At 35.3% G+C, this 72,089-nt stretch overlaps 1 protein-coding gene across 1 annotated transcript; it reads left to right on the top strand.

Annotated features, from left to right (window-relative positions):
• Positions 1–47,295: 47,295 nt before the first annotated feature.
• LOC129273134 (hexokinase-2-like) lies at positions 47,296–64,026 on the top strand. The gene is made up of 4 exons (XM_064107237.1): positions 47,296–47,323; positions 47,703–47,895; positions 48,816–48,971; positions 61,022–64,026. Exons 1-4 carry the CDS (start codon positions 47,296–47,298, stop codon positions 61,422–61,424), a joined length of 780 nt encoding a protein of 259 aa, XP_063963307.1. The 3' UTR covers positions 61,425–64,026.
• Positions 64,027–72,089: the final 8,063 nt, after the last annotated feature.

The following is a 72,089-nucleotide window of genomic DNA, read 5'->3' as shown; positions in this document are numbered from 1 at the left end:
TGTTTATTATTAGTATTATTATTATTATCTTGCTTACTTCCCTTTACATCTGCAACCCACTTGGTCTAGTCTGTATGATTCAGATGAACTATTTATGAACCAAGCTTTCATTTGACAAAGTGCAAAAAGTTCTTGTAAGCAATGCGACATGGAAATTACATGTAAACCTTCTGGGCATTACACTAATGTGACAGCACAGTAGTTCTAAGTGGTTATTTCAGCAAGTGGCTATTGGAAGAATCTGTAGGCCAAATGGGTTTGGCCCATATGGCAAAACCACACTGTATGAAGTATACCAATTGGCTATAATCATGTTTAATACAGGTTGAATTAGAAAGAATAGACAGAAAATTATTTCATGGCTTTTACAATCCTTTATAAATAGGCATCTTCATTTCTATCAAAGTTCAAACTCATTCTTGAAACTCTAGTGTTAGTGTGTTAGTATTCTGTTTTATTTGCATTTTGGACTTGGTGTTATCGGTCTGATTATTTCCTATTTTGAGAATATAGGTCACATTCTGCTTGCATAAAATGTATATTTAGCTTGGATCTTATCCTTAATGTTAACATGCCACAGTTGCCACGGGTTGCAACGGGTACAGGTTTGCCTCAAAGGTTTGGATTTACTTACATGTATTTCCTGTTTTAAAAAAATGACGATACGATACCAATCATTATTTCCCTTTTTTTGTGGTGGTTGGTGAACATGAAAGTTAACCTTGAAATAAAAGTAATTGTGCAAAAAGGTTACAATCGAACTATTTAATGCCAAACTTTACTCATTTTCTTGAGGGGAGCAACTTTAATCATGCTGTTTGATAAATTGTATATTTTGTAATTTCGGATGGGAATCATGGGATGAAAACAATTGAATAGAAATCTTGTTCATTTTATGTGGAAGATTCAGATTATTGCATGATAACCTGGCTCTTTCACAGCAAAGTTCATTTCAAGAAATCAGTTTTCATAGTAATTGTGTATTTCCCCATTCAAAAATTACAAAAAAATGTTAAAAATTCATTAAAACAACATAATATTTAATCGCTAGAGGGTATTCATTTGTCTCGCAATCTACTATGGTCAACAAGGAAATTCGTGATCACTCTCGCAAAAAGTGTTCACTAGCTTACAAGTTCACGAGTTTTTGAGTGCCACTGCAACTCTGGTATAAATAGAATACGTTATCAGATAATTTTTGTCACTTGATAAAGAGTTGCAGCGGCACACGAAAGCTTGTGAACTTGTGAGCTAGTGAAGACTTTTTGCGAGAGTGATCACAAATTTCCTAGAAAGCTAATGAACACTTTTTGCGAGAGTGATCACGAATTTCCTTGTTGACCATAGTAGATTGCGAGACAAATGAATACCCTCTAGCGATTATTTCAGTCCGCAATAATGAACCTATTTAGTATTAACATAATATTTGTTATTAATGAAACCTTTCATGAATTTAAACCTAGATGTTTTGCGGTTTAGGCTATGGGTAACCGATTGAGATTGGGATGGAAGTGCAATCTTTGCAGTGTGATCGATTGTGGACCTGTGATATTTACATAATACACATGCACTCATTCAGGAATGAAAAGAGGATATCGCCCTGAGGTACAAATAGTAATTTGATGCATTCACTTTGGACTTTGAAGGGTCTGTGTACACAGTGCTAGTCACTCTGTAATAAGAGTATACAACAGTATACAACAGTATACTACAGTTATACTGCATATTATACTGTCTATTTATGGAATAATCTGTGATAAAATAGATAATTAATGATATAATGTTATTTGATAATAGATTATGCTTAGTCATGTGACTTGAGAATGTATAAATATTATTGATAAAATTTTGTATCAAACAAAATGACAAAGCATGAAAGGCAGATTAGAAAGCCAATGACTGTTTTTGACAAATGAAATTGATTTTTTTTCCATGAATATTAGAGCAAAATAATGATGTTGTGGAATGAATTTTATTTGATTTCACAACTCTTATTTTCTTTTGAATATGTTTATTTGCTTGCCATTGGTGAAGAATTTGAGCTTTATAAAATGGATCTGAGAATCAACATTTAGGAATAAAGCACATTTACATGTACATCCTTCCAAGAGAATTGAGCTCCTACTTTTGAGCTAAAAGTTTATAACTTCAGGCTGAAACGACTGAAGATTGTCATCACTTCTGAAGGAGTTGAGCTATCCAAGACATTCAGTACACGAATGAAGTGCTCCTATTCAAAGCAAAATGACACAATGAACCGTCTTGCCTGTCGATGGCCGTCGATTAATTCAAGCCCTCTATGTCCTTGCACAATACCGATGGGAATTACAGAATTACCGTATGCAGTAAATGGGTTTAATGTTTGGGGACAGCTCAAAGATGTGAAATTATTAAGATTTCATCAAAACACCTCAAGATTTTATCTAAAGTATATACTGGGTCATTTTCGTGAGTACACTTTGGATGAAAGTATTAAAGTCAGTTGTCTCCAGGTACCCCTCATGTGGTGCCTTGGTATTTAACATTTTTCCCCTTCTATTTCTCTCTCAAGTGCACTGCGAAAATTACATTTTGATTCCCAATGTTTTGTACTTTGTATTGTTTAATGTCTTGTGATTTGTATTAAAATCATATTTATTTCAGTTTTGTACTGCTAGGTATGGTGCTTTTGATAAAATCCATTTATCTGTCTAAGATGTGTCACTCATTAAAATCTTGTAGTACTAGTAGCTATCCAAAGCCTCTAAGATATATAAAGTTAAAATAGACACACTCCCACACTCCTATTCACAGCAATATGAATATATTACATTATTCTTTGAAGAGGTTATATTATGATTTACATTTAGAACCAATGATTTTTACCACCATTTTGTATTTTTATTCAAGTCTTCTTCTGTTTTGGAGGTAACAGCCTTCATTAATAGCTTTGAGTTCACCTAAGATCTGCAGTATGAAATAATGGGAAGACACATTTACAAGTAGCCAATCATAAAAAAAAGAGCTTTCCAAACCTATAGTCAACAACAAATGAAAAAAGAGCTTACTTGGCCCCACCCTTTAAAAAAAAAGTAAGATATACACTTACTATAACATTTGAAAGCATGATTTTACTGTATATCCACATTCTTTTCTGTTTTAGGAGGTAACAGCCCTTATCAAAAGCTTTGAGCTGACCCGTGATCTACAGTATCAAATAATGGAAAGACTTGAAGATGAGATGAACAAAGGCCTCAAGGCGGCACTCAATCCAACAGCCAAGATCAAGATGCTGCCGACATATGTGACATCATTACCCGATGGAACAGGTAGGCTTGTCTGACATAGCAACTGCATGTGATGAAGTAGTCCAGTTTGGCGAACCTCTGAGGGAAGCTATGCCTTTCCTAAAGCCAACATAGGATGGACTCCCAATTTCCCTAAGCCAGTCCTAATCATCCTGGCACAATCAAACTACATTTTTAAAATAAACTTAAGAATCGAAAGAATTGGCACTGGGATTTGGAATTTGGGATTCAGCGCCTCTGCATTAGCTTTGGGTAAGGTTAAGTTTCTCACTGACAATGGCCAAAGTGTTCTAAAGCAAAATGATTGGGATCGTGTTGGATGGAGTTCTCATAAGATTTCAAAAATGACTTAAAAAATAAAACAAGCAATTTGATATGATTTAAAACCAGTCAGATTGTTTTGTCCTTGTTTTGTTTAAGTTGATTCTAAGGCAATTTAAAACATGCCTTGATCTACTGTAGGTTAACTGCAAGGGCTGATCTGTACTTATCTGTGAGTAAATATACAAAATACTGACCTCTATTAAAACTTCCTCTTGGCAAATATTTGAAAGGTAAGGGTCAATTGATTATCATCCTTTAGAGTCTGTCAAGTTGTCAAATATGAAGAGGGTCAAAAATCAGGCCATGGGCCCCGTCTTACAAAGAGTTGCGATTCAGTGAGAGCTTAAAAAGATTAGGAAAACAAGGTTTTAATTTAGGGGGGGGGTTACAATAAAAACTTGGGAAGTGCACACTGTAAAATCTTAGTGCAACTTCCATGCAGTCCAGACAAATTGATGTTAAAAAAAAACTCAGGTTGTATCTTCTTTTATTTAACTTAAACAAATTCAAATTTCAGCAGTATGAAAAGAGTTACTCTTTCAGATGTTCTAATTTTTACTTTTATTTTTTTACCTATTTTTTTTAAAGACAAACTGATAGTTAAGTTATAGCCATTTAAAGAGAACTTTCCTTTGCAACATATTGTTGTTGTTTTTTTTTTTTTTTTTTGGGGGGGTAGTCACATACATGTGGCTATGACCAAGAAACTTTGCCTTTTTCAGGTACAAAAATGCTTGTTGCTATGTGTTTAACAGCTAATGTAGGGCAAGGCCACATTTCCATTGGGTACACACAAACAGCACAAGTTCAAATTAATTTTAAAAAGGCACAACAAATCAACAATTCCAATGAGAGAGGCATCATTCAAGGCCGGTCAAAATGTTATCCATGGCCTTGTATAAATGAGCCCCAAGTTCAAGGATAAAAAATAAGACAATTATTTATTTTGGTATACATTAAAACATTGCACACATATACTGTAGCAGCCGTATGACTGAATTGCGTACAACTTACAATAAATTATGATTGATACAAAAGTACAAAGAAACATACTAAAACATGCTAACATTGAAATAGTACATAAATAAACAAAATTCTAATCTAGATTCAATAAATTGTGGTAAAAGAATAAAGAAGTTGAATATGAAAATTAAAAATTTTACAATACAATATAATATAATCAGGTTGTCTTGGGTGTATATGTTTAATATGGTTTTAAAAATCTGTCATTATATGATTCATATACTTCATTCCAACCAATTAATCACCTCTGCTGCAATCATACTATATGACCACAGCGGAGGCAACCAACTGGACTACATGAATTAAGGTATTTTACATGTAGGTGTAAGTATACAATTTGGGAGATGAAATTTGTACAATATGAGTGGAAAATGAAATAAAGGTGTTACTTTCTATTACTGGCAAAACAATTATGAATTGGACTGACAAACAAGATAATGATTTATAGAACATTCGGCTTTAGATTAATGAATTATGATAGTTGTAACATGGCTTTTTTCAATATGACTAAAACCATTTAATGTAAACACCTGTATATACAGGGTGTATATGCATGAGGTAAAAAATAATAATTGTCAATTACCTAAAAGGAATTAATGAATTTAGTAGGATAGTTAAGCTGAATAAAATGACTTATCTATTTTTTGAGGGGCCCACATTGTACAAGCATTGCTTTTTAGTGGGTCCCTCCATTTCCATCTTAATTTAATTTCTATTGAAAAATAGTATACATATTTAAAACCTACAATGTGTTGCCCAAATTGTCTAAGTGTTTTTTCACAACATATGTATCATTAATTTTTTTTTGCAACGGATACAAATATTTATGTTTATATATGGTATACGATTTGTTTTTGTTTGATGGAAGTGAAATAAATAAATTTGAATTTGAATTTGAATGACTTGAAGCTGAATACTGCTACGTACGAAAAACTCATGTGAAATCAAAAGGGAAGTGGAATGTAAGACGAAAAATGGGACAATTTTCATCAGCAGTACTTACATTTTTTCATTTTTTCTTTTAATAAAGATATTAGATATGATTAAATGCTTATTAATATAATAAGTGTAGTAGATAAAAGGGATTTGATTGGGGAGGAACAGCGGGTGTTGGTTTTCTTGCAGGGGGGAGGAAGAGAAGAGGGCATTTTAGAGAAAAACACTTTTCCCTATCACCTGAACTGTGGAGGTGAGCTTTGAATGACACTAGAAGGTCACTCTGCGAATCTCGTATGCATGTTTGACAGTGACATGAAAGAGGTACATGTATAGTATTGATCCATGCCCATAGTATTGATCCATGCCCGTAGCATGAAATTGAATCATTCCATCCAAATTTTGTATGCCTTATCCAGAGTACTGTCATTGCAGTATTACTCTATTTAAATTTGCAACCTTTCTGTTCTTCATCTTCTCCGTGAGGAAAGCTCCGGTTTCGACTATTTCCTCTCAAGCTCGATACAGTTGTACCCAAATAGAATTTTACCATCCCCACTCGGTATTTGATAAACAGAGTAAAACGGGAAAGGAGGAAGGAAATTGCATCCCGAATTATGGAGGAGTGTTTGCAGAGGGAATTTTGCTCGCGTCCGTAACTGGTGATCTAACGAAGATATGGAGTTGTTGGGTCATACGGTGGATGATGCAATCGGCTCTCAAAATGTTTGCATACTGTCTAGATTCACGTGTGTGAATATCTGCTTGCTTTGAAGTGAGGAAGGCAGGAATGAAGAAATGCTTTCAATAGAATGATGATAATATGCAACATTATTTATAGCGAATAATACAATAAGAGTGGCATACTACTACACCTACATGTAGGTGGAGAGTGGCAAATAAAACATCTAATGTAATTTTTCTTTGCTTTGAATTTGAAATTTTGATAATTTTTTTTTCAATATCAATCAGAAAACAAATTACAAAGGGGCTAGGGTGACTTAGCCTCAAAAATTCTTAAAACGGCCCTGGAAACTGAAAAAAGGGGAGCCCTGTAAGTCCCCATTAATCGCAATATTAAAGTGTTTTATTGACAATTTTCTTGAATACTGTAAATAAAATGTAGCACCATGGGGTTTCCAGTCATTTTGAATTTAGCCAAAACTCCAAACATTGAAAAATTCAAATCCTGTTTTATTTTACTCAGAAATTTATCAAAAATTTACTGACTTCATCTGAATTTTCTCTATTTTTAGTTTGAACATTCACTTTAATCAGGACTGCAAAAAAGTCATGCAGTAGATGTTACGAGCTTTAACAAACAAGTATCAAATGTGCCTTTCACGTGCACAAGTCATCCGCAATGCTACTGACAGTAAAACAAGATTTTATTGTTTTTCAGTGTGAAATGACACGGTTTTGATGGCTCTATGATCACGGGCAAACATGTACACGTACATTATGAACAAAATAATTTGGTCTTGACATACATGTACATAGAATGTGTACACTGCACATTAATGACATAAAGGAGGAGAATTTGGCTTCAAAACATAAAAATGAATATTTTTCAAACAGTTTTATATAAGATATTTATTAGTGATAATTTAGAGTTGATGATGAAGATTTAATGAATAAATTGATTAATTATAATTCATCAAAATAGATTAATATTATTAATGTACAAATATGAAATAATAAAAGAATGATTTGTCTCTCATCAAAAATAATAATAATGTGAAAATGTGTATATGTGGAATGGTTTTGAAATGAAAAAAATATTCTTTTTATGTTTGCCAGGAGGAATAATCTCACACTCTAACACTTAGCTCTATTATTTTTTACGAGGCTTCCTTCCTGGCTTTCTTACCCCATTTCTGTTAACCTCATTTTTTTTACCCCATTCGTGTATAATTTGTACTTCTTTTTCTGAACATCTTGTTGTCTTGTGTTAACCCCAAAAGATCCAATCGAATTATTGATTAACTTGATTGTGTGCTTTCCATATAGTCCCACCATTGTCCATATGTTGTGAAAATTTGATCTTCATGCTAATTTTGCATCTCTCCCTCCTCCCTTCCTAACTGCCCTTTACCCTCTCTTCTTCTTCCCTCACTCCCTCTCTTTCCTTCCTCCATCCCCTCCCCTCTCCTCCCATCTCTCCCATCTCTCCCTCCTCCCTTCCTAACTACCCTTTACCCTCTCTTCTTCCTCTCTCACTCTCCCCTCTCTTTCCTTCTTTTCTTCCTCCATCCCCTCCCCTCCCACTCTCCCCTCCCCCTCAGTAATTCTTTTATTCAATTTCTACAATCTTCATTACAGAAAACGGTGATTTCCTTGTTCTGGATCTTGGCGGCTCCAACTTCCGTGTGATGTGGGTAAAGATCAAGAATGGTAAAAGCAAGACCTGCATGGATGTTTATACCATCCCAACTGAAGTGATGAGAGGACCGGGAGATCAGGTAATATATGAACCCATTCTCATTACCGCCCTAAGACTAGTTTAGTGGAAACTAGTTTAACATGAAATGAGAACGGTCAAAGCGGTCTTGGAAGCGATCTTCCAAACCAGTTCGGAAAACCACCTCGCGATGTAGTTTTTAAGATCGCTTTCCCTCGTTAAACTGGTTTTAGCGCAAGTGAAGACACAACCGTTCTTTAGGAAGTGAGCTTCGCACATTTCAAGCGCTCTACTCCACACACTGTGTAGAATATCTACGCTGCGGTTTTGAATTTTGCGCGAAACATGTCACCCCCACTGAGAGCATTCCCATAGCAACAAGGTCACTTTATGTGTAGTGGTTTTGAAAACCACTTTCGGCTGATCAAATGGGAACGCTAGCAAAGCAATCTTCCAAACTATTTTCCTGAACTGATTTCCAGTTAACTTATTTTAGAAAGTATAATGAGAACGGTGCCTATAGATGTGTTAATTGTTGACATCTGCATTTTACCTATTAATGGTAGTTTTTTTTCCTGATTGCTAAGAAAGCGTAAATGCTTGTAAGCAAGCAACCAGAGGACCGACGGCTTAAGGTCCTCTCCGAGAGACCTGGTAATGAGGATGAATGCCTTACCAAGGGGCACTAGTGCATCAGTTGGAATCGAACCCGGGTCACCGGAATCCAAACCCCCTGCTCTGCCGATTGAGCTATCGGCCTATCGCACCTCCGTTATCTTGAATCCGATAACAATGATAGTGTCCTAGATCAAGCCCATTCACACTTAATCTCAGAGAGATAGTAAAGATCAATAGTGATAAAAGCAAGAACTGCATGTACATTGTATGTGTGTAGCCTACTGTCCCCTCTGAAGTGATGAGAGACCTGGTGATTAGGCCTACATGTTTGAGTTACTTAATACTGGCATCTGCCACATCGAGGGTAGTCCTATCATGTTCTTGTTACAAAACATAGCCCCATTCACATAACGTCTTAAACAGATCCATCATTTTGTGTATTTGTAACATGGTCAAGATTGATAGGGGAAAATGAAGATATGCATCGGATGTGTAGATACATTCCCACTGAAGTAATGTGAGTAACATCAAGTGATGTATGGCTGACTTGCTGGCATCTTCAAGTTTTCTATACCAATAACAGAGTCCTACTCACTGGTCCCTCAAAGTGATCCATAAGTTTGCCTAATTATGATATTGATAAAGAGTAATAACAGGAATAGCAAAGTTTGCATTGGGGCAATTCCATAGGTTGTGGACGTGAGCTCAATGTGTCTTTGTACATATAGCCCATCTGAACCGTAACGTGAGTAACCACTTTATCTGCACCCCTAGTAAAAACCATGTGTTCTTTATTTTTTTAATTATATACAAATTTGTCTCCCTAATATACTTCTTTGAAATTGATATAATCAACTTTCATAAAAGCCTTGCATGAGTACACTTTTCACTTATGTCCACTTTTCATTTTATGCATGTCCAAATCATGTAATATGAGTAACCAACACATTTCAAAGATTTGCCAGGAGCATAATGACATTTCCCAAGTTTTGTTTTTATACAAAGGATAGTCAGACTGCGTACTATGTTGTGATAAAGAGATGTTTAGTTCCTATCAATAATAATGGAGTTACAGCTCCAAGTATGAGTCAAGGTGTCTCCAAATGTAACGTGAGTAACCTTGGAATAGCCCATTGGTGTTAAGAGTACACCAGCCCTTAGAACTTCAGTGAAGAGGGGGTTTGGAGATCAGGAAAGCCTTTCTCAGCGATGTGCCCCAATGCAGTTTAATAGTAGGTGAAAATTTCGAGGTAATTCTTTGAGTTTTCTTTGAGTTAGGAACAAAACTTCAACTTTTCCTTATTTTAAACCAACACAGATGAGCTTTCATGCTGTTATTAATTATTATAATTGTTGTTGGAGTAATTATTGTTATAATCATCATCATCATTATCATTATTATCATCATCCTCATCGTTATCATCATCATCATCATCTTCATCAGCTTCATCATCATTATCATCACCATCATCATCATCACCACCATCACCACCATTATCATCATCATCATCAACATTGGTGCAGTATACAGGGTTATCTTATCACTATTTCATTACGTAGCATTAATACTAGGGTCCTAGAACTAGCCCCATGCAGACAAAATCTCAAAAGCCTATTTCTCGCTTGGGTGTTTGTAGTATACAGCCCTAGTGAAGTAATGAGAGGGGGATCAGGTCAAGCATAAAGTACTCGCTGGCATCTTTGAAATCTAGGGTAGACATATCGGTTCCATGACATTTGCTCTGGCGACAATTGCTGTGCTGGAAATTCCACACACTAATGGAATTATCAACGTCAAACCTGGATCTAACTCTAGCTATCCTAGACCTAACCTTAAACCTAACATGAAACCCTATCGCAACCTAACCCTATATCTTCGATGAAATAAAGCCCGCATCAATTGTCGCCAGAGCAAATTCTGTGTCACCAGCCATACCATGTTCTCAATACAGATAACAGCGTCCTAGACCTTAGCACCACTCACATTGAATCTTAAGAAATATACATTATTATCTTTTTTAATATTGATAAAGATTAATAAAACAAATACACCGTAGCCAAACTTGCATGGATGTTTAGAGTATACCTTCTCTTCTGAAGCGATGAGCTGTGATGATTTTTTTGCTTTTTTTTAGAAATGATTCTTAGGTTTGAGCAATATTTTTTCAATTTACCAAAGTTAATAAAAATGTTGAGAGAGGGGAATTTTTCTGGACTATCAAGGGAATTCCAGAATTGAGGGCCTTCATAAATGAATGCATTTTTTTTTTTTTTTGCGTTGGATGTCCTCAAAATATAGAAATCGTTTGACTACTGAGATTGGTACTTATGAATGAGGATCTTGAAGAATGAGGACTGCTCCCCAGGGAGTGGAGAAAGTGCTTGCACACATTGTGTGCTGACATGCCATGATCCAATAACCAGGGTAGCAATAATCTGTGTAAAGCACTTCAAGAAAATACTTTTATAGAATCAAATTATGCATATAGACTTTTTAACACATTGTTATTATCATTTTTGTCTGCAATCTAAATTTTTATCAAATATGGAGGATAAGTAAATACTGTACATTTTCAATGTAGTCTAAAATCAATGTCTATGTTTAATTAATTGTCATTAAAATTGGCCATCACATAAACACCGCCTCCTGATATGCCCCCTCATAAATTATCAAAAAATGAAACTTTGTTTAAATTAGATAAGAAAATAAATTCTGTCCATGTAGCCTGTGCGTGAACTCTTCCTTCTGTTTGCATGCAAAATGATTGAGGTATTGAAATGCCTTTCTTTTATACACATGCCGGTTGAAAGATACCTACATATGTACAGATTCAGAAGACATTGCCCTGCGCCACATCGGCCATAGTCCGATGATGGTCCAATGTACACCAGACATACTGTATCAGAAATTAAGATGGTAGCCTGATCAGGCCATTAACCTATCGATTTGAACAAGATACTTCAGAGGCTTTCAGACCCCGTCAAATCTGAAAATACCTAATATTCTCACAGTGTGAAAGCAATTATGAGAACTTCTATCCCATCCCAGCGAGTACTGTGCGTTCGACATGAGTGCTATTGGTTTCTATTAAAGCTAACAATTTTGAAAGCGCTGCCCCGTCTGCTGTGACCATACTGCACATGTATGTACATAACTTTGAGAACTACATGAAATATCCCCAAATAGTTTGGGTCCAGTGGGTGTGATGTGGAAAGTAAATATTGGGGTAGGTAGAGTGAGGGCCCTGGGAATGATTGTCTAAGAGGGGGTGTTGGTATGGAAAGAAACTTGACAAGCACCCCCCCCTGAAAAAAAATAATGATAATAATTGAATGAATGAATGAAATGAGAAAAAAATTCGCTTCAAAATGAAGGAGATTTTAGTTAAATTTCTACTTTTTTTCAAACCAAGCGGGTCTGAAAGCAACTTTGGAGGAAGATTGGTTTCTCTGTGAGAGCCTATGCCCTTTAATATGTCTGTCAAGAAACTATCAATTGATACTTTGATTGTGTACTGTAGTATCATGTATTCCTAACATCAGTATGCCAATATAGCAGGGGTGGACATTAGCAGTGGCCTGGGGCAACCAAACATGAGAGTCGGGCTACCCGGTTGGGCTACCAAAGTTTTCATGAATTGTAAATATTTTCTTTTGGCCACCAAATTTGCGTTGCGGGCCACCAAAAATATGAAATCAATGATTTTGGTGGACCGATTGGGCCACCAAGAACAACAATTTGTGTGGAGCTTTGAATACAGTATGGGAATGAAATTAATAACATCATTTCATTTCATAATTGAATGATTGCAGATGTTATTATTTCATTTCAGTTGATTTCAGTTAGTTTATATATGTACATCTATTAGTGTCACATTTCCTTTTATTTTTCCCCCTGTACATGAAATCATGTGTTTGCTGAACATGTCCTTTTTATACTTTTGTTTGATTGCCTGAAATATTGTGTGTAAAAATTACACAGGGGCTCGGGGCATTCTTGAAAGTTTATACATAAATACTGACTCTATAATTTTCAGGCAGAGACTGAGGTTTAATTTGAACGTATTAACTGATTAGCAAAATGTTCTGTTTTATAAATAAATTTTTCTTTGAGCATATACATGTAGTAATAACAATTTTTCTAAATAGAATTTCAATATGTTATGTACAAAATTAAGCAAAATATCGAGTTGATGTGTGTAACGTGTGCGTGATGCAGTGTATGAAGATGAGAAAAGGCATTTATAATCATACTAGAGTGCAAGTTCACCATCAGTCTTAAATGGAAGGATGTGTAGAATACCAAGTTACCATGGCAACATAACAATCTCTCGTTAACCTTGTAACCTCATACCACTGATTCAGCAAGATTGAATTGGGATGTGAATCAGAATCCGTCATGAATAGCTGCCCCCTCTCCCCCGTTTGCTTTTCCAGTCGAGAAAAGAGGCCGTTCTCATTACGCTTTCTAAAACTAGTTTACTGGAAACCGATTCAGGAAACCACTTTGGAAGATCGCTTTGCTAGCGTTCTCACTTGATCACACGAAAGTGGTTTTCAAAATCACTTCACGTAAAGCGCTCTTGTTGCTATGGAAATGCTCTCAGTGGGGTGACACGTTTCGCGCGAAATTCGAAACCGCAGCATAGGCATTCTACACCTGTCGTGTGGAGTAGCGCACTTAAAATGTGCGAAGATCGCTTCCCGAAGAACGGTTGTGTCCTCACTTACGCTAAAACCAGTTTAACGAGGCAAAGCAATCTTGAAAACTACATCACGAGGTGGTTTTCCAAACTGGTTTGGAAGATCGCTTCCAAGACTGCTTCGACTGTTCTCACTACGCGTTAAACTAGTTTCCACTAAACCAGATTCCAGTATACTAGTCAGTCCAGAAATTATTACAAGTACATGTAAGGGTAGTGAGTGGGGCCCTATAATAAAATAATATAATTTGGAGAACTTGACAGTACATGTACTTGTAGAAGCGCCGTGGTGTAGCGGTTCTGACTCTCGCGGTCGTAATCAGAGGGTCTTGTGTTCAAATCCCACCATGGCCTAGCTTCCTTTGGCAAGGTATCAATACACACTTTGCCACTCTCCACCCAGGTGTTACATGTAAGTGGTGGGTACCCTTTTAGGATTTAAAAGCCTATAATGTTGTGTTAATTTTTTTTTTTTTTTTAGTGATGCAAACCAAATTTATATTGGAAAAAAAAACATTATTTTGGTCACTCTTTTGAATATGATTAAAGAGAGAGCCTGGAGGGAGAATTTACAGACAACTGAAATATGAATGTCTAATTATTTTCAATTCATTATGGTTTTGTATATGAAGTATGTAAGTGATGATTAAAGATTGTTTCTGTTTAATTGTAATATGATTTTTTTTTATGCAAAATATATTTTTATCATGATTTGAATGAAATCATTTGAAATGGAATCTCTAGAAAAACTGACTATATTTCCCACAAAAAAATTGTTCTTTTTTTTTTTACTTAATTGAATGGCAATGGACTTGAATTACACATATTCTTATATACCATTTTATATCCGTAACTAGAAATGTGTACTAGTCCACTATAACAAAGTGTTTTCTCACTCAAAGGTCAAAACTTCATTCATTGTTTGCTTTATGGTTGTGCATTTCCCCTTGTATGGATCTAGGTCAAAGGTACAGTTATCTGTTACACAAGTCAACAAATGAAACACATTTTTACACAACATAAAGTTGAAAGAGAGAATTGATTCTAGATTGGCATGACATTATGAGGGTCAATGCCAGGTTAAGTCATTTTTAATGTGCAACATGGTAAAACTAAATTGTAGAATTGCTGTACGAGTCAACAAATTGAAAAAAAATACACAACATGAATGTGAATGTAAAAAGAAGTGATTCTAGATGCAAATTATCTGAATTGGGTCAATTCTGGGTTAAGTTGAATTTTGAATGTGCTACATGGTAAAATCATAAAGTTACATGTATCTATTGCACAAGTCAAAAAATGGTCGGCAGTCATCCGAACTGTCTTATCACACATAGGATGGTGCAAACCCATTTCAGAGAAAATCCACTTCAAAGTTTACTAAAAATTTCACACTTAGTTCTCCAGCCTTACAACATATTCATTGCTAGAAAAATACATGGTTGGAAAGACCAAGACAATTGCTTGACAATGTTATCCTTATTTTTACACAAAAGCAAGGATCAGATAAAATATTGCAAAAGAGCTACATGCTTGTAATTTCGGTTTGAGCGGTTTAGATTTCCCCCGTACAAAAACGCCATAGGGAATACTACAACCCTGACCACGATTTCAATGCGCGTGGTCAGTCAGAATGTATCGCTTTTCACGTGCAAAGTCAATGCAATGCAGATGGCCGATACGATAGTTTGGCTGATCGCGCACATTGAAATCGTGGTCAGTCAAACATCGTATCGCTCTGCTACTATACACGTTTTCAATGGGATTTGCACATTTTATTAAGATTTGTATGGCATCGCCGTGAAAATCCCCTCACATGTCAGAAACTAAAATAAATTGCTGCCGAGAAATTTAGTTATGAATAGAATAGGACTTGTACTTTCATTTTCTGCAAAAATCTCAAAATCAATTTTTTTTCGTTGACCAAAATTGACTGATACGACGGTTCAGATGAACGCCGATGAAATAAAACAATTTCAACGCAACAGGGGTGAAGGAAGAAGAGAAACTTCTATATTTGCATGACATGGTTTGGGTCAACTTTACGTTAAGTTATTTATAATGGGCTGCAACATGGTAAAAGCTATTCATAAAATTATAGATTATACAAGTCAACAAAATTTTAAAAATCAATTTTTACTCTACATGAAGGTAAATCATTGAGATAAACGATTTCAGATTAGTATGATATGGATTGGGTCAAGTCTATTTAATACAATTTTAAACATGGTAAAGTTATTTAGAGTGATGTTTTATTCAATCAAAACTTTATCTGATATTAGCCTTTGAAATAAGGTGGTTTCAAACCGCCTCGATCACAAGAATTCCCGTTAAATTACGAGAACATTTTTAGGCTAAAAAATACCCATTAATTATTCCTGCATTCACACCGCCCCGAAACATATCCTTCGGGATAAATTCCTGAAGTTAGGAGCATGCGCAGTATGGTGGTCTAATAAGCAGGCAAGGCGCGAGATTCAAAACCACTAGCCCAGCAGCCACCCACGGCGCCCGCGCCCAACGACACGCTGGGCTAAAAGTTCCCGTAAATTGCTTTCACATCGCCAAAATACCTGCGACCTTGGAAAAATCCCTGCGAAAGTTCTCGTAATTTTGCCAAGTACCTACTATTTAGCGGGTATTTTCTTTCGGGGAAATTACGCGTAGTTTGCTTTCACATTACCAAAATACCTGGTATTTTCTGATCGGGGTAAATTTCCCGATCACAGAATACCTGGAACTGACTAACTTCGAGGCGGTCTGAAACCACCTATAGTCTCCACATTTCCATGTTACATTAGTCATGTATGAATGAAGATACAAAAAAAGGGGTGTGAGTGTAATATTTGGTACGAGTCTCTACCTTCTTGTTTTGAATATTAAAGTATTTTAAATGGTTAACAGAAATGTAATTAAGAAATAAAAAAATATAAAAAGTTATGGATCTATATAAATATTTGTATTAACAGGTTGTATTGTATTCATGGAAATACCCCCCCCCCCCCCAAAAAAAAAAAAAGGAAATAAATTATAAAAAATAAATTAAACAAAAACAAATTTAAAAAAATATGTTGAGTGAGATGAATTTCTGCAAAAATGTAGCAGGAAACATTTAAGATACATCATAATAGATAATAACTTTCACAGCAGTAAAAACATACATGGTACATTTAAAACATGCTGAAAATTATGAGGGTAGAAAAAGATAGGACGAGAGCTAAACTGAAAGTAAAGCAAATAAAGATCAAGAAATTACATTCATGAAATGAAGTTAATAAAAAAAGTCTTCACTACAAATATTTCTTCTTCAGAATTGATATATTTATGAAAAATATAGATATTATATAATCATATGGAATGTATTGCTTGATTCTGTTTCGAATTAAATGGTATGGATTGAGTTGGCAATTGAGTCGTGAATTGTGCCATGTCTGGTCAAGGGTCCAGTGACTTCGACCTCGTTCTCATCTTCATTTTAGAACTAATTTAGTAGAAACACAGTGTGTAGAATTCCTATGCTGCAATTTCAAATTTCTCGCAACACATGTAACCCCTCTGAGAGTGTTCCCACTACCACTTTATGTGAAGTGGTTGTGGAAACCAGGGGCCCGTAGCACAAAGCTTAGCAATGATCGTAGAACATTTTCTGCAATCGATTACATTGACTGCAATGTACAATCAATTATGAAAATCAAGCGTACAATTAATCGCTATTAACCTTTGTGTTACGGGGCCCAGTTCATGAGATGGTGATCAGCGGCGTAACAGGGGTCGGTGGCCAGGGGGGGCAAGAGCCAAAAATTTCCCGGTCATATCATGGTATGACCAGGCGTAATGGTGTAATGAGGCGAATATTTTGAGAAGGCCAGATACTGCGTATCGGGCAGAATTCCTTTTTTTTTTTTAAAGGTGCGAGCGAGCGAAGCGAGCGAGCAAAAATTTTGACCTTTTTTATACAAAAATCCATTTTTGTGATAGATTTTGACATGATATCCAGAAAATAATATATTTCACTCTTCTCTCTTTAGATTCCCTTTTTTGTGGTCTATACGCCACTGTGAACAGGATTCTTTGCAGCAGTAGCGTGAAGAGTAAAAAAAAAAACGAGGGGCACAGTATAGCAGATGTGCTAAAAAGCTGCTTTATATAAGTCCCGAGCGAGCGAAGCGAGCGAGAAAAAAATCACCTTTTCATGAGAATCTAATTTTGAGCTATTTTTTACATTATATTCAGTAAATCAAATCATATTCTACACTTTTCCTTTGCTTATCTTTCCTCCTTTTTTATTTTTGTTCTTGTTTGTAGAACTTTTTGGGGCCATGGCTCAACCCTTCCATACGCAGTGCTGTGCGGTTGGGGTCCGGGGCGGAGCCCCCGGAACTTCTTGATATCAAAGCCATTTAAACCTCGCAGATTGCCGCTATTTTAATCAAATCGTGGGCATATACAGAATATAGCTTTTACACAACACATTTATTCAACCAAGTTACGTAATGAGCCAAATATTTTGAGGGGGCAAAACATAGCAAAGTTGCCAGCGTGCAAAGCAAGCTGGAAAAAAATTGCCTATTGAAATTAAATTCTAAATATGTGATAGATTTTTCCATTATATTCAGCAAATAACACATTTCATTGTTTCCATTAATTTCATTATAGTCGTTGTCTCCTATTATTTCTTTTATTTCCTCTTGGGTGTAGAACCAAGACCCCCCCCCCCCTCCCCCGCGCCTGTATGTCAGTGATTGAACGGGGGGCGTTATAGAGCCATTTGAAGGTTATAAATGAAGAGCCCGGTAGCTTATTTGCATAAAATTTAGCAAGCTTATAGCACAATGTTTGCAGTCCATCTTTCTTCCCGCTCTTTAATTTCAATCATCGGCAGCCCGGTTGTGTTATTAATTTGTTTTTCTTGTCCCTTTTCTTTGTTTTCCAATTTAGCTTTTGACTAATTATACATTCTACTTTCGTTTCCCGCTATTATTTGCCATTTTGTCATCTTTAAATTTATTTCCCACCGTGCTATTGCATTATATAGGCCTATTTTGGAATGATTTGTTCTTTCTCAAATGTTCTTCTTTCGTACATTTTCCCGCTTTCCTAATTCCTTTTCCATTAAAAAAAAAAAAAAAAATCTTCGTTTTCTTTTCACTTTTTCCTTTCCTTTTCCTCTTTTCCTTTTCCCCTTTCCTTTCCATCTCTTTTTCCCTCCTTTTTTTCTTTTTCCCGTTTTTCTTTTATTTTCCCGGTGAAATCCGCCAGGGGGGGCAACTTGCCCCCCCTGCCCCCCCGCCTGTTACGCCACTGATGGTGATGAGAATGCGAGCGAAGCGATCTTATAAACTGGTTTAAGGGAAACCAGCTCAGGAAAGTAGCTGAAAACAGTCCTGATCTTACTCACTCTACCTGCTTGGAAGGACACAGTGGCGGACCGTGACCCGGAGGAGACAAAGCATTGGAGGGGCACAGCGTTGTTCACAAACAATACAGTGCGCCTCCAATCATTGTCTCCTCCAGGTCACGGTCCGCCACTGGATGGACACATTGACCCATGGTGTGATCACAGTATGATCACAGTGTGTTTCTCATGTGGACCCCCGTGAATATGTGGATTTCATATTCATAGTAAGGACAACAGTATGTAAACACACTGTGAACACTTGCTCTATATAGAAGTATCCCTGATATGAAATTTGATATGTTATGATTATGTCCACTATGTGAACACACTGTGAACATTGTAGAGGTGTCCACAGTGTGAAAATGCTCTTCACATAGCTGATCTCATATTCACAGATTTCTCTATTTGATTACATTGAACACTCATGCTGTAGAAGAGTTCCTGTGTGAAATTATCTTCACACTGTTCACTGTGAATACTCACAATCTACACTATAGAAAAGTCCAAAGTGTGACATTATATTCACATTATTAATTTTGAGCATTTTAACATGGGTAAATCACATTTTCACATAGTTTATTTTGGTAACACACAGTGAACACATTGGAAACACACTGTGAACACTCTGTATACACACTGTGAACACACCCTAACACACTGTAAAAACACTGTGAACACACTATTGAACACACCATGAATACACTGTGGAACACTGTCATCTTCCCAATGGGGATTTCACACCATACATACATGTATGCAGAACCCTATACATTAGCTACTTTATTGTTAATATTCTACTTAATTAGGGTGTTCCTCACGTTCAGTGACAGGTTATAAGAACAGATGCCCCTGTATTTACTGAACTTGTATTTGTCATAAGCAAACACACTAGTAGAAAAAGTCCATAATATCTTTTCAATGCATTCATTACTGGAATACATAGGCAGTGCCATTAAGCAGAGCCATTTACTACAAGCCCTATAATGGGTTTAATTCAAACTCTGGTCTAAAGTTGTGGTTGAACTATGGATAACCAATTGTGCGGTATCTCTAAAAGCACAAGTTCAATTTGTGGCTCATTTGGCGCTCATTTGGCACTCAAATCATTCATAACTGACTTCGATTAATTACTGAAATAGTGCTCTTCTTCATTTAAATAATGGGGAAAGAACTTTTAAGAAAATATAGGAAACATAATAATGTAAATCCGATTTTGAAATTTTTGGCTTCCCATAATTTTAGCACAAAGTTAGATCATGGCCCTATGTTAAACCGTACTTCAGAGTACAGGCCTAAGTGTTGATTCACATGCGTGTGTGTAAATTGCCTCGAGCTGTTGTCAATGAATGTTAAGAGTCGAGATGTTGATGAGAAGATCGCTCACTCAACTTCCTATCACATTGTTGAGACTCAAGAGTCATGCACTCACTCAACTTCCTATCACATCGTTGAGACTCAAGAGTCTGATACTTTGTTTACATGGCAATCGGACATTTTTTTCTCCTTTACATTTCCGACTGTCCTCTCAGATGAAGTACATGAATAACTTGTAGAAAGTAACAAGTAGATTTTTTGCAAATTACTTGCCCATAAACACAGATTCAAGGAAAAGCATTGAATAGAGTAGTGGATTTAACTTTTGGATTTGATTGAATTAACGCATGATTTTTTGTCTCACATCTGTCAGTCTTCTACCTAAAATTTGCATACTCAATTCAAATATTATAGTTTCCATGGTATTTTTGAACAGCTCTTTAATCATCCCTCCTTTTTTTATTCTGTCTTCCCGTACATAGAATTAATGAATTACACAAACAGTTTCACTGTATGATTTTTCAGCTCATCTAGTCAGAATGAGCAGATAAACTTAAATGGGTGCTCCGGGCTGAAGATATTTATATAAAATAGAGTTTAATTCACAGAGCAAAGTATTGAAAATTTGGTCAAAATTGGATAACAAAGTTATTGAATTTTAAAGATTTGCATTATTCCGGTGAAACAGTTCTAGGCATGTCTTCATGAATATTCATTAGATGGGCTGATGATGTCATATCCCCACTTGTTTTGTATTTTGTTACATGAAATTAGGTTTATTTCAAAAAATATTAACAAGAACAAAAACAATTGGATTGACAACTAATTAAGTGCATTAGTTTTTTCTTGCTGCAACTTATTTCATCATAAATAGAGACAAATCATTTACACATTTATAAAAAAATGAAACGATTATGATTTCATGTAATAACATAAGAAAAAGGAAAGTGGGGTTGTGACATCACCAGCCCACCTAATGAATATTCATGAAGACATGCCAAGAACTGTTTCACCGAAATAATGCAAATCTTTAAAATCCAATAACTTTGTTATTTGTTGTCCGATTTTGATGAAATTGTCAGAATTTTGCTCTGTGAACTTTACTCTATTTATTTAGATATGAATATTTTCAGCTCGGAGTACCCCTTTAATGCCATGGGATGGTGTCCACTGCATATTGTCTGTTATCTCTCTCCAAATTTAGAAAAGATTCTGCTTTATCATTTCTTGTCCGCTTGCAATTCTATTTTCGTTATATGATACCACTATGGGAGTTCCTAAAAGTTCTACTCAGAATTTCTTAAATTTCTCTTCTGTTTTTTCAATAACCACATTTTTGTTCTTCCCTCTTAATATTCATTTTTTGTGTTTGTTTGATTGTTTTGCTTTTTTTATCTGTAAGATATCCATGTGGATCATTGAAATTCTACACAGAATTTCAATTATTATTTACACTCATTTTTTTTTGTTAATTTATTCAAAATTGCACAAAATACTCTTCTCTTTCATTTCCTGACCGATTTTAGTTTTCATTTTGTTTCATATGTTAAAGCTGCATTGGGCAAAGTAGAGCTTTCATTTATTTTACTCTATTTTATTTATTCCAATTATTCATATCCATGTCTGTTTGCTTGAAAGTAAACTTTGCAGGAATTTCTTCACCAAATACCACCTGAGTACCATATCGTTGGTATGCTATTTTTGCAATCAAAGTGTACCAGAATTTTAACCTAATTTTTTTGTTTCTCTCTCTTTTTCTCTCCCTATTGCTCTATCCCTTCCCTCCTTTTCATCCTCTATTTCCTTTCTTTATCCTCTCTTTTATTCTTTAGCTCTTCGACTACATTGCTGAGCACCTCGCCAAGTTCACCAGTTACCACAATATATGTGAGATGTGTATACCTCTCGGCTTCACCTTCTCCTTCCCTTGTTTTCACAAAGGCCTTGCATCAGGTAAGTCTGCCGTACACCCAAAGGCTCATTCCTGCTCAAAAAAAAAACAGTGTGATTGCAATGTGGAATCGTATCACACTGAGTCATCAAACTGACCAGACCGCTGCCGGTCACTGGTGCAATTTCTTCCAGACCGATGGATGACTGAGATAAAGAAATAAATTAGAGTGAAAGGCCTGTATTCTAAAGTCAGGTTTAACTTAGACCACGGTCTAACTCTGTGCTAAAATCACGGGAAGCCAAAAATTCTGTTTATATTTTATATTTCTTATGTTTACTATTTTGTTTCATTTTGCTTTCATAATGAAGAAAAATATTTCAGATATTATTCCCAGACAATTACAAACAATTTGGGTGCCATGTGTACTATAAGGGATTTGTGCTCCAATTGGCTCACCATAATTAAACCAGGGTTTAATTAAAACTCGAGTTCAGAATACGGGCCAAAGACTTTGACAATTGACTCGTTCAAGAACTATTAAAGTTGAAAGTTAAATATTGCATTATCAAATGAGTACATGCAGGACTATGGAAATAGGATTACTGAGCAGGATTTCTCGGTTTCCTTGCTTGAATTCATTGGCTTGTAACATTATAATCCTATTATGTGAGCGTGAATTAATGAGTCCACTCTTCAAACAGTGGACTCCTCAATAAAATAGCGCATCCATGGCAACAGGCGTCAATTTGTCGCACTGTGACAAAAGCATGCATCAGCATTAGACATTTTTCAATATGCGTGGTAAATTAAGTGAAATTTATGCAGGAAATTTGCATAAACCATGAGTTCAACCGATGGTTTTAAGACCATAACATCCATATCCTGCTGCCGATTGCATTTCAATCATACAATACTTCCCATTAGCAGAAAGTCTACTTGATATTCCCAAGTTGTTTTGGATCACAATTTTTTTTTTTTGGACAAAGTCTTCAATGTTGTATTCCCTAGTATATTTCATACCATTACAGCCTTTAAGATGTGTGAATATGAACTTGTAAGCTAGTGAACACTTTTTGCGAGAGTGATCACGAATTTCCTAGAAAGCTAGTGAACACTTTGCGAGAGTGATCATGAATTTCCTTGTTGACCATAGTAGATTGCGAGACAAATGAATACCCTCTAGCGATTATTTCAGTCCGCAATAATGAACCTATTTAGTAATATGAACCTTGTTCACATCGACTTGAAGGACTTGTCAACTACTGCTTGAAACCTTTTGAGACTCGGTCGGTCGATTGCTTTCACGAATGTAGTGACGTCACTAGGCGAAGGGATATGCTTGCTGTCACATGGGTTTGGCAGGAACACTATATTAGATTAGTGTCCACTGTCTAATTGAAAATTGAGATGAACATGTTCTCGATTCTGATATGTAAGATGGAGACAATATTGATACATGCGCAGTGCCTGAAATGATATCATGTGCCAGACCAATTTGTCCAAGTAGAGTTGTGTACCAAGAGCTAAAGCCGAGGTAATGATTTGATAATAATTACAACACGCCTCGGAATAGAATATTTCTAGATAGATGGCGCTATGTAAATGCCTGTTATTATTATTATTAAGAACAGACCTAGAAAGTGGGCCACCAGACTCAAATCAAACATAGTGTGAGAAATGGACTTTAGCTGGTGCATTTTTGGAAAGTATACAAGCCACAGAGAAATGTATTGTGTCACTTCATGTATACGTGCAGTGCTAAAGTTCAAATAATGTTTCTATAAAAGAAGAGAGAGTGAGCTCAACCCTGTAAATGTAAGATTGGGGCAATTGAATTATAAATCACCTGGAAATATAATTTCTTGATACTTTTTAAAGGTACATATAGATTCTTTTAGGAGGAAATTGATGTAAGATAAATAAATCATTGGAATTTGAAGAAAAAAAATGATTAAAATCATCATGTTTTTATCATGACTTTAACCCATAGATGCATTCCTTTATCAGAACATTGTAGTTAATATGGTGACAATGAACTGTGTTGGGTGGGGCAGGGCTTCTTAATCGAAGAACATATTTTATCAGGTGCTTGAGATTTCAGTACATCCATCCTACCTCTGTAAGATATATTTGAAAGCAAAACAGCGTTCATACCAATCTGGCACTCGGAATCATAGTACAGTGAATCTATGTCTGTTTTTTTTTCATAGTTTAATTTATTTTGAGAATTTCATTCGGATCTCTTTTTTTTTTGCAATTCCTGAACCACAATATACAAACAGCAATTTTCTGTTTTACAGGTAAATCAAGACGGAAAACCTGTTCTGGTTCTTTAGTTTTCATGTGAAAATTTCATTGAATTTGCCTTTGCAAAATCAAAATGTTTTTTCTGTGTACATTTTCTAGGGAGTGACAAAACAGAATTTATATTTCAGATAAGTTGAAACAGAATTCAGGTTTGCAGAAACGAAAAAGACTGTTTTTGTTCACCCAGAAAATCACTGTCCCTGTAGATAGATGTAGCTGCTGCAGAAACTATAAAGAACTGTTCTATATCTTGAGTCAAAGTTGCTTTACTTGCAAGACTTGGGGGAAGAAAGACAGGACCTGGATGGGAGAAGCATGTATTCAAATAAGATTTGTATACTGTATAAGCTGTTATTTTCGCGGTGGTTTTATTTTCGCGAATTGCCGATCGGCCGCGAATTTAATGACGCGCGAAAACATTGACACATTTATCAGTCAGTACCAATGTCCCCAAAAGCAAAGTTTTGCTATTGAAAACATTCTGTGAAGTGAGTAAAATGAGATATATGCACCTTTATATGTACAAAAAATAAGGTTTAGAAAGTAGTTAGTGATTCAAAAAGTTAGCTAGAATTTCACTTTTTTTTAATTTCTCAAACAAAATCAGAGCCTAAACTATTTTCTAACATAATTCTATCAATATTTATTCACTCACTGTAATATTACAATGTATTTTCCATGAAATAATTTGATTTTATTGTCATCTGATTGACTATATACACACGTATTGACAGCTATTTGCAAACCCATTAATATTCGTAAGTCACATGACCAGAGCTTTTAGAGGGGTAAGAATCTGTTCACAGAATTCAAAAATTTTGCACTGAAACCAACTTTTTACAAAGTGAATCTAACAAAACACAACTTAAAAAGATTACTCTTACATATCAAACCGTGACATGATGAATTTTTAGATCTAAAGGTACAAAAAAGTGAAATTTAAGCCACTTTTTTCCACACTTTGTTACAGTTTGTAACTGTTTTTACCGGGACATATTATAGATATATGGACTGCTTTGAGAGGCATGGTTGTTTCTAGAGGCTCAAGGGGACTGCAACGCGACTATGCCCGAGGGCATGGTCTGGCCGGTGCAGTACCCGCGAGCCGAAAGAAACAACCATGTCTCGAAAATAAAGGCAGTCCATATATATTTTATGAACCGAATTAAACGTTAGATCTAGTCTAGGTATAACTTAGGCTAGATCGTATCCAAATTAAGCCTAAAACTAAAGCCCTAGCCCAGGCTAACGTTAGGCCCAAATTATTTTTTAGGCCCTAACAGTTAGGCCTATATTTATTTTAGGAACCAAATAAGGGTCTGAAACAGATCTAGATTCTACAGTAGATCTGACTGAGCCTTATTCTTAATCTCCAATAGAGTCTAACTTTAGATCCAACTTAGGCCTAACTTACGTCAGATCTGACTTAGATTAAATGGAACATTTAAATTTAATACGTCTAAGTTAGTTAGTTAGATCTAGGCTATCATCTAGATCTAGAGGGTTACATCTAGATCTAGTTCTACTCTAGTCTTACTTCTGAGCTAACGTAGGCCTAAGTTAGATCGATCATTACTTTTATTAGAGTTTTGTTTAGACCTTACGCCCCGACCCAGCTTAACGTTGTCGTTTGTCATAATGGTACCTGGCTACAACGTTAGAAAGTGCAATGATGACTCAGCCGACTCACCTTTTGCGAGCATGCATTTGTTTTTGAATGAACAGTCAACTGCAACAATACTTGATGATTGATACATCTGTTATGTCCTTAATAAATTCGTCTTCTTTTCAATAATGCCGTATTTTTTTTACAGGAGTAAACAAGCAAAACTCAAAGATCGGCATCGTTCCATCGATATGTCATATCCGTTGCGCGCACTTGCGCAATAAGCGCGTAAATGCGCGAATTGTCTAAAACTTTCGATCAAATCGCGCGGATATTTATGGTATCCGCAATTACCGCAGGAAGCAACATTTTGCACGCAATCAAATGGAGATCTCAGCCAAATTTTGCCATGCCCGTCGTTAAGGGGCGGGTCAGGGGGCAACGGGCAGAAATCTTGTTAACTATGCCCGTTGCCCTTGGTAACCACCTTAGTTTGTTGTTTTGCAGGCATGGTTGATTACATGACCTCAATTTCGACCAATCAGAGGAACGGATTATTCGACATTCTTAAAGAGAGGTTTATAATTATGTATAAAGCACACATCAGCATTAAATGGTGCGAAACATAGTTATGCACATGGTTTGCACTAATTTTGCTTGTCTGAAATGCTGTTTTGTACATCTTCCGATCCCGAATTTAACAACCCGCGAATTCGTGAAAAATTCTGTACGCGAAAATAACAGCTTGTACAGTATCTTATCCTTTCTCTCAGTTGTAGTATAACCTTTGCTCCTCTCATTATTTGTTTCTGAACCTGTCCGGCCAGGGGGTCTAGTTTCAGTGTGGTAGATGAATAGCGCCCTCTACCAACACAAACTGTCCAGTGTATTTTATGTGATGCATTGTGGGAAACTGAACAAAATTGACAGCTGTTGCATTGTTATATAATATCCTCAGTGATAAGGGAGCTATATCTGACTTTTTCAGTTGGCATTTCTAGATTAGTATAGATCAGGAAAATTATGATGGCTCCAAATAGTTAAATTTAATAATACACAGGCAACAGTGGTTATCAATATAACTAGGGTTTACCTGAAAAATTGTGTCTAATATTTTGAATTCCTTAGCAAATTACTCTTATGGGTTCTTCCAGTGTATATAAAAAACAAAAATGTCAAAAAAATAAATACCATCATTTGGTCAGATGTGACCACAAATTCTTTCTGTGTATGTTTATTTGTTACAAATCGTACAAAATTGTAAATGATAAATGTACTCATTTGCTTTTACATCAAAATTTAGTTGCTTTCATTTCAGAAAAACAAAAAAGGAATGAAGAGTATATATATCTTGATATCATCTCCTACAAAACCTGCTGGAAAAGGTCATAGTTAAAACAGTTTCAGCAGAAGTAGCAGTAGTATGTACAATTACATTCACAGCTGAAATAGCATATGAAATACAGGTGTAAAACGTACGCGTATGCACATACTGAGTCTCCACATGGTGTCATTGTAATATCAGCCCACGCCTAGCCCTGCCCCTAACCCACCTCCAATACCAGACATGTAGAACAGGACCTGGGTGAACTCACTCGAGAGTTCATTCTAAACAGCGCGCTAACTTGCCAACGTCACCACTATCAACATACTCCTGCCAATATTTGTACACTTTGCTGCCAAACTCCCTGTCATTTGAATTGGAATGCTGCCCTCTCTTGGTTGGGGAAGGTAGATGTTTAATAGGCAGCCAATGATCACCTAGATAACCCATTAGGCCCTAGACACTTGTTGATTGTTTTTGTTTTTCATTATTGTAGGTGACAATGCTTGTGTGCATGCACTTTCTAATAAATTTAGATGGTTTGAATTTTTTAAATTTAGACCTGATTGCCCTAAGAGAACATTTAAAGGCCAAATTAACAAGTTTATGTGACCAATATGATTAAAAGAAAATAATAATAAATAAGACAAATGTATATTTTGAATTTACATCAGAGTTTAATGTAAAAGGGTATTACAGTTATGGCATTTTTAAGTTTTGCTGACTTTTAGAAAATGATTTTATACATATCCTGGTCAGCATAGCCAGTATGGAAGGACAACCAGCATTTCTCCTTTTATATTTATTATATATATGAAATATTAGATATTTCAATTTGTATTGATTCAGTGGTAAAAACGGTCTACATCAAACCAAAATGAATCACAATGTAGCTGAAGACTTGTTTGAGAGTTCAAAAATAAAAACAAAGGTCTCAACAGGCATATAAAGTTTCATGTCATCCTTTAAATTCTTCATTCATTTTCTTCTGCGTATTTTCTCTGACATGAAGCAAATTCAGTGAAAACTGTTGGTAGAAACAAAATGATAGGAAAGTCATAAGTACGAGAGCAATAAACCTTTACATCATTTATGACTTTGACCATTATGATAAGTTAATTATTTGACCTGAATGTAAATCACAATCCAGTTTCAAGATACATTGACATATTTCGCACTGAAATGCTTCTCACTAAATTGTATACAACCAAACACCCAAGGGTTCATTACATGCCGCCGCGCACAGAAAAATCAAGCCATAGAAGTCGTGTGTTGTGGACCCAAGAAGTGAGATCCCAGCACGCGCGACCCACTAGTTAGAAATCCACTGCCAAACGCGGTTCGTGGTGCGAGGTTAGTATACTTATACTAACCTCGCAATACGTGTGAGTGACAACCAAACAACTTCAGCAATCAACATTAAATTACACCTGTGAAATTCATGTACTTAATACTAACATATAATTGTCTCTTAGACATCATCAATTAGAATTAATACACTATAGCATTATCAGGTGTTTGAATAAATTGTACTTTCCAAGAGATATGCAATTGACAAACATACTCTCTGTATAATCTTTCTTCACTTAATGCATTAAGCCTGTCATGTCAATCAAACCAAATTAGAATCAACTTTTCTTGCATTATAATATTCATATTTCTTGAATACATAAATCAATGTTTCTACTGACCTCTTTGCCTCCAAAAATCGTCTTATATAGGGCAATCCCATGTAGGATGCTTTAGATTTATGTTGATTCAAAATCTCAAACAGAATCTCCAGAACTGATTCCAATATCACATTACCTCAGTTGACCAAGAGATGGCGCTATTAATAAAAACCTCAGACAAGGCATACATAGCACATATACTATACATGCACAGTGTAAATACATAGAAAAATGTGTGTGTGTTCACTCAAGTAGTCTGACCCTCAGACCCAATGAAATTCTTCAGTTTTAACACATTAAATCATTTGATGGCTTTTCAGAAAAATTAAATATACAAAATTATCTTCAAAGCAGCTTTCATTACACACAATAATGATGATATTATATTTTCCATGAGGAGTGAAACCAAATTCTACATTATTGGAGAAACAAATATCAAAATATCTCATACATGTATATAATACAAAAGAAATATTGAGCATGTGATATCTAAAGCTCTGCCATTTGTGTGTAAATAATTTAAAATGCAATATTTGAATTTTCTTTTATTACACCTGATTTTAGTGTTATGCTTGTTTTATTTTTTCTCTTTTTATTCAAATCAACTTTTTGTTGAGGTTGACTTAACATTTTTGAAAAAAACGGATGAGTAACTGTAATGGAGTCTATGTTGGCAATATTTCTCCTTTTTAATATCTGGTAGAAGTTAAGGTTTATGTTTTTTTTTATTGCAGTCTCTTCATATACGTGACATTTTATGACATGTAAAAGGGGTATGGAGAGGACATGTTATAGTACAACCGTTTTATTTTTTTGTTCTATTTGCATTGTTGTGATTATTGCCACACATAAGTTTGAACTAACTCTATAAATCAGTTTATAGCATAATATCGTTTAAATATTTCATCGTTTCATGTTGATGATGAAGTTTTAACCCCGGTTTTAAGTTGATTGATCCTATAAATCAATTCATAACATAAAAATTTGTCAGTGATACTTCATACTCATGGCAAAAAGAATATATATTAGTATTGGTAAACCTTTAGACTCTGGGTGAGAGTGAACAGATCACATTATTGACATATTTCTAGACTAAACATTGATATGTTGTCTGGTTCAGTAGTAGCAACGACCAATCTCTGATTAGAATTTGCTTTGTCTGCAACGAATCCCACGATATCACATGACTTCTATCGTAAGAGGACAAGAACCCCTCAGCAGCCAATCGGATAAGGCCGTGCGATGCGATACTGAAATTGATTATCGCAATAAGGTACGGCCATGAATCAATAACATTCCTCCATGTTTTGAGAGGGAAAAACTCTGCGGGAGACAATACAGAAGTTACCGAATACTGATGTAGCGTCGTTCGTTCGTTGACTGGCGCGATGCCAGAGTTGTTATCAAACAAGGAAGAGAAGTTGTGGATATCACTGAGTTTGGCTGACACCGGGTATTTGCTCATTCAGTCCCGTGATATTTGTTTTGGGGGATTGGCAGAGGTTGGCCGGGGAACCTACTGACTATTATTTACAAAGTGTGTATGAACACGTTGGCATATCAAAGTTAATCATTATCGATAACAGGGCAAGTTTAGGTTAAGGGAAGTATGTGAAAGATTTGTCAATGATAGCTCGGTACAATTAAAGGTCATGAGACACAAAAAATGATGATGCAATATTTTCTATTTATTGGGACCAAGAATTTCTATCACCAATGTTTCCTTTGTTGTAATGAGCAAGACTTCAGGTTCAAGAAAGAGGAATACAAAATAGTCGATGGAAAATTAGTCATTCCTTTTTATAAAGAGGCACACTTTGGATTTATGTAAATGGGGATTGAATGAGTGAATGAATGGTTGGGTGGATGGATGGACGGACGGACGGATGAATGACTGAAAATGAATTTAATAAAGAGATTCAAGACCAAAATATGTATTCCCCTGCTGAATACTATTTTGGGGATGCGTTTTTCTTTGTAAGAAAATAAAAAATGAATGAAATTTTTTAACCAGATGAAACCCATTTAGAACTTTTGTGACAGGTAAGGCCTACACCGTACACCCTTATCTTGATAGATGTACAATCGATTTCAAACAGTTTTGGAATTCATGAATAGATTTCTTTATATATTTTATACATGGTTTACCATAGACTGGCATTTAGGCTTCAATCTCATGTGTTACAGAGTTCAAAGGAAATTCATCTTTTTCTTACAATTCTGAAAAATCATGTTTTTCGCGATATAACTGCCACCAAGTTATGTAGACAAAAGATCCAACGTTTAGACGGATGTTGAAATTCGAAACTTAAGTTTATTCCAAACAGTGCCGTGAAACTGTAACAAAACAATGAACAGTTCAAACAATTAATGTCATGTCAAATATGTACATTGCAATAATATCTTTTCCAATGAAACATTATTCTAGTATTCAAGACATATACGAGCATACACATATGAAAACATTTCATATGATAATTCTTAACTATTTCTCATCATTCATAACCAATTGTCATGCCACTAAGCTTCAAGTACATTTACGTAATGTAAACAAAAAACACATCAATACTGATCAATCAAGTTCTGAAACATAAATATCCATAACATATTCCACAAGCATTATTATAATATTACAATAAAATAAAGAATTAATTAATAATTTGTATCAGAAATATCATGAATAAGAAACATTTCTTTCGATCCAACTCACCTCGTTGGCTGGACATAAATAACTTTTGGCAGTAAAGCTAAAACAAATTACAAAGAAGAGGAGCCGTGAATGAAGGTCTCCTTCTAGGTCAAATAAAAGCAAAATGACAAAATCAAGAACATAGTTATTTTGGGTTGTCATGGCACTTTGCGCGCATTGATATCAAAATATAATCAAGAGAATATGTGTTATAACTATACTGAATTGGCACGTTAGACCGGAGAAAGTGTTGGAAAATATAGAATACTATTATACACAAGAATTAGGATACAATTCGTTCGATTAACAATTTCAATAATGTTCAAGTAAGGAATTATCTTTTATTATCGAAAGAATCAGTGGTAAAAAGACATAAAGCTAATCAGCGCAGCGCGTAGATAAAAAACGTGCATCCACAAGGGGCGCGGGAAGCTGCCAAAATGAAATCGGAGGCAGCCACACGCGATACAACAGGAAAATTGACATTGGAAGTAGTATGGTCAAACAATACATATTTAGAAAAGGGTGTTAGCCTTTAAACAGTTAGTCTTGATTTTAAATGAATTTCCATGATTTTATTGCTTTCTGCAGCTACTTGAATTTAGCTTGAACTCATTGAAGACTGAACTAACACGCACAACTGGTGCAAGCACTCTGGGTTTTATGAAAGTGTGTGTTATACCTAAATCAATAATCTCATTTGTTCATTTTCCTTTCTTATTTTGTCTTTTCAGCTACCTTAGTCACATGGACCAAAGGCTATGATGCAGCGGGGGTGGAAGGAAAAGATGTTGTCCCGCTCCTGGAAGCTGCATGTAAAAGAAAGGTAAGAATATCTTAACCATCAACATTATAGGTTATAACAAATAGTGATAGTTAAAGAATAATTGGCATAAAATTGATTAAAAATTGTCTTGTGTTGTACAAATTCCAGAAAATATCCATGGGAAGACATAATTTTGTGCTGCACCATGTTGTGCTGCACTCAACCCAGGTAAAGGTAAATGGGTACCGGCAGAATCAAGTAATTCTTTAAAAAGCTGTGAGCACCGGAATCGGTAGACTTATTAGCGGGGTAATATAGGAGCAAATCCTATATTATCATTTATTGTTATTATTTGATATTCCCCTCACGTTATCAGTTTTTATCAAGTTATTTATGAAAAAATTCAAATGATCACATTTTCATTGTCACAATCTACTCAACAGCTGGTTATCTCTCCATGAATGTGTACAGGTTATGAATCGCACACAATATATTTAGTGAAGTCTCATTGGTTTTGCATGCAGAAGTCGGTCTCAATATTCATATGTTGAATATTTAGCCATTTCTGATCTAATTTCTGCTCAAAATGATATCATCTATGTTTGAAAGTAAGGATCTAACATCAATATATGAAATCATTTCAGTTCTAGCTGACAAAGTGGTTGAATGTCCACAGTTCCAGCTCTCATGAACAATAACAATAATAAGCATTTAATGATCAGAGCATTTGTTTATAATTGTGCTTAAAATGGTTGTTTCTTGGTGCACAATTTTCTGTAGCTACCAAAAATAACTAGAATCTAGGTAAGGCTTGTTATTTATAGGGCACATTTGTAATAAAAATTAATTCAAAAAAATATCCAAGACCAATAACATCGGTCTTCGTCCGAACCGTCGTATCAGTCAGTTTTGGTCCAAAAAAAAAAAAAACCAAAAAAAAAAAATCGATTTTGAGATTCTTGCAGAAAATGAAAGTACAAGTCCTATTCTATTCATAACTAAATTTCTGTGCAGCAATTTATTTAAGTTTTTTGAGATCTTTAGGGGATTTTCACGGCGATACCATACAAATTTTAATAAAATGCGCAAATCCCATTGGAAACGTGTACTGTAACAGAGAGATACGACGTTTTGACTGACTGCGATTTCATTGCGGGCGGTCAGCCAAACTGTCGTATCAGCACTGGGCCCTGCATTGACTTTGCACGTGAAAAGTGATACAAGGTTTTGACTGATCGCACACACTGGAATCGCGGTCAGTCAAAATGTTGTATCGCTTTTTCCCTATGGCGCTTTTGTACAGGGAAAATCTAGGCCGTTTACACCGAAATTACAAGCAAGTAGCTCTTTTGCGATATTTTGTCCAATCCTTAGTTTTGTGTAAAAATAAGGATACCAATGTCAAGCAATTGCCTTGGTATTTCCAACCATGTATTTTTCTCGCAATGAATATGTTGTAAGGCTGGGGAATTAAGCGTGAAAATTGTAGTAAACTTTGAAGTCAATTTTCTCTGAAATGGTCTTCACACATACGACGGTTCGGATGACCGCCGACAATAAGAAGGTATCAGAGCCAGTCGGCTATCAAGTCCATGGATGCCTTGGTCAATGATTAGTTCAAGCCCCAAAAAGGTAATCACATGATTAGATGTAGCTCATACTCCATTCACAGTCACCTGACACTAAAAGTGTGTCACATGACCTTTCAAGAGATTGAAGTCTTGGTATTCTCTGATTACACCTGTAGACTCTGGATTTTTCTATCAATATTTCTAAAGTCCATGCTATAAAAAAAATGTCCATGAACTATAATATGAACTGTAATTGAACCCTATTCAAGTTTTATAACCTCTTATGTTTCCTCAGAATTCATCTCCAAAACTATTTGCATTTCAAGCAAAAGGCCTTGGATTTATTGTTGTTTTTAAGACTAGGTGAATGACTTATACCTACTAATACTTACATATGCAAGATATTTGTTGTCATAGTTTATGATTTGTCCTTTTGCACTTTTCAACTTAAGTATGAAGTTCAATGTGATTTAATTTTTGTCTCACCTGCATAGCAGAGTGAGACTATAGGCGCCGCTTTTCCGACGGCGACGGCGGCGGCGGCGTCAACACCAAATCTTAACCTGAGGTTAAGTTTTTGAAATGACAGCATAACTTAGAAAGTATATGGACCTAGTTCATGAAACTTGGCCATAAGGTTAATCAAGTATTACTGAACATCCTGCCTGAGTTTCATGTCACATGACCAAGGTCAAAGGTCATTTAGGGTCAATGAACTTAGACCATGTTGGGGGAATCAACATCAAAATCTTAACCTAAGGTTAAGTTTTTGAAATGTCATCATAACTTAGAAAATATATGGACCTAGTTCATGAAACTTATACATAAGGTTAATCAAGTATCACTGAACATCCTGCATGAGTTTCACGTCACATGACCAAGGTCAAAGGTCATTTAGGGTCAATGAACTTTGGCCGAATTGGGGGTATCTGTTGAATTACCATCATAACTTTGAAAGTTTATGGATCTGATTCATGAAACTTGGACATAATAGTAATCAAGTATTACTGAACATCCTGTGCAAGTTTCAGGTCACATGATCAAGGTCAAAGGTCATTTAGGGTCAATGAACTTTGGCCAAATTGGGGTATTTGTTGAATTACAGCCATAAATTTGAAAGTGTGTTGGTCTAGTTCATAAAACTTGGACATAATAGTAATCAAGTATCACTGAACATCCTGTGCGAGTTTCAGGTCACATGATCAAGGTCAAAGGTCATGTAAGGTCAAAGAACTTTGGCCACGTTGGGGGTATTTGTTGAATTGCCATCATATCTCTATAAGTGTATTGGTCTAGTTCATAAAACATGGAAATAAGAGTAACCAAGTATCACTGAACATCTTGTGCGAGTTATAGTAGTTTTCAAAATCAGCACTGCTGCTATATTGAATCGCGTGATGCAGGTGAGACGGCCAGAGGCATTCCACTTGTTCTTTTTGATACTATGATAGTCCAATATGTAATTAATCAAGTGAGACAGTGTAATACAGACTCTGAAGTTTATAAAAGCATAGAAATTGAATATTCTATTTCAAATATTAAATTTTAATTAATTGTTTATCTTATTTTGAAAAAAATAGTTTGTATTAAAATGGAGACAAAATTACAATTAGATAGTTAGCCTAAATGGGTTTTAGCCCATGTGGTAGTAGACCATCTGAGAAGGAGACCACAACTGCAGTAGACCAAATAAACCCAGAAACCATAATTATTACCATTCTTGGTCTTTTTTCTTGTTTATCACTTTGTAGAATGTACAAGTAGACATTGTAGCAGTAATCAATGATACTGTAGCCACTCAGATGGCTGGCGCCTTTAAGGATCATAACTGCGTAGTGGGATTAATTCTTGGTAAGTATAATGTCACTTTAGGCTAGTGTTGCGCTGGCTTTCCATATTTTGTCGCGCGGCTGGCAGAATATTGATTTGAGGTCAGAAAGTCAAGGGTGAAGTCGCCACCTTCCACTTTTCTTGCTTGACCAATAACTCCATTTTCCGCGTTACAGGCAGGCGTATTATGTGCTTGCCCTAGCGACACTCTTGTTCTTGTCTTTGCAAGCTATCCTTTCTTCTTTGAACCATCCGCCGCAAACAAAACTATGTCTTAAAACATGCTCATAAAAATTTACCATATTTGCCTTTGCCAGCTGGTCCACTGCTTCTTTCAAACCAAGCATCTGAGCATCAGCATTAATTCTTAATAACAAGTTTTATTGCTTTGATCAAAGTTGGTGCCTACCATTATCATTTTTCAATCACTATTTGTATAAATATATTGTCGCAGTGGAAGACATAACATTCTATCTCAAATTCTAAAAAAAAATAACCTTTTTAATGATTAACCAATGTATCAAATTATATCGTAGCCATATCACAACCCGTTATCTTGAAGAAAAAAATAAACAACCGGCTCATTCTGGGGTGAAAAAATGTCACAATTCATAAAAGTAGTTACTCACCCATATTTTGGCTCACAGTGCCAATCCTATGCAAGAATGGTGATGAATAAATAAGACGCACCCTACCTACATAGCTCAATCCGTGTTCAGCAAATCCCCCTTTTTCATTATTAAAAGCAGATAACAAACAGTTGTGCTATGGAGGTCAGTAAACTGGTTTGCTTAAAATTCAAGTTAAAGCATCACTGGACACCGAGCACACCAGCGGTCCAATCATCTATCCATGGCAAAAAAAAGTAATGTCATAGAAGCTGTGCAAGATTGCAATGCTACTATTATTATTTTGATCTTCAACTACTTCTACAACTATTTCATATAAGGATAACTTATTTCTCTGATTAATTTTCTTTATGTCTCTACTTATGTTAATTCTGATCCCCAAACTTCTTCTACATCTACTTTTGATAAAGATTATTATTTTTCTGTGTACAATCGTCTTTATGTCTCTCTTTATTTATTTATTTGTCGTTTTATTTTAACAGGGTAGCCCTTTCAGTAACAAGAACTGCTCGACCAAGGGGCCCTGTATCAACAGAAATTAAAAACATAACAAAACAATATCACATAAAAATCGTCAACAAATGAACATAATAATCAATGAGAAAGAAAAATGTAATACATAAAAGTAAATTAAACAAAATCAAAATCACTAATAAACTTATAATAACAGAAAGTAACAGAAAGTATTCATGGAAATCTTAAAAACATATTTGTGTAAGGGATATCGATTTGCATTGTTTTTTTAAAGAATTATGTGAATTTGCCAAACGGAGAGAAGGGGATAACGTATTCCATATTTTAGAGCCATGATAACAAAACGATCTTTTATAATATTCGGTTTGAGGTTTTTCAATAAAAAGGGGACAGTTAATTGAATATCTAGTTTCGAAATGTATTGTTCTATGGCGCACTCTATCCTGAATATATTTGGGGGTTATATTGTGCATCACTTTATACATCCATATTTTAAATTGGTAATCAACTCTATCTGTGACGGATTGCCATCCTAAAGATGATAATAATGTAATTGGGGAGTTAAATAATGTGCGTTAAGTATCAGACGAGCATAGTGGTTTTGAAGCTTTTGTAATTTATCCAGATGGCACTTTGCTGAACAGCCCCATAAAATTATACCATAATCAATATGTGATAATATCAAACTATCATGTAGCAATTTAAAGATTCTTATTGGTAAATAAAATCTAATGCGTTTTATACATGATATGGTTCTCGATATTTTAGAGACAATTTTCGATATATGTGAATCCCACTTTAGACAATTATCAAATACAACACCAAGATATTTACATTCATTTACAACCTCAACACTTTCTCTATAGGTCAGAGAAACAGTTTTATTTCTTATGCGATTTCTAGTTCCAAATAGCATAAGCTTGCACTTTTTGATATTCAATGTTAAATCATCCTTTTCAATGTGATCAACTATCTTTTTGAACTCATGTTTAAGTGTTTTTTCAACAGTTGCAATTTCCTTGCCTTGGCAAAATATTGCTGCATCATCAGCATACAAACAAATTTAAGTATTTTCACAGTAGGGCAAATTACAAAGGTCATTGATAAAAATTGTAAACAAAAGGGGCCCTAATATTGATCCCTGTGGGATTCCAGAATTAATAGATCGAAACCCAGACTGAGCACCATTAACTACAACACATTGTACTCGATCACTTAGATAGCTTTCAAACCATTCCAATTCTCTGTCCTTTATACCATATTTTCTTAATTTGTACAGCAAAATTTTATGATTTACTGAGTCAAATGCGCGTTTTAAGTCTAGGAATAAAGCACCAGAGATAAGTCCTTTATTGATTCCCCTCAGTAAGAAGTCATTTACATCAACTAGTGCTGTTCCTGTCGAGTGGAGCGGGCGGAAGCCCGATTGCCTGTCACTTAGAAGGCCATTATCATTGAGATAATCATACAATTGCGAGTGTACTGCTTTTTCTAAGATTTTTACAATATGTGAAAGAACCGAAATCGGCCGATAATTAGAAGAGATTTTCTTGTCACCGTCCTTAAAAATGGGCGTTACTCGTGCACTCTTCCATTCAGCCGGAACAATACCACTTGAGATTAAACAATTAAACAAATGGATAAGAGGCTTTGCTATGAATGGTGAAGCAAGCTTCAAAAGCCGTGGATGCAAATTATCAATGCCACTAGATTTAAAAACAGATAATTTTGAGAGTTCTTTGAAGACAAAATCCTCTGTTATTGGAACGTATGCAAAGGTTTTATCAGTCAGTTCATGTAATTCCTCCGAGTTGGGTTCAATGTTTAATCGACCCGGAGTTTGAGTGAAATATTCATTGAATATAGATGCAACACGCTCAGATTCATCAATCACCTGTCCATCTTGGATCAACTTGATAACGCCTCCCGAACTTTTCTTGAACGAAATTTTCTTCAATGTTTTCCACGTTTTGCAAGGGTCACCAACGTTCTCATTAAATTCAGAAAAATAGTAATCTCTTTTTAACTTTTTATTTAAATTATTTACAGAGTTTCTTTTCTTTTTGTATGTATTCCAATCACAGTCCTTACCAGATTTATCAAATTTTGCCTTAAAGAAATCTCGTTCCCTTGCTAATTTCAAATAATCATCATATATTCTGATCCCCTACCTTCTATTATATACCTCTTTTACAATATATAATTGTTTCTCACTGTATAATTGTCTTATTTTATGTCTAATCATCAAACTATTTCTGACAAAGATAACTGTTTTTCTCTGTCTCTCAAGTTAGTTCTTATCCCTTAACTACTTCTACATCTACTTCTGTAAGAGATATCAGTTTCTCTTTGTGTTATTTAATTGCATACATGTAGCTCAGCTCAATATATTATGTTTGATCCTACTACTTCTATATCTACTTCTGATAAAGATTTTTTTCTGTGTAATCGTCTGTATGTATCTCTTATTTAATGTCTGATCTTCAGACTATTTCTTTATCTACTTCTGATAAGATTGTTTTTCTGTGTAATTGTCTTTATGTATCTCTTATTTAATGTCTGATCTTCAGACTACTTCTATATCTACTTCTGATAAGATTGTTTTTCTGTGTAACTGTCTTTATGTATCTCTTATTTAATGTCTGATCTTCAGACTACTTCTATATCTACTTCTGATAAGATTGTTTTTCTGTGTAATCGTCTTTATGTATCTCTTATTTAATGTCTGTTCTTCAGACTACTTCTATATCTACTTCTGATAAGATTGTTTTTCTGTGTAATCGTCTTTATGTATCTCTTATTTAATGTCTGATCTTCAGACTACTTCTATATCTACTTCTGATAAGATTGTTTTTCTGTGTAATCGTCTTTATGTATCTCTTATTTAATGTCTGATCTTCAGACTACTTCTATATCTACTTCTGATAAGATTGTTTTTCTGTGTAATCGTCTTTATGTATCTCTTATTTAATGTCTGTTCTTCAGACTACTTCTATATCTACTTCTGATAAGATTGTTTTTCTGTGTAATTGTCTTTATGTATCTCTTATTTAATGTCTGATCTTCAGACTACTTCTATATCTACTTCTGATAAGATTGTTTTTCTGTGTAATTGTCTTTATGTTTCTCTTATTTGATGTCTGTTCTTCAGACTACTTCTATATCTACTTCTGATAAGATTGTTTTTCTGTGTAATCGTCTTTATGTATCTCTTATTTAATGTCTGTTCTTCACACTACTTCTATATCTACTTCTGATAAGATTGTTTTTCTGTGTAATCGTCTTTATGTTTCTCTTATTTAATGTCTGATCTTCAGACTACTTCTATATCTACTTCTGATAAGATTGTTTTTCTGTGTAATCGTCTTTATGTATCTCTTATTTGATGTCTGTTCTTCAGACTACTTCTATATCTACTTCTGATAAGATTGTTTTTCTGTGTAATCGTCTTTATGTATCTCTTATTTAATGTCTGATCTTCAGACTACTTCTATATCTACTTCTGATAAGATTGTTTTTCTGTGTAATCGTCTTTATGTATCTCTTATTTAATGTCTGATCTTCAGACTACTTCTATATCTACTTCTGATAAGATTGTTTTTCTGTGTAATCATCTTTATGTATCTCTCATTTAATGTCTGATCTTCAGACTACTTCTATATCTACTTCTGATAAAGATTTTTTCTGTGTAATTGTCTTTATGTATCTCTTATTTAATGTCTGATCTTCAGACTACTTCTATATCTACTTCTGATAAGATTGTTTTTCTGAGTAATCGTCTTTATGTATCTCTTATTTAATGTCTGATCTTCAGACTACTTGTATATCTACTTCTGATAAGATTGTTTTTCTGTGTAATCATCTTTATGTATCTCTTATTTAAAGTCTGATCTTCAGACTACTTCTATATCTACTTCTGATAAAGATTTTTTCTGTGTAATTGTCTTTATGTATCTCTTATTTAATGTCTGATCTTCAGACTACTTCTATATCTACTTCTGATAAGATTGTTTTTCTGTGTAATTGTCTTTATGTATCTCTTATTTAATGTCTGATCTTCAGACTACTTCTATATCTACTTCTGATAAGATTGTTTTTCTGTGTAATCATCTTTATGTATCTCTTATTTAATGTCTGATCTTCAGACTACTTCTATATCTACTTCTGATAAAGATAACTAATTTTCTCTTTGTAATTGTCTTTATTTATATCATTAATTCTGATCCCCTACCTACTTCTATAATATACCCCTTATATAGGTAATTTTTTTCTCACTGTGTTATTGTCTTATTCTATGTCTGATCATCAAACTTCATCTTCATCTACTTCTGATAAATAACTATTTTTCTCCCAAATACTTCAATAGTTTATGTAGATGATAATAATTATAATAGATACATTGAGATAGTGCTTCATACGTTGATTTCTAAGCACATTACATTGAAATTATTATTACCTCTGTCATATTCCATCACTGTTCAACACATAGGCCCGTATTCTGTAGACCACAGTCAAACTCTGTGCAACAATTATAGAGAGCCAGAAATTCAAAAATTATGTTTATATTGTATATTTACTATTTTGTTTCCTTTTGGTTTCACAATGAAGAAAAATACCTGTTATCATTCCCAGACAATTATGAACAATTTGGTTGTCATATGAGTTAATAAATTGAATGTGTACTGTTGGGGATTTGTGCCCAAATTGGCTATCCATAGTTAAACCACAACTTTAAACCAGGGTTTAATTTAAACCCGACTCCAGAATACGGGCCATAAAGTGCACCATCTCTACTCCCTGTGGAGTATTCTGGCCAGGCAACCGTTTATCGGTGCACACATGCCAATCTATCACATTGACTCTCGCATCCTAACGGGTACCCATTTAACACCTTGGTGGAGAGTGACAGACATGGATGAGTGCCTTGCCAAAGGACGTTAGCACTGGGTGGGATTCGAACCCTCGACCCTTGGTTTAAGAGTGCAATGACTGAACTTCTACACCATGACACCTCTCTTTGTTTTATTGTTTTTACATAATTTGATTATTCTATGATTGATCTTATACTACTTCCACATCTACTTCTGATACAGATTTTAATAAGTCCACATCTACCCTAGATTGTAATCAATTTTTCAAACTAGCCTCTTTTCAAATTTTCTTTTTTAGTTTTTGCTATTTGACAGCTACAGTATAATCCTAATCCATATCAACTTCTTTTCAAAGAATCTCATGCTAATTCTATATCTACTTCAGATTTGTTCTTGATGTGTGTTTGAAATTGTCACATGACTTTTGTGCATCAACAAATTTATACTCGTTCGTATACCTATCTCATGACTTTGATTTTACCTTTTTATTACCGTAACTTGTATTGTTAGTCTGTTGATCTGTTACAAAAATGTTAAAGCTTCTCTTCAACTGCATCAATAATCTCCACACTTGGTACATATTATCCTTGGGTAATACCACATGTGAGCTCATGAAGGTGATGGGGTCATAGGTCATCTAGGGGTCGAATGGTCAATTTTTGTTCAAATTGCTTTCATTTCTTTATTTCTGCGTCAATTGTATTTACACTTGGTACACATAACCATTGGTTAATACCACATGTGTGTTCAGGAGGATGATAAGATTAGAATATCATATTGCGTATTTTATCGATTGCGATATTAGGCAAGACTCGTGGTTCTTCAACCACCTTGTCTTATTGTTTGACAAAATTTAATGGATTTTTTCAAATTCAAAATGGTGAAGATGGATTTTCAAATTGAGCTCTCTGAACAATGAAGAAATGTGAAAAGTGTGTCAGGAGAGGTTTGATGAGGGGGGAATGGTGGACAATTAACCTAATCTTAAAAAAAAAGAATAATTTGACAAAGTTCTGGATCATAAATCCCTCAGAATGACCCCAGTGACTTTTGAAAAGTGCCATTTGTTGTTCTTTTAATGTGCTCATTCAAGCATGACATGAAATATTAATCTCTTTTTTTTTACACAGAAATCATTGTGTGTAGCAACACCCCTGTCCAAATATTTTTCTATAAAACAGTTATACACCAAAAAGTCCTATTTTGAAAAAAAAGGAGGGGTAACTTTTTTTGTAGTGTGGAGGACTGGAACGGGCTACCAGCTGAGGTAGTGGATGCTGCAACCCATGACACATTTGTGACAAGGGTCAGCATGTAAACAGCATCACCAGCAATGTCCTTTTATCTTAAAGAAAAAAATCAAATGTTTCAACAGTACAGTAGGATATAGCAGACAAGGTCAAGTCAACTTTTTAAACTTTGCCATAATAATCAACTCTTTGATTGTTGGCATCAACGGAAAGACAAGACAGAGATCTGTATTGACATTAAAAGGTGTCAGAGTTTGCTGTATTGTAGCATTACAAGTATTATAATCAATGGTCTGCATTTGTAGTATTGCCACAAAGTATACATTATCTCTCTCTTGCTACTTTCATAATGCATATCTTATGCAGGGCGCGACAAAACCGCTTGCCCGGGGCAAGTGAAAATGACGTGCAGGCAAGCATTTCTCAAAGTCAATTGCCCGATCAGGCAAGTGGTTGTTTTGAAAATGAAAACGATATTACAGTAAATTTTAATAATTTTTCAATAAATTGCAATTATCTCTCATACAAAATGTCATACCAGTCAAAAAACAGTGGAAACATGTCAAATCAGCGCCAATTTACCGACAATTTATCGCCAACGGTCCCGTTCGATGGGGGCTGCCATCTTACTTTCTATACTATACTGTGCGCATGCGCTACTAATCGACGAAGGAGCTAGCTGGGGAAACCCCTCTCTCGCCCTCTTAGCGCATGCTCATGACAAAAAACTTCCATTTGAGAACACTATACCCCAGTTTCCCTTCTCATCAATTCTCTTCTCCAAGTACGACAAACCCTAACTGCCCCAAGCAAGCAATTTAAGTATCAAAACACCTGTTTCTTGACGTCGGTCCGAAGATAACACATCAGCCCGGCATATACAGTCACAGCAGGGGGCCACACACGATGGGATGCATGCGCAGCGCTGAGCTCGGTCCCTCCAAAACATGCCGTCATTTTTATTCGCTTACTTTCCTTATTTCGAGGTCGATTTTCTTCGTTCGAAATTGAAAATGGACTAACATTGGATTACTGAATACAATATGCCTTTGAAAACGTGATTAAATATCGAATACAATAATTTCATTCCGAAGGTCCTACTACAGGCAGAGAAGTCTTACGTAATAGCACAGCTGTTGTTTATCTTTTCGTCCTTTGCTCAACGCTCATATACTGGCCGCTGGAGGTGAAATTGAGACAGCGGGATTACCCCTGGATTACCTGGCCAAGCGCGGTTGATAAGGGCTTGGAAATGATTTTTGGGAGATCCAAATGAAAAATGGGGTATAACACCGCAGTTTGCAATCTGAACTGCGGTCTTTCTCCAAACGGGGGTTTGACGTAATGCTAATACATCGGCGCTACAGTACATGTACGTACGTACACGAGCGATCGCGAGCCAGCCGACTCTCAAGCTAGATCGTGCTGAATGCATGCAAGCTTTGCGCTTCGGACTGACTCGGCTTCAACTTCAAAACCAAATAAACAATGAGTCGTCAGACTAAAATAGGCGACTTTTGTTGTCGCGATCGGCGACCAGAACAACTTGAACGATAGTCAAGAAAAAGAAATGCCGAGGCCAGCGCCAGTAAATCAAGTTCAACCAGGACAGAAAAGAATAATTAAGAGCAAAAGAATTTTTGAAAAAAAATCGGGCAAGTGATGAAAAAAAAATTTGTAGAGGCCTGTCTTATGTTTCTAATGACTAAAGAACAATAACATGCTCATTCTGCTTTTCTGTTCTTCATACAGATTTTATTTCTAATTTAATTTTCTGATGATTATACTACTACAAGATCATTCATTTCTCTCGCCTGAACAAAGTTCAACAGAAACCTAGTAATCACTTTTCCTTTTGCAAAAAATGTTATAAAATTTTGCTTCACTTGCTCTCATTTCTTTATTTCTGCATCAATTGTGTTCATAATTGGTACAAATGATCCTTGGGTAATACCACATTTGTGGTGATGAAGAGGTCAAAGGTCATCTAGGGGTCAAAAGTCAAATGATTTAACATGTTTCATTTCCTTATTTTTACATAAATTTTGTTTTAACTTCGAAAAAATGATCATTAGGTATTGTCAGATACCTTAAAAGCTGACATCAAAGGACATCTTGGTGTCAAAAGGTAATTTTGCATTTTTTATTGATCGCTAAATCAAGCGAGACTCATGGTTTGTGGACCACCTTGTTCCTGCCTTGTATCTACTTGATACATTTACTTGTGTATTGGAAAAAGTCCTGTATCATTTACTTTGATGGATTTGTTTAAGTTATCAATTAGTTTAATAGTAGGTCTTCATCAGTACATAACCCATTCCAGCAGTAAATCATATATCTTGCCCAGTAGTCACCCTTAACACTGAAATATTTTTGATAGAAATTTGATTGAGCACTTCTGATCAGTGTTTACAGACACACCTTTAGGTAAATGACTGACACCTGCGTGTGTGTGTGTGTAAGTCATTCATTTTCAACAGTAGCTGATCTTATGATATGATGCACAAGGAAAAGCCTTTTTTATGTTTGAGGAGGGGGGGGGGTGGTTTTTATTATTTGGCAACCAGTCATTTTTGTCTCACCTGCATAGCAGAGTGAGACTATAGGCGCCGCTTTTCCGACGGCGGCGGCGAGTTTCACGACACATGACCAAGGTCAAAGGTCATTTAGGGTCAATGAACTTTGGCCGAATTGGGGGGTATCTGTTGAATTACCATCATAACTTTGAAAGTTTATGGATCTGATTCTTGAAACTTGGACATAATAGTAATCAAGTATTACTGAACATCCTGTGCAAGTTTCAGGTCACATGATCAAGGTCAAAGGTCATTTAGGGTCAATGAACTTTGGCCAAATTGGGGTATTTGTTGAATTACAGCCATAAATTTGAAAGTGTGTTGGTCTAGTTCATAAAACTTGGACATAAGAGTAATCAAGTATCACTGAACATCCTGTGCGAGTTTCAGGTCACATGATCAAGGTCAAAGGTCATGTAAGGTCAAAGAACTTTGGCCACGTTGGGGGTATTTGTTGAATTGCCATCATATCTCTATAAGTGTATTGGTCTAATTCATAAAACGTGGAAATACGAGTAACCAAGTATCACTGAACATCTTGTGCGAGTTATAGTAGTTTTCAAAATCAGCACTGCTGCTATATTGAATCGCGTGATGCAGGTGAGACGGCCAGAGGCATTCCACTTGTTTACTATTTTGCCTTCATAAATATTCCTCAATTTTGTTGAATATATATACATAAATAAAAAATCAATTGGTGATTTCTTTTAGCGGGCGTTTCATGGTCTAGTGGTTCTGACTCTCGCCTTTCAAACAGAGGGCCGTGGGTTCGAATCCTAACCATGGCGTGTTATCCTTCAGCAAGAAATTTATCCGCACTGTGCTGCACTCGACCCAGGTGAGGTGAATGGGTACCCAGCAGGATTAATTCCTTGCATGCACTGAGCGCCGGTGATGGTAGCTCGAGCTAAAGCCGGGGTAATAATAACAGCATTTTGTATCCTCGGGCAAAAGGCGCTTTATGAATACAGCTATTATTATTATTATTATTGTTATTAATTTCTTCCTTTTTTTAAATTAATATTTCTCTTTCTTTTTCTTTCTGAATTTGTTTTCATTTAATTCTATCTTTCAGAAGCCACTAAATCATGAAATTTATTTTATACAGTGATGTCTATTTGATAAAAATTAGCATTGTATAAAGTCTGTTTGGTTAAAGAAATTTGAAGCGAGTAATGGCTTTTATCCATGCTATTCATACTCTACAAAAATGATACTTTTTAATGTTTTTTCCCCTTTCATTTATTTCAAACTTGTGATTGGTGTACTGTATAATTCTGTATATATCAATAACAAAATGTTTATCAAATGCCTATTTGTCTGATATGATTTCCATGAACAAGTTCCATACAGTCAATTTGTCCTTTGTTTACATGTATATTAAAGCTGACAGCAGATGATGTCTTCATTTAAATGTACAAGAGTCGGAGCTAGATTAAGTGAGATTTCGAATGGGAATCCCACTCAGCACCTTTTTCTCTATAATACTATAATCTCTCCATATTTTCAATTCAATTTCAATTCACTTCAATGTCAATTTAGTTGGCAAAATGATACAATCAAGAAGTTACAAAGTAAAAAAAAAAAGCTACATATGAATGAGCCAGGACCTCTGAAAAGCAACCTGTGCTTATATTTGAGGCCCTAAATGACAATTAATAAATACAATAAATACATAAAACACTAAATTAACTTTGTTTTAAAAAACATTAGCATTAGCTAAAGGCCTACATACAATACCTGGGCGCTGTGGCGTGCGCCTGTAATCCAAGCTGTGGGGAAGTTACAAATTGATGCAGAGGTTCGAGGTTCGAGCCCTGGTCACGTCTTTTGGATGGCGACGTTAAAGGTCGGTCCCAGACGTAAATAATCATATCTGATTGATACACGTCTGACAAAACTCAAATACACACACTATTTTAAAAAGCACATACAACCATACACCCGCAATCACATATTGCAACAAAAGAATAAGAAAAGTGAGAGAGAGAGAGAATAAGAAGAGAGAGGAATGTGAGAATCATAGTGAGAGTGAGAGAGAAAAGAACAAAACAGTAGGGGGAATTGAGGAATCTGCTGAGAAATCGTGATTTAGCACTTGGGATTCCCTGACTGAACCTTCTGTTATGGTACTCTTCTTTGCTTCATACAAATGTAAAAAAAACTGTAAATTCGTATGGTTATCATAATGTATAAACTTGCTTCGTATCACTAATGTAATATGTGCACTATCTCCTTCAGGCACCGGCTGCAATGCATCCTACCTGGAGTGTACGGAGAAGGTGGAAATGTTTGAGGGTGCCAAAGGACCAGAGAACTTTGTCATCCTTGATTGTGAGTTTGGAGCGTTCGGTGATAACGGGTGCCTGGACGATATCAGAACCGACTTTGATCGCGACATTGACAGGAGAACGTTCAATAGAGGGAAACAATAGTAAGTTCATGGCATCCTTTGAATCATGTAAAACGGGTTTAAGGGCGTAGCCAATAGCAAGTGTGTATGCAAGTCACATGATTATGCTTTGTTACACAACGTTCCATCCGTACATTTTCGGATTCTCGCAGACGATTTGAAATTTTGCGCCCGTTTTGCACACTTTTGCAGCATATAGATGCGAATGTTGGACTTTGCAAATTTATTTTACATTCGCATCCTTGCAAAACCTTCGCAAAACGTTTTAAGCGCCTGTGAAAACCAGGCTTTATTGATGTTCACGCATCCTTGTTCTCAGAACTAAAATCGATAAATTACCGAGTTTGGTTTTTTTAGTGTTTGATTAATTTACTTCTGCTTTTGCTGCTCACTCAAAACTTTCAATTATAGATGGACTCACTGATAAATCCATAAACTTCTTTATTGAGGCATCCTAGTGTAGTGATTCTGACTCTCACCATCTAATCAGAGAGTCATGGGTTTGAAGCCTACTCCAGACATTAACTTCGTTCAGAAAGAATTTTTTCCACACTGTGCTGCACTCAACCCAGGTGTGGTGAATGGCAGTTGGATTTCGTTAATGCTTTTGCTTTAGCGCCTACGTGGCAGCTTATTTATAGCTGGATAATATTAGAATACCATGTATTAAATATGCTTTATTGCAGCTGTGCTATATGATGTGGGCGCGTCGTGGTCTAGTGGTTCTGACTCTCGCCTTTCAAACAGAGGGTCTTGGGTTTGAATCCTAGCCATGACATGTTTTCCTTCAGCAAGAAACTCATCCACACTCTGCTGCACTCAACCCAGGTGAGGTAAATGGGTACCTAGCAAGGTGGATACGTGTGCTATACAAATCCTATATTATTATTATCATTATTGTTATTGTTATTATTATAATTTTTTTTCCATCTCTGTTTTAGTTATGAGAAGATGATAGCTGGGATGTACCTTGGGGAGATCCTTCGACTTGCTATGATCCATTTAATCAATCAGAAAGTCATATTTGGAGGTGTGCTTCCAGAGGCTCTTCAAAAGGAATGGGGCTTCAAGACCAAGAACCTGACATATATTGAAAAGTTAGTATTTATTGCATGTCTTTCAGTTAAAGGGTGTTTTACATGGTTGAAATGAGATGTTGATATTTTCACCTGTCTGGCTGGTGTAACAGAAGGGTCGAAGGCTATGCATGCATTGCGATTTCAATTATTGTGTGATGAGCATAAGAGCGTCATCTCAAATGCATGTTACAGTGCACGAGAGAGTTAACGCCCTTCTGCATGTCTAACCAGAATGGGAATTGATACACGTGCCAATCCCTTATGCTGCATAAAAGCCCCCGTTCCACTATGCCGATGTTACTACGATTTGACAAACCTTCAGATCGGGTGGGTTTGGGGGAAAATGAACCATTTTACTGGCAATCAGCAAAAAAATGATTTGCAGTACCGGTAATATAAGTTTTCCAAAGGAACGGGGGATTCATTTACAGTTTTCCGCTTCCCCCACGATTCAAAATTGATATTTTCTGGAAGATCGGCATGAAATTTTGAACATGTTCAAAATTTTAGTTGATCTCGCCGATCTAAGTACGAGGCCTGCTGTGGCCCCCTCGTCAGAACAATAATGATAATGATTTGATTATTTTCCATCATGTATTTTGGCAAATTATTTGTGTCCTGATCATTAGTTTAAAGTAAAATGAAAGATGATGTAATGGTACGGGTTGCGCATTTTGCAAAGTAACTGCCTAACAAGTAATCACAATGACCTAAAAGTGTCAACCAGTAATGAAAATGGGACATGCACGAGAATTGCTACAATGGGCAGAAATCTTGCCATACTTTAGTTATTTCTTGGCTTTAGGTTGTTTATTTTCTGCTTATGAAAATTAAAATGTGCTGAGTTCAATGAAGGAAATATTTCTTTTTGCAGCAGGTACTCCTCAACATGAAATATATTTGACATCTAAAAGAATGAGCAATTGATTAAACTTTTGTCATTCATGATTGATAGCACGAAATGATCGGTGCAGTCAGTTATTAAAACCAGGGATTTGATCAATTGCAGACCTTATTTTTTAGAGGGTCCATATCAGTGGAAAGTTGCATAAATGCTAGTTAGCAGGTAATAAATTACTCTGAAAAATGACCTTATTATGAATAAAGTTTAAAATTTATGTAATCATAGAATATTCTTATGTATTAAAGAAAGCTCCAAAAGTGCCCATTTTAGCCTTGATACATGTACATTTTGGGGGATTCTGATCAGATATACCAGGATTTTTGTAAATGTATTTTCCATGTTTTTATGAATTATTTCTATCTTTGTTTTTTATATACTGTTTTTTTTATTGTATTGTTGAGAACATTGTTATTGTCATGCCATAATAAGATGAAATTATTTTATTCAGTAATAGCAAAAAAGATGAATTTCCACTGCCAAATAATTTATATTGAAATTGTAAACAATATCAATTTTTTTTTTTACAATCTACTGTTTGTCATGCAAGTAACTGGAATCACATGCCCAAACATTGCGTAATTGGTCTCAAAAGATGTTTAATACTTGAAATGAAAATGTCAGATTAATATGAAAGCGCCCACAAGAGCATTTAATTTGCCACAATTCCGTCTGAAAATTCAAAGTATCAAGGATGTTTGTTTACTAGAGTCTGAGTGTCTGCCAGACATTCAGATGATAAGAGTAAGTATATCTTATTAAAAAAAAATTATAAAAGAATATCTTATAAAAAAGTTGGGACTATGCCATCTCTTTTTTTTTATACATTTATTGATATTAGAGGGGTGTGTCTCCTAAATTGCCTCTGTTATTTCTTCTTTATGTACATTCCAATGATTTTTTTTATATTATGAGACCTCTAAAATTTGTCAAATTCCCTTCTAGGTATTATGTTGTTTGCCTATTAAAATCCAGACCACCATCTTTATGATCATTATCATCATTTAGTTTTGGAAGAGCGCTATGATATGTTGATAGCCCTGGGGCAAGACGACTCTTCTTCGTTTTCCTCTCTTCCCTTTTTTTCTCCAGTTTTTTTTTCTACTACGGGAAATCATAGAGGGCAGTCGCCTCCCCCATGGCATCGCCCCTGGCCAAGCCTTTACCATCCCATTCACTGCCCCCAGCCAACCTCATAAAAAGCATAAAGTTAATCGTATTTGAAATGTTTAAGTATGATATGGGTTAGTATGTACAAATACAATATGATGTTGTACGTTAAGTTTCTTTCAAGGCTTATCTGAGTAATTCCTCTCTCTGAATGTACAGTAGTTCAAGAACTGATAATGAACCCGACTAATATGTGTTAATGGGAACACAAACCAAGCCTCTCAAGATTATTATCACAATTAATATATCATCAATCCCTTATGCTCTGTGCCGCTAGTTCGTGAAGAAATGCACGCAATCACCGGATAGAGTAAATAGAGTTGAATTAGTATTTCATATCGTAAAAGATTATGTAAATATCAACCAGACATTCACCTTTTGGAGTGTGTGTATTTTATGACAGGCATATTTCCCTCTTCTTGGTGTGTGATTCAGTCATTTTCTACAGGGCTGTGCTCAAGCAACACATTTATACCGACATGGGCTTAACCCATTTATTCTCATTCGGTCTAATATCAGCTGATAGAATAATTTCAATCAGTCAAACAAAATATAGTAATCTTGCTATGTAGATAGTACACGCAGATGGCAAATTCTTCTTTTTTCATTTATATCTTTTTATCTAAGCAATCTGCTCTTCATCAGAAAGAGAGGGTGGGATGTCTGATTGAAAGGGAAGGGGTTTCAGATATATGGGTACTGGCAGGAAGTAATTCCTCAAAAAGCTGTGTGCACCGGAATCAGTATACTAGCATAGCCAGGGTAATATAGGAGCGCCTTTAGCACCTAGCAAGATGGATACTTGTGCTATATAAATCCTGTATTATTATTATTTATTATTATAGCCTCATGATTTCAACTATGTTACAGGTTATCGCTCATCAATTTTTTTTACCTTATGGCAAACATCACCCTCCCTTTTCTCCTCCCACTCCCCTCCCCTTTCTCCTCCAACTACCCCTCCCCATCCCCAGTGGCGTACCTAGGAGTTTCCACAGGGGGGGCAAAATCGGCCGCCAAAAAATTTGACAAGCAAAAAAAAAAATAATAATTAAAAAAAAAAAAAGCAAAAAAAAGGGGGGGTATTAAAGGTCTTAAAGTTCGTCAGGGGGGGCAAAAAAAGGTCTTTTAAGCTCGTCAGGGGGGCAGGTATATGTCTTTTGTATGGGTTGTGGCTCGTCAGGGGGGGCAGAGTGCCCCCTCTGCCCCCCCCATAGGTACGCTAGTGCCCATCCCCCTTCCAATCCCACTCTCCCCTTTCTCCTCCCACTCCCCTCCCCTTTCTCTTCCTTCTCCCCTCCCCCTTTCTCCTCCCACTCCCCTCCCCCTTTCTCCTCCCACTCCCCCTCCCCATCCCCCTTCCAATCCCACTCTCCTCCCCTTTCTCCTCCCACTCCCCTCCCCTTCGTCTTCCTTCTCCCCTCCCCCTTTCTCCTCCCACTCCCCTCCCCCTTTCTCCTCCCACTCCCCTCCCCCTTTCTCTTCCCACTCCCTCCCCTTTCTTGTCCCACTGCCTCTCCTCCTCACACACCATACACACATTTCCCCCTCCCCTCCCCTCCTGTTTCCCACCTTGTGTGCGATACTTGTTTACTCTGTTTAAAGAACGTATAAGCGACCGCTAGAGGTGAAAAGTTTGATGCATTCAAATGGAATTCTATCCAAGATTTTTTTTCATAATTTATAGAAGGGCATTCAGACGGTTGAAATTAGTTCTCTGGAGTTGATATGAACTAAACCTTGAAAAAGTTAGGTAAGTTTAATACTTGAATGATATTGAACATTACTTTGACTTTAATCCTATTGAAATTTTAACAGAGTGAGAAAAATTAATTTCTCTGTTATTTCTTAACATTCAAATGAGCTTTACTTTTGGGAGGTGTAAATAGATAAATGTACCAAATGTTCACTGACATATTCTGTAAAATGCAGAGGGAAGAACTGAGGCTCGCTTGTTTTAGGTGCTCCTCTACTTGTTTACACTTTCACTCTATACTTTGGGTGAGGTTTTTATCATTTTAGGGGGGGAGGGACATTTATTTATTTTATGGAGGTGCCGCGGCCGAGTGGTCTAAGGCACCTGACTGTATATAGAAATTCCGGGGTTCAATCCCCGGCTGCGGCACCTATGCCCATGAGCAAGGCATTTAATCGACAGTGCTCTTTTTTCATGCATTCAAAAATTTGGAAATGCTATATGCATTTTTGGTAACTAGGTGTGCACTTGTTTAAAAAAAGAATTATTTATTGGTATATATGTATGTAAAAATTTACCCGCAGCACATGCTGAAAGGATAAATTTACAAAATTCATGTGAAATTTCATGTAATTTAGTTCAATCCACAGAAATGGAATGTGCCTTGTCATCCCTAGTCTAGTTCTAGAAGATTTCAATTGAATTCAATTCTCCGCCGTATCGTACTATCCTGTACGTACGTACGCCCAAGCCGAGTGATGGCGCACAAATCCAAGAACTGTACACCGGAAAGTACAGGTTCTCGGATTTGCGCGCTCACTCCGCTTGGGCGTATGCATGTATGGGATAGTACGATACGACGGAGAATAGAATTCAATTGAAATCGTCTAGAACCAGACTATGTCATCCCGTGCCTATCTCCCATTCCTTATGAAGTGAAAACATGTTATGGAGGCTGAGAGTTTGTTAGCCACAGGAATTTCTAGCATAGCCCCCATGTTAAGCACCAATTAAATTATGTACAGAAGCAAATTTTGAATTACTAGTAACAGAACCAAGGATAAAAGAGTGTCAACGTTTTCCAAGCCCTCTTGTGAATTCTTTGAGGTCATAAGATAGGGCCTTCATAGTGGCTTGGGGGTGTCTTGGTCTAGTGGTTATGACTCTCGTCTTTCATTCTGAGGGACATGGGTTCGATTCCAAGCCATGTCATGTTTTCCTTCAGCAAGAGATTTACCCACGTTGTGTTGCACTCAACCCAGGTGAGGAGAATGGGTACCTGGTACGAGAAATTCCTTGAATGTTTGATCACCAAGGCAGCCAAGCTAAAGCTGGGGTAATAATGATATAGCAGGGCCCACTGAGAGAACAATTTATGGAACTGAAATGGCTACCCTGGGTTAATATGCCGTTATTATCATCATTATTATCAAAAGGTGAATTTGAGAGCAACAGCCTCAAATGCTACCCAACTTCATATCCTCAAGAGTTATTGCCTTAATAGGGCAAAGTATGTCTGTGTTATCTTAGCTGGAAAGACCATACCACAAAGGGTAAATATGATATGAATATCATAAAGGAAAGATAAAACTTGTTATGAAATTGAGACCATTGATCCTTGTGTGTACTTTTGTAGAAAGGTTAAACTCTACTATCCGTAGGATGATTTATTTCATTTCCAAACAGGAAATGGTGATGAGCATGGAAACATTGTTGATTTTGTTTAGGAAATCCACATTTTGATATTTTAGTTTGATCATTTTTGCCCATTTTACAGTTTATCATTATTACTTTAAATGCAACCTCAAAATATAAATCGTGTAGACATATCGCTGAATTTGCCTCATCATTCAAGTAATATTTGAACTATTTTAGGTATAAACGAAATTTGTGTATCGGAAGTCAGGGAATATGTTGTAAATCATGTTAAATTTTTTAGAAAATATATGATATGGCTCTTACCTTGGATAAAATGCTTACCTTGTGTCTGTTTATATATGTTGAAACAACAAATCCTCAAGGAAGATGCAGATAGAAAAAAATGAAGGAATGTTAATTTTACTTAAATAGGAGCCATTTACACATTCTTACAATTCAAACCATAAAGGATGTCCATCTGGAAATGCCATTGCTTGTTTATAGGGGTCTTACAGGCTGAAAATATTTATATCTAAATAAATAGAGTAAAATTCACAGAGCAAAATGCTGAAAATTTCATCAAAATCTGATGAAAAATAGCAAAGTTACTATATTGTGAAAGCAGTTGTATGCACATTGTCATGGTTGACTGATGATGTCACATCCCCACTTTTCTTTTTCTCTTGTTAATACATGGAATCATAATTGTTTCATTGTTTTCATAAATGTGTGAATGATATGTCTCCCTTAAAATGAATTAAGTTACAGCAATGAATATCTCATTTAAACATTTTTTTTTATTCTGGGAAGAAAATTTGAATAAACCTAATTTCATATAATAAAATGCAAAAGAACAAGAGGGGATATGACATCATCAGTTTGCTCATTGAATATTCATGAAGACATGCCTAGAACTGTTTCACCGGAATAATTCAAATCTTTAAAATGTCCTACCTTTGTTATTCCTTGTTCGATTTTGATCAAACTTTCAGTGTTTTGTTTGTACGATCATTCTTCATCTGTTTGAATTATTTTCAGCCTGGATCAAATGTCCAGAATGATAATTTATGTTATTACTATAACAATAACTAGATCAATAATTTAGACAAATAATAATCATAATAATGATGGTGATGATGATGTCTTGTTTAAAGAGCAACTCCATACAACCATAAAGTTGATTTGTATAATATTAAAAAGAGAGTCTTAAATCAAACAAGCTTAACGCTGAAAATTTCATCAAAATCATTTGTTAAATAAGAAAGTCATGACATTTTAATGTTTTGCTTAATTTCTCAAATCGGTTACATGCACAGAGGAGAAGACTGATGACGATATCCACTCACTATTTCTATTGTATTATATCAAATATTTTATTTTTTCTTCAATGTCATGTGAAACAAAGATTCATTCCTCCTGAACATGTGGAATACCATTGTTTTAACATTTTCTGGTTCAGTCTTGTTGGTCATTACTGTCAAATCTGTGAAAATTAAAATATTGTATAATTAAAAAATAGGAAATAGTGAGCATAGGACATCATTGCCCTCTCATTTGATTTATGCATATAACTGGGTTTTTTTAATTAAGCAAAACGTTGAAATGTTATCTCTTTCTTATTTTGCATCTGATTTTGATGAAATTTTCAGCGTTTTGTTATGCTTCATAGATTTTTTCTATTGATTCAAATCAACATGAAATAAAGGTTCTTTTTTATTCTCTGGAATAAAAAGGAAAGAAAGAAAAAAATTTCTAGGGTGGACTTGACCTTTAAGAGATGATCTAGTTCTTATTTCCAGATTTTTTAGGGCAATTAATATTGACTTTAAATGAATAGCTGTAGGGTTTGGGGGGACAGTCACCTTTGAAGACAGGTGATTTCTACAGAGGCCAAATACTTCTTTACTTAATTCTTAAACCAGACAATTAATCCCAAACAAACTTCAAATCTTATCTTTATTGAGTCTATTCTATGTCTGTTACATGTGAGCTATTCTAAAAGATAAACAGAAAGGCATGCAAGAAGACATGAGGAATCAGCATCATTAAAGGAGAATGAAACTCTTGGAGCAAGTTAGCTTTTGTGAAAGCAGAAAAATCAAAGAATAAGATCAACAAAAGTTTGAGTAAAATAGGACTAGCAATAGAAGAGTTATGAGCATTTGAATGTCGAGATCACTAATGCTATGGAGATCCTCCCGTTGGCAATGTGACCAAGATCTTTGATGTCACAGATGAACAACTCTCCCCTTTTGGACACTGAAAATGTACCCCAAAACATCTCTTTTTGCTCATTCTAATCATATGACAAACGATTCATCAATGATAATGTTGTGAAACCTCTGTACTTGTCCTCTCATAAAGAGAACACCTCACCTTGTTATAGACTCTATAAGAGTGAGAATATAAGTGAAATAAGTACTAAAGTAATGAGGGAGTTGTACGTGTGTGACATCACAGATCTTGGTCGCACTGCCAATGGGAGGATCTACATGGCATTAGTGATCTCAATATTCAAATGCTCATAACTTTCTTATTATTCATTCAATCTTCCTCAAATTTTCAACAATATGTTTCTTTGATTTTTCTCTTTGATATGGATTCAGCTGGTTTCAAGGGTTTCATTCTCCTTTAACTCTTTTAATAGTCCAATGCCTTCCAAGAACTGATATCTTGTTTGGATCAAACATTAAAGCATTCATCAGCTCTAAACTTTAATATATTAATCTATTTGCAGTAACCACTAATTTCAGACTGTAAAACCAAGGTTAAATGTCACTTTATTGGCTGGCTGCGTTCATCTGAACCTGTCAGTCAATTTTGGTCAAAAATTCAATTTTGAAATTTTTGCAGAAAAAGCACATGTCCTGCTCTCTACGTGATGATATTTTGAGGCAGTAAATTAATAGTTTCTGAGATATGTGGGGATTTTCAAGGCGATGCCATACAGTTTTTGTCTCGCCTGGTGCCACTTTGCTGACAGTGGTGGAGCTTTGAGTCATTTTGTCTTGTTTTCTGCTCATACAATTACAATTTGTTTTTATTGATTTCAAGTTTAACTTTTTTTTTCTTTTATGCTGTATTGTTATATCTATTTTTTATGCTTAAAATGTGCAAAGAAATGATCGACTTGATTTTATCATTCTAATAGCCGTTGAGAAGTTGATTTTGCCAGATATCCTTTCGTAACAACTCCATGGATATTACAATATGTGATTTTAATAGGTATTTTTATATACCAACTCGTTAATTTTTACAAATTTCAAGTATTAAGATTTAGTTTAGCTTCTTCATTTATATTTTTTTAACCTATAACTTTAATGTAAATTCACAAAGCAATTCTAACCATGTTCTAAGAAACCAAGTCTTTATGTTTTTCTTTTAACCTTAACCCATCGATAAAACCAGGGGTGTGAAAGTTCAGATTTTTATCTGATTTCAGATTTTTTTTTTCCAGCTTAATTTCAGCTTATTTTTGGCCTTCCTCTGTACAAAAAGTATGGGAGCTCTTTCTATTTCATACTTTTTCAACACTCTTCAGCTTTTTTCAGATCTTTTTATTTGTGACCACTCACACCCCTGTAAAACCTAAACCCACTTCAAATCTTATCTCCATTCTATGTTTCTTACATGTGGTCTATTTGAATATGTGAGAAAATGGTCTTCATGTTATTTACTCATCAGCTATCCTAGAAGATAAAACAAAAGAAATACCAAGATGTTGGTTATCAGCAACTTTTATTGCTTACTCGATGACCTTTCGCAAACCAAATCCTTTAATATCTGATTGTTTGACAAAACGTGACACTCATCTCATGTTTTCAGCCCAATATACGAAATTAAGACCCAATAGGAAATCCTACCCTGAAGATTGTAAAATAAGCTGCAATTAGTAGTTTTTGTATATTTTTTTTAATTTATATTATATTTTCATTGATGATCATATATAATGATTATATTTGCTTATAAAGCAAATCCCTCAACAGGTCTTAACCCTTTAGCACCTGAACCGCCCGAGACCGCCCTTCCTATTACACACTGAACCGCCCTTCCTATTACACACTGAACCGCCCTTACGTTTTCTTTGCGCTATAGTATCTCTTGTCTATGATTTACCGTGGTAATATTGCGTGTGCATACCGTATAGGTTGGCTGCTATAGAGATCTGCATAGAAAAGTGTATGCTCCTATTGAGTATAATAGAGAAAAACCGATTGACATGCATCGGTGTGTAGCAAGTTCCAGACTGTTGCGCAGTCGATCTCAGCAAAGATGGCTGCGTCCATGTCTCGGAAAACCACTTACTTCGCCGAAGAAGCTCGGGCGTTGCTATATGTTCATGAAAACGTTGGATATCACACAGAGTGACATCTAGATGTGAGTTCAAATTAACTTTTGACATATTTGATCCAAGATTTGGCGAAAACTTTAGTATTCTGTCAGTGATACTTTACATTTTTTTGAAGGCGTGGGACTTGGGCGGCTGAAACCCAAACTTTTTTTTTTTTTTCTTCTCGCTCTGCAAATGATTGTCAAAGGTCAATATTCGTACATCATCATTGAACTTTGCCATGTACCATTCTATTCAACAGGTCCTATGCTACAAAATAAATATAACTTGTAATGAACAAAAGTAAATTTATAAAAAAACTATTTCAATTTGTTTGGAACAATGCCTACTTATTACCAGTTTTATTGTTTCCTCCAGTGAGTAATTGCCATTATGCATAGGAATCTGTAGGTGCTATAGGGTTAATTAGAAGTCTCTTAGCGCCTTGAAATCAATTTATGCAGTGTAATTACCCTGGTATATAAATCCGTCCAGGATCTGTTCAATTTAAATCACCAATCAGTGCTTTGAAATATTTTGTATTAAGCAATTTTAGAAATAACATTTTTTTCACTCAACCATCTGTTCATTCAGTCATGACCCATAGAGAGAATACACTTAAAGGGGAATGAAACCTTTGGAACAAATAGGCTTGTGTTGAAACAGAAAAATCAAAGAATAACAATTAAAAAAGTTTGAGAAAAATCGGACAAAAAATGAGAAAATTATGAGCATTTGAATATTGCAATCACTAATGCTATGGAGATCCTCCCATTGGCAATGCAACAAGGATGTGTGATGTCACATGTGAACAACTTTCCCTTTGATGGACTATAAAACACCCCCAAAATGTCTCTTTTTGCTTTTTCTTAAGGTGATACAAACTCTTTATCCATGATGTATTTTTTTAAAATCTGTATTACATGCCCGCCTATATAAAGAACACATGATCTACTGATAGATGTGATAAAAGAGGCAGTTTAAGTGAAATATATACTAAAGTAATGGGGAGAGTTCTTCACAAGTGACATCACACATCTTTATCGCATTGCCGATGTGAGGATCTCCATAGCATTAGTGATCGCAATATTCAAATGCTCATAACTTTTGTTGATCTGTTTCTTTGATTTGTCTGTTTTCACACAAGCTATCTTGTTCCAAAGGTTTCATTCTCCTTTAAATGCTGGACTGCTTGGTCAGGCATGCACTGGCATACAGGTTGGGGTGGGAATTGGAGGGTTATCCCTCCCCCCCCCCCTCAAATGTTTCTTTAGCAACAGAAAAAGGATTGAAAAATTAGAAGAAATGGATAGGAAAAGAGGTGAATTATGATATATTTCTCTGGATATTATGTCAAAGTCTATCCCAGAATTTGATTTTTGTTTTAGAAAGGTAAAAAAAAAAAGATTAAAAATTGCCATACGCAATGACTGGCCCTCTCAATTTTTTTGGCTTATTACGCTACTGTGGTCCGAGTTGCCATACTTAAGCTGGGGTAATAGTATGCAGTGCTTAGGAATATTGTAATATATTATTATTATTATTGTTACTGATTATCCATTCATCCATTTATTTATCCATCTATTCATCATCCATCTATCAAATCTTTCATTCATTCATCAATCCATTTATTCATCCATGAAATCCATCCACCCATTCATTTATTGATCCATTCATCTATCTATTCATTCATACACCCAGCCATCCATTCATCCAACCACCTATCAAACCATCAACCCATAGATTCATCTGACCAATCATAATACATCCTTCTGTCAATCCTTTCATTCATTCGTTCTTTCATCCATCCAACCTTCTATTCATTCATCCATCCATCCATCTATCCATTCGTACATCCCTCCGCCAATTCTTTCATTCATTCGTTCTTTCGTCCATCCAACCTATTCATTCATCCATCCATCCATTTATCCATTCTTACATCCTTCCGCCAATTCTTTCATTCAATTGTTCATCCAACCTTCTATTCATTCATTCATCCATCCATCTATTCATTCATACTTCAATCTTCCAATTTCATTTATACATACATTCTTTCATCCATCCAACTTCCATCCATCCAACTACCTATCCATTCAGGAGTGATGATATGTAGTTACTAGCCTAGATAGGTAAGTATACATGTAGGTATATGGTTGAAGCAGTGGCAGATCTAGAAAGTTTCTAACACAATATTTTGGAGGGGGCCACCTTTGAGCACAAACAATTGGGCCCCCAAATGGTATAACCTGGCTAGATATGCAACTGCTGAAGTAGTCAAATGAGGATCATTTCCCATTTATCAACGAAAGTCTCTGCTTTTCTTTGCTTCTCAGTGACACAACCCAGGACCTATCCAAAACGCGAGAGATCCTTGAGAGCTTTGATCTCCAACCCAGTGCAGCAGAGCTCCAGATCATACGAGCGCTGTCCCGGGCCATCTGGACCCGTGGCTCTCGACTTGTTGCATCTGGGATCTCCCAGATCGCACGGCGCATCAACAAGCCCAGCATCACCGTGGCCGTGGACGGCTCCCTCTACCAGCACTTCCACCAATTCCGAGAGCTGATGTTGTCGGATATCAAGGAGTTGGTTCCCAAGTACGAGGTCAAGTTCCACCATGCAGAGGATGGCAGTGGCATTGGAGGGGCTGTGACCGCAGCGGTTGCTGTCCGACAGAGCAGGACAGGACAGAATGGACAACCGCATGTGCCTCTGCAGAATGGCGATTGTGTATGAAACTGGGATGGTTTCATAAAATTGAGCATTGCCTTTGAGTCAAGAGGGTTACTTTATTTCCCGACATCCTCAGCAACATCTTCGAAACCACAAGGTCTCCTTTGTGGAAGCTGTCATGTTCTCCCAAGGAGTTGGCTGTAAAATATTATGATCAGGATACCACTAGCCCAAACCTATTCATGGACTTTTTATCAAGAACCTGGACTGTATATCAAGAACTTGGGACTATTTATCAGCATCTTGGACCTCTCATCAGAAACACAGACTTAGTAAAATACCTTCTATTTGTTCAAACCATTCTTGTTTTCATGTATAAGCAAAGACATCAGGCTGTGTGGCCGGATTGAATATTTGAAAGCCTATGGACACTATGCTTCCCTCGCGTTATCATATATAACTTGTGCATTGTTAATAAGAAAGAGCATGATATTGTTCTTCCAATTTATTTTATTGTAGTGTATTACTGCATTCAACTTTTTTTTTTCCTCTTTCATTTAATTTCTGGGATGCAAGTGCTTAAAAGAAGAAGGGAAATGAAAAAGGGTATATTCAAGCATATGGGATGGAAATGTGAAACATTGATCAAAATGGAATAAGCTTGTTTGTTCATTCATCCGTGGTGTATGCAGAAATTGTTAAAAATGGTATGTGGGATTATACATATTTGTGACATGAGAGGTTGTTTAAAGTTTCATCTCTAATATTCTACACAAAATTTTGCACATTGGAAATAATACGAGGGATCATTTTCAAATGATACTTTAGTGTTATCGCAGTGTGACCTAGCTAGCTCATAGATTAATGATTGTAATCAGTATTTATATAGTGCCTTTTCAGACTAGATATCCCCCTGACCATAATGCACCCTTAATTTGCCGAAAGAAACTCATGTCATGACAGGGATTTGAACCCACGACCTTCTGAATGAAAGACAAAAGTCACTAAACTACATCGTGCCCACCGAATTCGTTATTCCATTGAATATCTTTGTTTATCATTCTGTCCTATCTCTGCATTTATTCTGTCTGGTCATGATAAATGCTCTCCACCTGGAACGGCATGTCATAATCATCCTTGTCCTTTTCTGTATTTTATCTCTGCGACCAGGTCAATCCTTATCACATGAAAATGCAACATACACGTATGATGCACATGAAGCAACATGTGATCCCTTTACATTACTTGTTCTTCTGTTCTGCTCTTTATCTCTCTGACCATGCCAATAATCCTTATCCCATTAAGAAGTAATATATTGCAACCTTTAATTCTATGCTCTATCGTCCTCCAATGATAGTACTTTGGCTATGGCCTTGTTTGTCTGCCTTTTGTGTATAAGTCTCACAAGCTATACATGTATATAGAATAAAATTGGAATGGTATTTGCAGTCGCTTGCACATTTTCACTTTCGAACCAAAAATGATGATTTTTCACATGCAAATTTTTTTTCTGGGCTTCATTTTTACAACATCTCACAGAGAAGAGTAACAATAGTAACAATTGGGACCTTAGAGCTCAGGTTTGTAAAAGCCGAGTCAATATTAACTAATGCCTTTAATTTAAGCTACATTTGCTGCATTTGGGAGGCAGCATTCATATGCATACTTTTCTTGCTATTTTGTGTAATTAAAGGGATGGTTCGGGCTGAAAATATTTACATGTATATCTTAATACATAAAGTAGAATTCACTGAGCAAAATGCCGAAAATTTCATCAAAATCGGATAAAAAATAATAATGTTATTGAAGTTTAAAGTTTAGCAGTATTTTGTGAAAACAGTTGTCATGAATATTCATTAGGTGGGCTGATGACGTTACATCCCCACTTTCCGTTTTTTTATGTTATTACATAAAATTGTATTTTTTCATTATTTCATACTTGTGTGAATAACATGTCCCCCTTATAATGAGATAAGTTGCAGCAATAAATATCTAATGTACTAAATCAGTTGTCAATCCACTTTTTCTAGTTCTTGGAGGAAAAAAATGAATAAACCTAATTTCATATAATAAGATAAAAAAGGACAGGTGGGGATGTGACATCAGCCCACCTAATGAATATTCATGACGACTGTTTTCACAAAATATTGCTAAACTTTAAAATTCAATAACTTTGTTATTTGTTATCCGATTTTGATGAAATTTTCGACATTTTGCTCAGTGAATTCTACTCTATTTATTAAGCTTTAATAATCTTCAGCCCGGACCATCCCTTTAACTGTTACAAAGTTCCACTGATAACAAACAGTAAGATGACCATTGCTGCGGCACAAAGTGACCTTCACACCATGCCCCGATAACACAAATTTTAATGATTGATCTTACAAAGAATTACAAAAAAACTTTGTGTCATGGGGCCCGTGTGACCTGTTCTCTATCTGTGATTATTCCAATAGAAATATGGATATGATTAAATTTGAATAAGCCAAAGGCACAAATAATTCAAAATGCATGTAAAGCATATCCAGCTTTAGTATTAAATTCAGTCCTATGTCAGACAGTTCCTGGCTTGTTCAGGCATCAACATTAAGACCATGAATTGTATCTGATTCCAGGGGCGGATCCAGGATTTTCCAATAGGGGGGGGGGGGCAAATTTGACAAGCCAAAAAAAAAAAGGTTTTCAACCACAAATTAAGGGTATTTCGTACCTGAAAAAATTTGACAAGCAAAAAAAAAAAAAGTCTTCAATTTCAAAAGAGGGGGAACACCTGTTTTAATGGCTTTTTTGCATTACAAATTTTAATATTGCTTCTCAAAAGGGGGGGGGGGCACATGACCCCTGGATCCGCGCCTGTCTGATTCATAAAGTATACTCTATGCAGTGGGCAAGTACTGAATTTGGCCCCTTCAACTTCTGATGCTCGGGCAACCACTGAAATTTTGCCACTTTATTTTGACCTTTAGATGAAACTTACATTTGGATGTAGATTTCTTTCCCTTTTTTTTTCAATTTTGCCTTTTTTAAGCTGCTAAAAGGGGCTACTGGTAGGGAAATGTTTCCCCTTGGCCCATCTAGATCTCCACTGTTATCCGTAACTAGGCCATGAGGTTGTGTTGACCGTGCTTTCAACCTATTGAAAATTGATCATATACGTTTCTACCAAGATATGACTGAATCAATAAATAAAGGTCAAAAGCCTGTATCATGCTTTGTTTTTCTTGCTCTGAAAACAAATCATCTACCTCTTTTATATTTGTTTTCATAGCCTACGTAAGTCATAATCGATGCATTGATCACATCAGAATTGTTTTGTGTTGTTCTTATTTGTTGTAGATACATTATATAATTATTAAATAATGTAAGGATATTCTGTTTGTAGTAATTATCACATCAGTATGACAGCTCAAGCACTTTGCAAATATGTTATTACCCCTGTTATTCGATTCTGGCTTGCCCGCATGCAACGTATGCACAACAATCTCCATTATGTCCAGATCTTTATTGCTATAAAAAGTAGCAAGTTTAATTGCTGCCAGGAGCCCCTTTTGTAGAAGTGCTGTGCCTCAGTGGATAAGTCTTCGGACTTTGAGTCAAAAGCTCAGGGGTTCGAATTCCACCGCAGCGCTCGCATCCTTTGGCAAGGCATTTACCTACATTTGCCACTCTCTACCCAGGCGTAGTAAAAATGGGTACCCAGTAGGAAGGAATTCCTTGAATGCTCGATGCGCCTATATTAGGGTAGCTGTGCTAAAGCTTAGGTAACAGTATGCAGCAGTTAGAAACAATGTATTAAGTGCTATATAAATGTTGCATATTATTATTATGTTTAATACATATATTTCTTAAATTGTAAGCAATAACATAGAAAAGCTTTTATTTGATCATTAGCTTCTTAAAATGACATAAAATTGATTTTTTTTTTCCTATTTTGAATGAATGAATGAACTTTTTTGATCCTCCTTGAAAAAGTAACATAAAACAAGATACATGTACAATTATATGCTAACGCATATGTCGAAAACGTTTGAAAGCAACAAATATCGATAATTAAAGGAAAGTAATATAAAGACAAGGAAGACGAGGAGACCTTTGGAAGCCAGGCTTGTTATACGGTCCCTCAGTATTGAAACAATACGTTATTTGTTCGTTTAAAGCAAAACTTGATTCTAGCTAAACCCTTGTTTTCATGAATGAATCATTCACTGTTTATATCACATTCTAAGATGATACTAAAATTCTAAAACGTCATTGTAATTACAGATCTTGAAGGGTCTCAATTAAATAATTTGAAGAAAAAAAACCACAATTTAAATTGAATCCAAACTTCTATTAATATCATCGCAAAAGACTTGATATTTAATCAACTAAAAATGATTTCTTTATCCTTTTCTGACTCTTGCAATATTTTGTTGGGTTTATTATATATATATATATTTGAGCGCTTTGATTATGTTTTTGGTAAAGCGCTATATAAGTACCTGATTTAGTATCATTTTAAAAAGTTATCAGTGAATGCTGCCTTCAAGAAAAACAAGGGTTTGAAAATAGAATACAACTCCATTTATGTCATTTTAAGAACCTAGTATGAAAAAATGATATATTGCACCTACATATACAGACTGAAAATATAAAGCCTTATTCAACTCAACTTCTTATTTCCTATGAACAAAAGAATCAATGTGTTTGGTATTGGAAAATAACATTAATCATGGACATACTGAAGCTTTTCAGTGTGATGTTCTCATCAGTCTAAAACGGCATTATTGTATAATTTCTAGTGTTATGTTCAGTCATGCAATATTGCTCTGATAAAGGCATGATGTCAATTTTCATTATGTCCATGCTTAAAGGAGAATGAAACTCTTGGAGCAAGTTAGCTTTTGTGAAAGCAGAAAAATCAAAGAATAAGATCAACAAAAGTTTGAGTAAAATAGGACTAGCTATAGAAGAGTTATGAGCATTTGAATGTCGAGATCACTAATGCTATGGAGATCCTCCTATTGGCAATGCGACCGAGATCTATGATGTCACAGATGAACAACTCTCCCCTTTTGGACACTGAAAATATACCCCAAAACATCTCTTTTTGCTCATTCTAATCATATGACAAACGATTCATCAATGATATAATGTTGTGAAACCTCTGTACTTGTCCTCTCATAAAGAGAACACCTCACCTTGTGATAGACTCTATAAAAGTGAGAATATAAGTGAAATAAGTACTAAAGTAATGAGGGAGTTGTACGTGTGTGACATCACAGATCTTGGTCGCATTGCCAATGGGAAGATCTACATGGCATTAGTGATCTCCATATTCAAATGCTCATAACTTTCTTATTATTCATTCAATCTTCCTCAAACTTTCAACAATATGTTTCTTTGATTTTTCTCTTTGATATGGATTCAGCTGGTTTCAAGGGTTTCATTCTCCTTTAATGCTATTTCTCAAGGGGGAAAATCATTCCATGTTCAGTTTTTGCTTGGTAAAAAGTTATCAAACATCACTTTTTACCAAAAAAAATGCTTTGGAGTTCAGGCAATCTATTTAGTCCTCAACCCTCTTAAAGTAGTCAATGCAATATATTGCTTACCAATTGGTGTGCTATTACAAGCTTAACACACTTAAGTTTTTTTTAGGCAGCTTGGTAAAATATAGACATGCACAAATAAAAGCCCCAAAATGCAATTCTTCTCTTCAAAAGTTCTACTTCTCTTAGAGTTAGACCTCATTTAAAAGCGAGTCTAATTTTCAATTCTTGTAAGGATTGAAATTATTGAGTATTTTCCTAACTAAGACAATTTATTATGTTGAAATTCATTACTTACGATATATTTTATCAGTGATTATTTGTATTTAAGTCTTATATTTGGGATAGTGAGAATATTATTTTTGAGCCTTTTAAGTCATTTAAATATGTGATCCATTATAGGCCTATTTTATGTATGTGCATTTTGTTTCACATTCTGTGGTGGTTATTTTTATTTCTATTTCATTTCTGGCAGAGATTATATGTTTTTATTTCATGGAAACAGGATGTATAAGCCTATATGTAGTATGCCTAGCAATTGAGTCTTTGAACTCTTGTTGGAATGCTCCCCAGGGAGTGGAGAAGCTGCATACATTGTATGCGGTCATGCAAGGATCCGATGACTGGGGTAATAATATGTCTGTAAAGCGCTTAGAGACGTCGCTCCGATGTATTAAGCGCTATATAAATGCGGAATATTATTATTATTATTATATTCTTACATATAGATTTATGTACTTGTCACCATTGAAAAAATGCTTGCATTTTCTTTTGGAAGGAAATATAAATAGTTTTTGTAGAAATATTTTTGTTGGGACTTTGACATTTCTATGACTTTGAAGATTATATTTTGTAGGTAAACTGTAACATGCAAAAGAAAATCATTTAGGGGCCAATTAAAATTTTGAAAAGTGTTAAAGGTATGGTCCAGGCTAAAAGTATTTATAGCTTAATAAATAGAGTAGAGTTCACTGAGCAAAATGCCGAAAATTTCATCAAAATCGGATAACAAATAACAAAGTTATTGAAATTTAAATTATAGCAATATTTTCTGAAAACAGTCGTCATGAATATTCATTAGGTGGGCTGATGATGTCACATCTCCACTTGTTCTTTTGTATTTTATGATATAAAATTAGGTTTATTCAAATTTTTCCTCCAAGAACTAGAAAAATTGGATTGACAACTGATTTAGTGCATTAGATATTTTATTGCTGCAACTTATTTCATTATAAGGGAGACATATTAGATATTTATTGCTGCAACTTATTTCATTATAAGGGAGACATATTATTCACACAAGTATGAAATAATGAAAAAATTATGATTTTATGTGATAACATAAGAAAACAGAAAGTGGATATGTGACATCATCAGCCCACCTAATGAATATTCATGATGACTGTTTTCACAAAATATTGCTAAACTTTAAACTTCAATAACTTTATTATTTATTATCCGATTTTGATGAAATTTTCGGCATTTTGCTCAGTGAATTCTACCCTATGTATTAAGATATAAATATTTTCAGCGCGGACCATCCCTTTAAATTTGAACTTTTTTGGTCATGATGTCAAATTTAAGGATTTTAAGATTGTTTATTTAGTTTTGGGCAAGATAGGCACAAGTCATATTGTTCCGTTTTTATTTTATTTTATATACATTTCTTTTGCTCTTCATGTATTCAGTTTGAATTTTTCCTGCTCTGCATTTCAAGCTATTAGTATTAAAAGTAAAGTTACAGATCTCTGTTTATTAAGTTGATGCCTGGTAATTCCTATCATTAACAAGACGGGGAGAGAAAAATTGTTTTTTTTTTAAGTCTGGAGTTGAAGGAGAGAAAAATGTGTCTACTTTAATCATGTTGAACAAGTTTCTCATTCATGGTTTGTTGTTTGTTGTATAGTTATGTACACTTCAAAACTTCAGGTGCTATAATGAGTACATAGAATGATGTTCATAACTTGTATATGGTTGTACAAATGCTGAGGTTTATAAAGTGTATATTGAAAGGAGTCACATTTTAAGTTTTTATTTCCTTCACTGCTCTTTGTTTCATCATGTACATACGTGTGTCATCATTTTGTTTATTAGGGGGCCCGGTTACACAAAACTTTATGATCATTCTCAAACCCTGAGGTTTATAAAGTGTATATTGAAAGGAGTCACATTTTAACTTTTTATTTCCTTCGCTGCTCTTTGTTTCATCATGTACATACATGTGTCGTCGTTTTAATTCTTTGGGGGCCTGGTTACACAAAACTTTATGACCATTCTCAATTGTGTTTAAAATCAATTCTAATGGTTGCTTGGTATTATATCAAACAAAATGTGCATGTAACGATATGTTTGATTGGTCATTGCCATTTAGTGATTTATTGCAAACCATTGTGGCTAGGGGTCAAGAGGGTGTTTCACAAGGAGTTAACACTGACTAAAATTTCGTACCTCGGCCTTAGAGAAAATGCACACTTGATATGCACCACATACAGTAGCATGCATTCTATGAGAATGATCTTTGGCCTGTTGCACAAGGAGTTGTGATCAAATTCAATTCTAAAAATCAAACACAACTTAATTTCAACCATCCAAAAGCACACATTCAGGACTTTGCAATTGATTTTTTTTTTTACTTGTATTTTAATGCAATTCTTTCTGCAACAGGCCCCTAATCAATGCAACAATGCTTTTGGAGGTAATTTTGCCTCGAGTCAAATCTTTTATGATGCAGAAATAGTTTGACTTTTGAGAAATTTAATTGAAAATAGGTATATAACACGTCTTTCATAATCTAGTCAACACATAATCAGTTTGACTTTCGTGAATATTTGATTTAATGGAAAGTGGATTTATGCAGGTTTACCTATTTTGCTTGTACGATTCTTAGTCACACTTTAATTTTTGTGAAACACCCCCAAAATCTTGTTAATGTATATGTTTAACTAAATTGTTTATCGCATAAGAAATTAAACACTGCCTGTGATATTTTTTTTTTCATAAATGGCATAAAAACCAGATGTATTCAGTCTAAGCTTGCTTGTAAAGTTGTATGTAAGATAATCATGTACAGGGATTAGTTTGATTTAAGTATGTTTACCTCTGGTCATTAAACATATCTTGAAAACATGTCTTTGGTCCCAAAGAGAATCACTGCCTAATAGACATTGATATATTGATTTCATATCATCATTTTGAAAAGTGGACACAAAAGTTTTACGATCCACCCTGGGAGTAACAATAGTATATTTTTATTTAATTTTTTATTATTTTTTTCTTCTATTTATTGTTTATTTGTTTGTTTATTTCTTTATTTATTCATTTATTTTTTATTCATTTATTTATCTATTTATTTATTTATTCATTCATTCATTCATTAATTTATTTATGTATTTTTATTCTTTTTTATGTTTTATTTATTTATTTTGGGGGTGTGGGGGTGTGTGAAGCACCCAGGTGGGTTTGTCTCAGAAATAATTGCTGCATAAGATCTACCTCTGGATTCATAAAAGTGAAATAAAAATCATAAGAAATTGCCATTGGTTTCTCTACTATATTATATTTTAAGATTGACATCAGTTGCAAATGTGAAACCTTATTCATTGGTATATGAATATAAGACAGACTTGAACTCAATTTATAGGTTCATTTGTATTCTAGTTTGTTTTAATTCCCATTTTGTGTGCATAAATTGTATATAGGTTTGTATTATGATTTCATGTTTTTCTTCTTATTTCACCAGCTATATTATCTTGTGGTACTGTTCTTGATTTTGATATATAACGAAATTATGTATGAAATTTTTGTGAAAACTGAAATGATCTTGCCAAATTAAACATGATTGCCTGAAAATAATTGCCTAAAATGTGATTATACGATAGATTATATTTTGTGCTTCATTTGGAAGTGTTTTATGAAGATCACAATCAGAATTAAAATTTACTCAGATTTGGTATGTTTATAAAATGTGCTTATTATCTCATGTTTTGTGCCAGTATTTATACTGCCATTGACTCTTTTGATTCATTATGATTTTTGAATAAAAAAGTTGCATTGTCATTCATCTAAGACTTTCTTTGTTTGTTTGATGTGTTAATTGGCAGTGTTTTATCTAGGAAATAGCAGTGTTCGGAAGAAGTAAAAAATGAAGAAAAAAAATACAACTCTTATCAGAGGTCAGATGTGAAATTTTGCATTGCTCCTTTGATTTTCTGCGCATAAAACTTTCCCCCTTCTTTATCTTCTTTTGCCCCCACCCGACCCCATGAGAGTGGTCTGTGTCCCCTCCTCCTCCTCCCCCTTCTTCTTCCTCGATCTTCTTCTTCCTCCTCCCCCTTCTCCTTCTTCCTCCTCCTCCCCCTCCTCCTTCTTCCTCTTCTTCTTCCTCCTCCCCCTTCTCCTTCTCCCTCCTACCCCTCCTCCTACTCCTTCTTCTCCTCCTAGTTCCTTTTCTTCTTCTCTACATCCTGAGAGAGAGATGATCAGAAGACAAGATTTAGGATCGAAGATTGAATTGAAGGGTTTACTGGAAACAGACTGGATTGCAATGGCTACAATGTATCAAAAAACAATGTTGCAGTCACATGTTCTTGTCATCTGATCATCTCTCCAAAATGATGTAGACATGATGGGATCCAAGATCTCGTCATATGGTCATTTTTCTAGGGGATGTAGACATAACAAGATAACATCTGGGGAGCGTTTCATGAAAGTTGTCAGCACTGACAAGTTGGTTTTCTCCGACAGTTACCATAGTAACAGTCAGAGGCAAGTGCCTCACAGCCAATCAAACCAAGGATTTCACTGTAATTGTCAGCACTGACAATTTAGTCAGTGCTGACAACTTTCATGAAACACCCCCCAGGTTTGCACTTTTTTTTTGCTTCATAAAGATCCATTCTACAAGCGATTCAAGTTTTAACATTCTTTTTGAGATCAGAGAAGGGATAAAAACTTCCCTCGGCTACCAACAGGGGAGAAAGAGCGAACGGGCATTGAGAGCACCACAGTGCCGCCCCCACCCCGATTTTTTTTTTTTTTTGGGGGGGGCTTATTATTTTTGTTCAGAAAGGAAGAAAATACATACATATTTAGCCAAAAAATACCCGGGGTCATGTGACTCGGACAATACTGTAATAAATCAATACATCACGATCTTTGTCATGCTCATTGCCACGATAAACCCGTTTACAATGAAAAA

The sequence above is a fragment of the Lytechinus pictus genome, chromosome 12 (genome assembly GCF_037042905.1).
Source record: "Lytechinus pictus isolate F3 Inbred chromosome 12, Lp3.0, whole genome shotgun sequence".
Classification (NCBI taxonomy): domain Eukaryota; kingdom Metazoa; phylum Echinodermata; class Echinoidea; order Temnopleuroida; family Toxopneustidae; genus Lytechinus; species Lytechinus pictus.
The sequence above is the reverse complement of the archived record's forward strand: the minus strand, read 5'-3'. Positions and strand labels throughout refer to the sequence as shown.

Bases quoted from the DNA above. Each gene is read 5' to 3' on its own strand.
- LOC129273134 (XM_064107237.1), top strand. From the start codon at position 47,296: ATGGCGACGTTAAAGGTCGGTCCCAGAC. The intron at 47,324-47,702 runs GTAAATAATCAT...TATCTCCTTCAG, and splicing joins GTTAAAGGTCGGTCCCAGAC to GCACCGGCTGCAATGCATCC. The intron at 48,972-61,021 runs GTTAGTATTTAT...TTTGCTTCTCAG, and splicing joins AACCTGACATATATTGAAAA to TGACACAACCCAGGACCTAT.